General features: G+C 50.2%; 1 protein-coding gene across 1 annotated transcript; it reads right to left on the reverse strand.

Annotated features, from left to right (window-relative positions):
* Positions 1-13,838: 13,838 nt before the first annotated feature.
* LOC140480915 (uncharacterized) lies at positions 13,839-34,228 on the reverse strand. Its single transcript, XM_072576500.1, has 3 exons — positions 34,068-34,228; positions 32,333-32,431; positions 13,839-16,166 (listed from the first exon to the last, which is right to left on the reverse strand). The coding sequence occupies exon 3, from the start codon at positions 16,115-16,117 to the stop codon at positions 14,933-14,935; it is 1,185 nt and encodes a 394-aa protein (XP_072432601.1). The 5' UTR covers positions 16,118-16,166; positions 32,333-32,431; positions 34,068-34,228; the 3' UTR covers positions 13,839-14,932.
* Between the last annotated feature and the right edge of the window lie 37,861 nt (positions 34,229-72,089).

The raw sequence follows: 72,089 nt of genomic DNA on the forward strand, positions 1-72,089 counted from the left end.
CTCACTCACACTCACTCACACACACACAAACATACACATGCACACACATACACACGCACACATGCACACACACATGCACAAACATGCTCACACACACGCACACACACGCACACACACGCGCACACACGCACACACATACACAAACATGCACACACACGCACACACTCACACATGCACACACGCACGCATACACACACATACACTCACACTCTCACATGTACACGCACACATACACACACACATGTGCGCGCACACAAACACATTCACACGTGAACACACACACCCTCACACATACACACACACAAACACACATACACACTCACACATACGCACTTACACACACACACATACACAAACCCTCGCACTCACACATGCACACACACAAATACACACATACACACACACATGCACACTCACATATACACACACACTCCTACACACACTCACATACACGCACACACACTCTCTCACGCACACACTCTCACACACACACTCACACACACACACTCACACACACACACTCACACACACACTCTCACACACACACAAACACACACATGCACACACACACGCGCACACATGCACACACATACACAAACATGCACACGCATGCACACACTCACACATGCACACACATGCACGCATACACACACATACACTCACACTCTCACACGTACACGCACACATACACACACATGCGTGCACGCACACACACACATTCACACGTGAACACACACACCCTCACACACACACACACACAAACATACATACACACTCACACATATGCACTTACACAGACACGTACACACACACATACACAAACTCTCGCACACACAAATGCACACACACAAATACACACATGCACACACACATACACACAGTTTCACACACACACATGCACACTCACATATACACTCACACACACTCCTACACACACTCACATACATGCACACACATACACACACACACTCTCACACACACACTCACACACATGCACACACACTCTCACATACACACATTCTCACACACACACACATACTCTCTCACACACACACGCATATGCACACACACACTCACACACACACTCTCACATACAAACATACACAGACCCACATTCTCACACACACACACTCACACACACATGCACACACACACTTTCACACACAAACACACAAACACACACATACACACGCACACACACTGAACAGGTGACCCTATGTCACTACACACACTCTCGCACGCACACATGCATACACACACTCTCTCACACACAAACACAAACACACACATGCACACACTCTCTCTCACACACACACACTCACACAGACACACGCACACACACACAAACAAGCACACACACACAGACACACACACACACACACACACACACACACACAAGCACACCAAATAGGTGTCCCTACGGCACTATACACACACACACTCACGCACACTCTCTCTCACACAGATGCACACACTCACACACACACACTCACGCACACACACAAACACACACATGCACACACACTCACACATGCACACATGAACACGCGCGCACACACACAAACACACACATTCACACACACACACAAACACACACATGCACACACACTCACACATGCACACATGAACACGCGCGCACACACACAAACACACACATTCACACACACACACTCATACATACACACACGCACACACACCCAACAGGTGAACCTATGGCACTACACACACTCTCGCACACTCACATGCATACACACACTCTCACATACACACACACAAACACACACATGCACACACACTCTCACACACACGCAAACATGCATGCAAATGCGCACACACACACACTTTCACACACACACACACACTCACACACTCTCACACACTCACATACACACACACGCACACTCACACAAACACACCCAACAGGTTTTCCTACGGCACTACACACGCACACTCTCACGCACACTTCTCTCACACAGATGCACACACTCACAAACACACACACACACACACACACACTCACGCCCACACATGCACACACACTTGCACACACATGCACAAACTTGCACACACACACATGCGCACACACACATGCACACACACACACATTCACACACACACAAACACACACATGCACACACGCATGCACACATGCACACACATACACAAACATGCACACACACGCACACTCACACATGCACACACACACACACACACACACACACTCACATACACACACTCCTACATGCAAACATGCACACACACACATACACAAACATGCACACACACGCACACTCACACATGCACACACACACAAACACAAACATGCACACACACACATGCAAACACACACAAACACACACATGCACACACATGCACTCTCACACACACAGTCGCACATACACACTTACATACTCACACACACACACACATGCACACACATACACACACACACTCACGCAAACACACTCACACACACTCTCAAACACATGCACACACTCACACACACACGCTCACGCACACACACTCACACACACTCGCACACCCACAAACACACACACACTCATACACACACACATGCACACACACACATGCACACACGCACATGCACGCATATCCACACACATACACTCACACTCTCACACATACACGTACACATACACACACACACACGCGCACACACACTCATACACACACATTCACACATGCACACACACACACACACACACTCACACACATGCACACACATACACACACTCTCTCACACACATGCACACACACACTCTCACTTACACACACTCTCACACACACACACTCTCACACACACACTCACACTCACACACAGTCGCACATACACACTTACATACTCACACACACACATGCACACACATACACACACACTCTCACACACATGCACACACTCACATACACACACTCACGCACACACACTCACACACACACTCACACACACACGCTCACGCACACACACTCACACACACACAAACACATACATGCCCGCACACACACACTCACACACATGCACACACACACTCACACACTCACACACGCACACATGCACACACACACACATGCTTTCACACATGCACAAACATACACACACACATACACAAACATGCACATGCACACAAACTCACACATGCAGAAACACACGCACGCATACACACACATACACTCACACTCTCACACATACACGCACACATACACACACGCGTGCGCACGCACACACACACACACACACACATACACACACAAACACACATGCGCACACACACGCACTCTCACACATACACACTCACACATACACACTTACACACACACAGACACGCACTCACACACACACACATGCACACACACATACACATACACATACTCTCACACACACACAAGCACACACACAAACACACACATACACACACTCTCACACACACTCTCTCACACACACAAACACACACATGCACACACTCTCACACACACACATGCACATACACACACTCACATGCACACACACACTCCTACACACACTCACATACACGCACACACACACACTCTCACACACACTCACACACATGCACACACACACTCTCACATACACACACTCACACACTCACACTCACACACACTCTCACACACACACTCACATACGCACTCACACTCACACACACACACATGCACACGCACACTCACGCACACGCACACACTCTCACACAGATGCACACACTCACACACACATGCACACACGCACACACACACACTCACACACACATGCACACACGCACACGCTGAACAGACTGGGGCTGTTTTCCCTGGACTGTCGGAGGCTGAGGGGTGACCTGAAAGAGGGTTATAGAATCATGAGGGGCATGGATAGGATAAATAGACAAAGTCTCTTCCCTGAGATGGCTAAGTCCAGAACTAGAGGGCATAGGTTTAGGGTGAGAGGGGAAAGATATAAAAGAGACCTAAGGGGCAACGTTTTCACACAGAGGGTGGTACGTGTATGGAATGAGCTGCCAGAGGAAGTGGTGGAGGCTGGTACAATTGTAACATTTAAGAGGCATCTGGATGGGTATATGAATAGGAAGGGTTTGGAGGGATATGGGCCGGGTCGGGGCAGGTGGGACTAGATTGGGTTGGGATATCTGGTCGGCGTGGACGGGTTGAACCGAAGGGTCTGTTTCCGTGCTGTCCATCTCTATGACTCTGTGAACATAGAAAGTGGAGCTCCCAGTCCTGGTCAGCTGCATCCAGGTCTCTAATTGTTGTCAAGTTATATTCATTTATTTCTGCACATTAATTCGGAACATGCAATGGACCAATCAGAAACTTACATTTGAAAGTTTCAGTTTTTGAGATTTATGAAGCAGAAATTGCTTGTGGTAGATGTTAAAAACTATGATGGTCAACAAAGCAATTCCCAACATTTCAACATTGATTACGTAGTTTACAACAAAATACATTCATTAACTGCACAAAAAGGAAAATGTTAACAAGTGGTCGGCAAAAACAAAATCAAGGATTTCTTGCATTAAAGGAAAAGGCTATAAAATGGACAAATAATGTTACACCTGAGGACTGATGAAGGGCTTGTGCCCGAAATGTCGATTCTCCTACTCCTCGGATGCTCCCTGACCTGCTGTGTTTTTCCAGCCCCACACTCTCGACTCTGATCTCCAGTATCTGCCGTCCTCACTTTTGCCCAGAACTGATTTTGAACAAACTTTCCATTGTATTCCGTTTGGCCCAAGCCTGGGTGTTTGGGAGACAGATTCCCCACTCTCTGAACTCAGCGTCCAGTCTTTGATGACGCTGCGGTCAAACACTGGAGCTTCAGTCATGAGAGAGTGGCCACCCTCATGGAGAGCACCATCCAACAACAACTGGAGGCCATGTAAATGCAGCTCACTGTCCTGTGCATGGTACATAAGCTGTGGATAGTGAGGAGGATTGTCAGAGGATACTGCAGGATATTGATAGGCTGGAGACTTGGGTGGAGAAATGGCAGATGGAGTTTAAGAACAAAGAACATTCCAGCACAGGAACAGGCCCTTCGGCCCTCCAAGCCTGTACCGATCTAGGTCCATGTTCGAAACCTGCCGCCTAGTTTCTAAGGATCTGTATCCCTCTGCTCCCTGCCCATTCATGTATCTGTCAAGATACATCTTAAATGACACTATCGTTCCCATCCCTACCACCTCCACTGGTAATGCATTCCAGGCACTTACCACTCTCTATGGAAAGAACTTTCCATGTATATTTCCTTGAAACTTTCCCCTCTCACCCCTAGTATTTGAGTCCCCTACTCTGGGAAAAAGCTTCTTGCTATCCACCCTCTGCAACACCCTCTGCACCCTCTCCAACATCCTCTGCACCCTCTCCAACATCCTCTGCACCCTCTCCAACATCCTCTGCACCCTCTCCAACATCTTCCGCACCCTCTCCAACATCCTCTGCACCCTCTCCAACATCCTCTGCACCCTCTCCAACATCCTCTGCACCCTCTCCAAAGCATCCACAACCTTTTGGCAAGAACTGTACACAGTATTCCAAATGTAGCTGAACCAAAGTCCTATCCAACTGTAACATGACCTGCCAACTCTTGTACTCAATACCCCGTCCAATGAAGGAACTTACACTGTATGCCTTCTTGACCACTCTACTGACCTGTGTCGCCACCTTCAGGGAATAATGGACCTGAACACCCAGATCTCTCTGTATATTGATTTTCCCCAGGGATTTTCCACCCACTGTGTAGTTTGTTCTGGAATTGCAGGTTTCGAAATGTTTCATAAGTTTCATAATCACTTCGCATTTGCCTGGATTGAACTCCATCTGCCATTTCTCTGCCCAACTCTCCAAGCTATCAATATTCTGCTGTATCCTCTGACAGTCTCCTTCACTATCTGCTGCTCCACCAATATTAGTGTCATTTCCAAACTTGCTAATGAGGTAACCTACACCTTCCTCCAAATCATTGATGTAGATCCCAAACAACAGTATTCCCATCACGGATCCCAGTGGAACATCACTGGTCACATGTCTCCATTTGGAGAGGGCCCCTCCCACTCCGACTCTCTGTCTCCTGCTGCCCAGCCAGTTCTCTATCCATCTCGCTAGAACACCCTGGGCCCCACGTGCGACTTCACCTTCATCATCAGCCTACCATGGGGAACCTTATCAAATGCCTCACTAAAGTCCATGTATATGACACCTACATCCCTTCCCTCATTAATCAACTTTGTCACCTCTTCAAAGAATTCTATTAGGTTTGTAAGACATGTCCTTCCCCACACAAAACCATGTTGCCTATCACTGATAAACCCTTCCAAATGGGTATATACCCTATCCTTCAGTATCTTCTCCAGCAACCTCCCTACCACTGACATGAGTCTTACCAGTCTTTAATTATCTGGATTATCCCCACTACCCTTCTTAAACAAGGGAATCAACATTAGCAATTCTCCAGTCCTCTGGGACTGCCCCTGTATTCAAGGATGCTGCAAAGATATCTGTTAATTCCCCAGCTATTTCCTCTCTCACTTCCCTCAGTAACCTAGGATCAATATCCAACACTTCCTCCCTCCTTTTGCAGACTTGACCAAAGAGTACTCAAATATCTATCCATCACCTCAACATCCGTCATGTCCCTCTCCTTGGTGAATACCGACGCAAAGTACTCATTAAGAATCTCGCCCATTTTCCCTGACTCCATGCATATCTTCCCTCCTTTATCCTTGAGTGGGCCAACCCTTTCCCTAGCTACCCACTCGCTCCTTATAGATGAATAAAAGGCTTTGGAATTTTCCTTAACTGTGCTCGGGGATATCTCATGATCTCTTTTAGCCCTCTCTTAATTCCTCATTTCAGATTGGTCCGACATTCCCGATATTCTTCCAAAGCTCCGTCTGTCTTCAGTCACCTAGACCATATGTACACATCCTTTTTCCTCTCAGCTAGTCTCACAATTTCACCTCTCATCCTTGGTTCCCTAATTTGTCATTTCTATATCTTATTTTCACAGAAACATATCTCTCCTGAGCTCCAATCAACCTCCCTTTTAAAGCCTCTCACATATCGAATGTAGATTTACCATCAAACAGCTGCTCCCAATCCACATTCCCCAGCTCCTGCCGAATTTTGGTATAGTTGGCCTTCCCCCAATTTAGCAATCTTCCTTTAGGACCAGTCCTGTCTTTGTCTATGAATATCCTAAAACTTATGGATTTGTGGTCACTATTCCAAAGTAATCCACTGATGAAACTTCAACCACGTGGCTGGGCTCATTCCCCAACACCAGGTCCAGTCTGACCCCTTCCTGAGTTGGACTATTTACAAACTGCTCTAGAAACCCCTCCTGGATGCTCCTTACAAATTCTGCTCCATCTAGACCTCTAACACTAAGTGAATCCCAGTCAATGTTGGGAAAATTAAAATCTCCACCAGCCTGTTGCTTCTACATCTTTCCATCATCTGTTTATATATTTGTACCTCTACCTCACGCTCACTGTTGGGAGACCTGTAGTACAGCCCCAATATTGTTACTGCACCCTTCCTATTTCTGAGCTCTGCCCATATTGCCTCACTGCTCGAGTCCTCCATCGTGCCCTCCTTCAGCACAGCTGTGATATCCTCTCTGACCAGTAATGTAACTCCTCCACCCCTTTACCTCCCTCTCTATCCCGCCTGAAGCATCCATATCCTGGGATATTTAGTTGCCAGTCATGTCCTTGCCTCAACCAAGTCTCCTTATAGATATCAGGAATCCTGAGGGACAGGATGTACATGTATTTGGAAAGGCAAGTACTAATTAGGGATAGTCAACATGGCTTTATGTGTGGGAAATCATATCTCACAAATTGAATGAGTTTTTTGAAGAAGTAACAAAGAGGTTTGATGAGGGCTGAGGGATACATGTGATCAATACGGAGTTCAGTAAGGCATTTCACAAGGTTCCCCATGGGAGACTGGTTATCAAGGTTAGATCTCATGGAATACAGGGAGAACTAGCCATTTGGATACAGAACTGGCTCAAAGGTAGAAGACAGAGGGTGGTGGTGGAGGGTTGTTTTTCAGACTGGAGGCCTGTGACCAGTGGAGTGCCACAAGGATCGGTGCTGGATCCACTACTTTTCATCATTTATATAAATGATTGGGATGTGAGCATAGGAGGTACAGTTAGTAAGTTTGGTGATGACACCAAAATTGGAGGTGTAGTGGACAGTGAAGAGGGTTACCTCAGATTACAACAGGATCTTGATCAGATGGGCCAATGGGCTGAGAAGTGGCAGATGGAGTTTAATTTAGAAAAATGTGAGGTGCTGCATTTTGGGAAAGCAAATCTTAGCAGGACTTATACACTTAATGGTAAGGTCCTGGGACGTGTTGCTGAACAAAGAGACCTCGGAGTGTAGGTTCATAGCTCCTTGAAAGTGGAGTCGCAGGTAGATAGGATAGTGAAGAAGGTGTTTGGTATGCTTTCCTTTATTGGTCAGAGTACTGAGTACAGGAGTTGGGAGGTCATGTTGCGGCTCTACAGGACATTGGTTTGGCCACTGGGGTAGGGGAGTCCAGAACTAGAGGGCATAGGTTTAGGGTGAGAGGGTAAAGATATAAGAGAGACCTAAACTCTGGACTCCCCCACCCCAGGGAAAAGACCTTGTCTCTTTACCCTATCTATGCCCCTCATGATTTTATAAACCTCTATCAGGTCACCCCTCAGCCTCCAACGCTCCAGAGAAAACAGCCCCAGCCTATTCAGCCTCTCTATATAGCCCAAACCCTCCAATCTGGCAACATCCTTGTAAATCTTTTCTGAACCCTTTCAACTTTCACAACATCTTTCCAATAGGAAGGAGATGGGATTTGCACGCAATATCCCAACTGTGACCTAGTCAATGTCCTGTACAGCTGCAAAAAGGCGTCCAACTCCTGTACTCAACACTCTGACCAATAAATGAAGAGATGACAAGTAGGTTAGACCCGGGAAACCCAGTGGATGTGGTCTATCTAGACTTCCAAAAGGCCTTTGATAAGATGCCTCACGGGAGGCTGCTCAGTAAGGTGGGGGCCCATGGTGTTCGAGGTGAGCTACTGGCATGGACCGAGGATTGGCTGTCTGACAGAAGGCAGAGACATAGGATAAAAGGTTCTTTTTCGGAATGGCAGCCGGTGACGAGTGGTGTCCCGCAGGGTTCAGTGTTGGGGCCGCAGCTGTTCGCGTTGTATATTAATGATCTGGATGAAGGGACTGGGGGCATTCTAGCGAAGTTTGCCGATGATACTAAGTTAGGTGGACAGGCAGGTAGTACTGAGGAAGTGGGGAGGCTGCAGAAGGATCTAGACAGTTTGGGAGAGTGATCCAGGAAATGGCTGATGAAGTTCAATGTGAGCAAATGCGAGGTCTTGCACTTTGGGAAAAAGAATACAAGCATGGACTACTTTCGAAATGGTGAGAAAATTCATAAAGCCAAAGTACAAAGGGATCTGGGAGTGCTAGTCGAGGATTCTCTAAAGGTAAACATGCAGGTTGAGTCCGTGCTTAAGAAAGTGAATGCCATGTTGTCATTTATCTCAAGAGGGTTGGAATATAAAAGCACTGTTGTGCTACTGAGACTTTATAAAGCTCTGGTTAGGCCCCATTTGGAGTACTGTGTCCAGTTTTGAGCCCCACACCTCAGGAAGGACATACTGGCACCGGAGCATGTCCAGCGGAGATTCACACGGATGATCCCTGGAATGGTAGGTCTAACATACGAGGAACGGCTGAGGATCTTGGGATTGTATTCATTGGAGTTTAGAAGGTTAAGGGGGGATCTAATAGAAACTTACAAGATAATACATGGCTTGGAAAGGATGGACGCTAAGAAATTATTTCCGTTAGGTGAGGAGACTAGGACCCGTGGACACAGCCTTAGAATTAGCACCACATCTGATAGGCTGCGGCTGTCCTACATGGACAGGAGTCCCATTGGAACTTGTGGAGCTGGGCAACATCCTGGCTTGGCTCACGGGGCACAGCTCTGCTCCACGGTCTGATACCCATTATTTCTGTTCTTGTGGGTATTGTAGCCCTGGTCAGGACCTTCTGTATGTGCTGCTCCCGATTGTGTACAGCATCGTTACCCTCCTGCCCCCCCTTCACCAAACGTCGATTCTCCTGCTCCTCGGATGCTGCCTGGCCTGCTGTGTTTTTCCAGCACCACATTTTTCAAACACCCCCGCCCCACCCCCCCCACCCCCCCCCTCCACCACCCCCCCAACGCCCCCACCACCACCACCCCCCCCACCCCCCCCCTCCACCACCCCCCCCCACCCCCCCCACCCCCCCCCTCCACCACCCCCCCCCTCCCCCCCCACCACCCCCCCACCCCCCCCTCCACCACCCCCCCACCCCCCCCCCCCCACCACCCCCCCCCACCCCCCCCCTCACCACCCAGCTAGTACAAGTCTGCTGGAGTGACATCTCCACTCTAATACAGCGCCCACTCTGTCAGATTCAGACACCAACGACTACCTCTCCAACACGAGATTAGAGAGGTGGAGAGGTATATGACACAGCATTTTAGGCAGCTTCCAAGGTGCAGGAAAATTGACATTTTGCAAAAGCCCTTCATATACCTGATGAAGGGCTTTTGCCTGAAACGTCAATTTTCCTGCTCCTCAGATGGTGAGGGGCCTCTTGGTTCGAGTTCGGTCAAAAGAATCGACAAATGTGGTCTATTCAAAAAGCAAGGGTCATTAGTTTATTGAATGAAGGAACCTTGATGCAATTCTATCCAGCAACACAGAGATTGAAGCTTCTGTGTTCTGTGGTGAAGTTGCACAATTACATTCGAAAATTACACATTATATGCTTTTTAAGAAATAGTACAGCCTTAATTACAAGAAAGACCAATCACATATAATAAGGTGACATGATTTACAGCAAGTTAATCCAATGATATTTCTTGGGAAAGGGTTCTTCATTACAAGAAAGGTCCAATCAACCATAATAAGGTGACATGATTGAAGACAGGCTAATCCAATGGGATTCGATGGTAAAAGATATCTTATTTATGTAAATTGTCATGCCGTATACTGGTTCAAGCTTAGCTCAAATGATCAATTAATGTGTCAGTATTCAGCTTTTGAAAACTCTATTGTCTTCTTATCTTTGAATTTCAGCTTAGTTCTGTAAATCAGCAGTACAGGTTCACGGGCCATTTTATAGTATTCTTTTAAATCAAGAAACCATTTTGAGTAAATAAAAATCTACATAAATTCAAATTGCCTAAATTCAAATTTTAGATCCTCACTGGCAGGTGGGACTAGATTGGATTGGGATATCTGGTCGGCATGGACGGGTGGGACCGAAGGGTCTGTTTCCATGCTGTACATCTCTATGACTCTATCAAGGATAAACAGTGTATTAGACACAGGACACTGTCCGTCCAATGTACCATACAGTATGGTACCACTGCAATCTAGCAATGTGGAGATTTCCAATGGAGCCTTGTCATTTGGCAGTGATAAGTGAATGGGCTTTCCGAACTCTCTCTACTCTCTCAATACTCTCCACAGCATTAACAACTCCGGTCTGCTTTAGGATGAATGGGCCCACTCAGACATAATCCCAAATGGAAAGCAGTAAGTCAGTGTCTGAAAATAACAGCTCAGTCAGGCAGTGAGATTCACTGAGGAGAGGGTGGGGACCCTGTGACAGTGTCACTGAGGGGAGAGGGCGGGGACCCTGTGACAGTGTCACTGAGGGGAGAGGGCGGGGACCCTGTGACAGTGTCACTGAGGGGAGAGGGCGGGGACCCTGTGACAGTGTCACTGAGGGGGTGGGGACCCTGTGACAGTGTCACTGAGGGGAGGGGGTGGGGACCCTGTGACAGTGTCACTGAGGGGAGGGGGTGGGGACCCTGTGACAGTGTCACTGAGGGGAGGGGGTGGGGACCCTGTGACAGTGTCACTGAGGGGAGGGTGGGGACCCTGTGACAGTGTCACTGAGAGGAGGGTGGGGACCCTGTGACAGTGTCACTGAGGGGAGGGTGGGGACCCTGTGACAGTGTCACTGAGGGGGTGGGGACCCTGTGACAGTGTCACTGAGGGGAGGGGGTGGGGACCCTGTGACAGTGTCACTGAGGGGGGTGGGGACCCTGTGACAGTGTCACTGAGGGGGTGGGGACCCTGTGACAGTGTCACTGAGGGGAGGGGGTGGGGACCCTGTGACAGTGTCACTGAGGGGAGGGGGTGGGGACCCTGTGACAGTGTCACTGAGGGGAGGGTGGGGACCCTGTGACAGTGTCACTGAGGGGAGGGTGGGGACCCTGTGACAGTGTCACTGAGGGGGTGGGGACCCTGTGACAGTGTCACTGAGGGGAGGGGGTGGGGACCCTGTGACAGTGTCACTGAGGGGAGGGGGTGGGGACCCTGTGACGGTGTCACTGAGGGGAGGGGGTGGGGACCCTGTGACAGTGTCACTGAGGGGGTGGGGACCCTGTGACAGTGTCACTGAGGGGAGGGTGGGGACCCTGTGACAGTGTCACTGAGGGGGTGGGGACCCTGTGACAGTGTCACTGAGGGGAGAGGGTGGGGACCCTGTGACGGTGTCACTGAGGGGAGGGGGTGGGGACCCTGTGACAGTGTCACTGAGGGGGTGGGGACCCTGTGACAGTGTCACTGAGGGGGTGGGGACCCTGTGACAGTGTCACTGAGGGGAGGGGGTGGGGACCCTGTGACAGTGTCACTGAGGGGGTGGGGACCCTGTGACAGTGTCACTGAGGGGAGGGTGGGGACCCTGTGACAGTGTCACTGAGGGGGTGGGGACCCTGTGACAGTGTCACTGAGGGGAGAGGGTGGGGACCCTGTGACGGTGTCACTGAGGGGAGGGTGGGGACCCTGTGACAGTGTCACTGAGGGGGTGGGGACCCTGTGACAGTGTCACTGAGGGGAGGGGGTGGGGACCCTGTGACAGTGTCACTGAGGGGGTGGGGACCCTGTGACAGTGTCACTGAGGGGAGGGTGGGGACCCTGTGACAGTGTCACTGAGGGGGTGGGGACCCTGTGACAGTGTCACTGAGGGGAGAGGGTGGGGACCCTGTGACGGTGTCACTGAGGGGAGGGTGGGGACCCTGTGACAGTGTCACTGAGGGGGTGGGGACCCTGTGACAGTGTCACTGAGGGGAGGGGGTGGGGACCCTGTGACAGTGTCACTGAGGGGAGGGGGTGGGGACCCTGTGACAGTGTCACTGAGGGGGTGGGGACCCTGTGACAGTGTCACTGAGGGGTGGGGTGGGACCCTGTGACAGTGTCACTGAGGGGAGGGGGTGGGGACCCTGTGACAGTGTCACTGAGGGGAGGGGGTGGGGACCCTGTGACAGTGTCACTGAGGGGAGGGGGTGGGGACCCGGTGACAGTGTCACTGAGGGGAGGGGGTGGGGAGCCGAGAGTCTGATCGTGGACCTGAGTGGGACTGGAGCAGAAACAGGAATAGCATTTGTCTGGTCAATCCTTCAGTAAGTGTAAGTGTAAATTAAAAGGAAGATTTTCTATTCTGTGAAGGTCCGACTGGGGAGTCGAGGTTCATGGTTATCCCATTCCTGAAATCCGAGATGGTTCCTGTACCTTGGGTGAGTATGTCCAGGAAGTGCCTCTGACTGGAGCAGTGTGAGCCTGACCTTTGGATACAGGAGCAGCTGGGTGGAGCATGGGGCATTCACCAGGTGGAAGAATTGTGGGTAATGCATTTCAGGATGTGGTCACCCCTCCTCCTCAACCCTTCCCCCTACACCCCACCCCCCCCTCCCCCACCCCCCACCTCCCCCCAACCTCCCCCAACCCCCACCTCCCCCCCCAACCTCCCGCAGCTTAAGGAAATGTCAGGACAGGGTGAATGGGTGACCAGACAGAAGAAGGGGACCAGGCAGGTCAAGAGGGAGTTCCCCAAATGTAGGTCAATTGCAAACCAAAATGATGGTTCATTTGTGGAGCCCGGCCAGAGCCAATGCCATGGCATTGTGGGTGTTCCAGATACTCAGGGTGAGGGTGAGGGAGGAAGAAGTGTGGAAGGGCGGTAGTGATCGGGGAGTCACTTGTGAGGGCATTTCAAAGCCGTGATGTATCGATGTGTTGCCTCCTGGGTGTCAGACCCTGATTTGTCATGGAATAACTGAAAGGCACTGGGAGGGGGAACAGTGATCAGCTGGAATTTATGGTCCATATTGGGACCAGTGATCAGAGGGAGAAAGAGAAATGAGGTCCTGCAAGTAGACAGAGGGAGTTAGGTTGGAAATTGAAAGGCAGACCTTTAAAGATAGCAACCTCTGGGTGTTTCTTCGTGTCATGGAGTAGAGACTATGAGAATGGAAGGGTAGAGTAGATCAATGTGTCACTGGAGAGATGGTGCAGGAAACCAAGCTTTCAATTCTAGAGACGGTAGGCCCTGTCTAAGTTGGATGGGTTCGATCTGAACAGACACAGGAGCATGCTCCTTGTAGGAGTATGATGTCAGAGCTGTAACTGAGACTTGTCTGAAAGATAGACATGACTAGCAGCATCACATTATTGGGCATTCAGGTGAGATAGAGAGAGGGATGGAAGAGAAAAGAGGTTTCACAATATTGATCAAAGAATCAATTATCACAGTGAGGAGGGAACGCCATCTTGGAGAGATCATCAAATGAATATAGCTTTTTACCAATTACACAAAAGGACAAAAGAGACAAACTTGCTGTTGAGTGTATCATAGTCAGGGAGAGATAAGTGGTCAAATACGTAATCAAACTTCAGAGAATTGATTGAAGATTTCATTACTTTCTTGTGGAATAGATGCTGATCAATGATAGAGTAATGTATCCAAAAATCAAAACCTCATCCCCTGAAGCACAGCAGCATCAACTCAGGGGAGGAGGAACTGGAAAACTCAGGAGGATCTTTATGTGGAATGGACACACAGGGTGACACCTGAGTAATTTTCCCAGAAATGACAACTTGCAGGAAAGTTACTGTGGTACCACAGACCCTTGAAGCGTCTCACTACATGGACAACATACCCAGAGGGAAGGTTATTGTCCACATGTTCTGCAACTTTTCTTGCATCAGACCAGCCATCTTTCCCCTCCATTAACTGCTTTATGGAACTTTCATTAATTGGTTTTGGATCAATTGCATAGGAGACAACAGCATTAACCCCATTGCGTCTGAAAAAGTGAAAATAATTGGGGCCAATGACACAGTGATTGTCGAAGCCACTGACAGAGTTATAGACCCGTACAGACCATTTAACCCAGTCATATTTCTTTGATAAACCATTGAGAATGTAACTTACACATTCACAGTTATTTCTTCCACCCTTTTCAGTTATCATTTTCTCAACATCTATTTCTGCCTGCTCAGCAAACTCATTGATGCACTTATCTATCATGGATTTCATTTTATTCTCTACTTTGCCCATTTTCTCATTCCACTCTCTCTTTAATGCCTCTACATCGGTCCCAGTGATAGCAGAGTGACCCACCAGGGCAATCAGACCAATACAGAAGAGCTCTTTGAGGCGGCAGCAGAGCCCCTCCATCAGACGCCGGTTCCTCTGGTCATATTCCATGGCAGTTTCCAGAATGGGTTTGCCAAAGATGGCAGAATACCCCATCACTGCATCATAGAGAGTGTGAAGGTTCTGGTCACCTTTAGTCTCATTGAAGTGTGTGAGGAATTCTTCTTTCTCCTTCTCCCGGTATTCCGGATTTGCGTTCAGGATGTCCATGTACTTCCTGAATTGGTTTTTCAGATTCTCCTCAACGGGGAAGTACTGATTATTAACTGTACTTTGTTCGATAGCCTGAAGCACTTGCTGAATCTGACCTGAAATGACATCCAGCTGGTTCCTGACTATCTGGAACTGCTCCTTCATATATCTCAGCTCCTCACTCTCCACATTACCCATAGCAAGTTTAACAATTGCTGCTGCTACCCCAAAGATGGCTCCTACCGCTCCAGCAGCAGAGGCGAATTTTCCTAAACTCTCAACAACTGACATCGCATTTCTCACTGCAACCACTGCAGTTGCAACCTCAGTGCTGGCTTTTGCCAGTTCCAGGGAATCTACTGCTGTTCCTGCCATACTGATGGGCTGAGCACTGTGTTCGGATGGTCGTTTCCTTCAGTTGTCCCTGAAAAAAAAGATAAAAGTTATTTATGACTCCACAATGTATCGGGGAGAGTGAAGACCTTAAGAACTGGGAGCACATGTAGGCCATTCAGCCCCTTGAATCTGCTCCACCTTTGAAATGATCACAGCTGATTTCATTCTCAGCCTCGACTTCACTTCCCTGCCTGCTCTCCATAACCATACAACCCAATAATAAATAAACATTTATCTGTCTCCTCCTTAAATTTACTAATGTCCCAGCATCCACCGTACTCAGTGGGGCGGGGGGGAGCGGGGGGGGTGGGGATGGGGGGGGAGGGAATTCCACAGAATCATGACCCTTTGAGCAAAGTAATTCCTCCCTCCCTCTGTTTAAATCTGCTACCCCTTATCCTAAAGCTATCACCTCACATTCTTGATAGCCATGTGAGGAAATATCCTCTCTGTATCGACTTTGTCAATCCCCTTTAGCAGCTTATAGACCTCAGTGAGATCGCCTCTCATTCTTCTAAACTCCAGAGAGAACGGGCCTAAACTGCTCAATCTCTGCATGTCTGGAAACCCCTGATGTCTGGAATCAATCTAGCGACCCTTCTCTGAACTGCCTCCAATGTTCCTCAAATAAAGGAGGAACTCTCCACAATGGTTCAGGTGCAGTCTCACTAATACCTTGTACAATTGCAGCAACACTCCCCTACTTACACACTCCATCCCTTTAACAATACATGGCAACATTCCATTGGCCTTCCTTATTACCTGCTGAAGCTGAATCCTAGTTTTCTATGATTGATGCAAAAGGACACCCAAATCCCTCTGCACTGAAGCTCTCTTCAGGAATTCCTGAAGAAGGGCTTATGCTCGAAACATCGATTCTCCTGCTCTTTGGATGCTGCGCTTTTCCAGCAACACATTTTTCAGCTCTGAGCTCCAGCATCTGCAGTCCTCACTTTCTCCTAGCTCTCTGAGGAGACCACTCAGCCCCTTGACCCTGCTGTGCCGTTCAATAGGATCATAGCTGATACAACGTTCCTGCACTTTCCCTGTAACCCTTCGTTCCCCCCCAAAAATTCCATCTACCTCAGTCTTAAATAGACACTGCTGCTGCAGCTTTCTGTGGCAAGGAGTTCCAAAGACCCCGAACTCTCCGAGAGGAAATTCCTTCTCCTGTCTTAAATTAGTGCCCATTTTTTTCTAAAACAGTGTCCTCTGGTTCTGGACTCTCGCATGAGGGAAACATCCTCTCAGCTTTGACAGAGGAAAAAGTGCTGGATGTCTTGAATCGCATAAAGGTGGATAAATCCTCAAGGCCTGATCAGGTGTACGCGAGAACTCTGTGGGAAGCTAGAGAAGTGATTGCTGGGCCTCTTGCTGAGATATTTGTATCATCGATAGTCACAGGTGAGGTGCCAGAAGACTGGAGGTTGGCTAATGTGGTGCCACTGTTTAAGAAGGGTGGTAAGGACAAGCCAGGAACTATAGACCAGTGAGCCTGACCTCGGTGGTGGACAAGTTGTTGGAGGGAATCCTGAGGGACAGGATGTACATGTATTTGGAAAGGCAAGGCCTGATTCGGGATAGTCAACATGGCTTTGTGTGTGGAAATCATGTCTCACAAACTTGATTGAGTTTCTTGAAGAAATAACAAAGAGGATTGATGAGGGCAGAGGGATAGATGTGATCTATATGGACTTCAGTCAGGGATTTGACAAGGTCCCCATGGGAGACTGGTTCGCAAAGTTAGACCTCATGGAATACAGGGAGAACTAGCCATTTGGACACAGAATTGGCTCAAAGGTAGATGACAGAAGATTGTGGTGGAGGGTTGTTTTTCAGACTGGAGGCCTGTGACCAGTGGAGTGTCACAAAAATCGGTGCTGGGCCCTCTACTTTTCATCATTTATGTAAATGATTTGGATGTGAGCATAAGAGGTACAGTTAGTAAGTTTACAAATGACACCAAAATTCGAGGTGTAGTGGACAACAAAGAGGGTTACCTCAGATTACAACAGATCTGGACCAAATGGGCCAATGGGCTGAGAAGTGGCAGATGGAGTTTAATTCAGATAAATGTGAGGTGCTGCATTGTAGGAAAGTAAATCTTATCAGGACTCATACACTTAATGGTAAGGTCCAAGGGAGTGTTGCTGAACAAAGAGACCTTGGAGTGCAGGTTCATATCTCCTTGAAAGTGGCGTCGCAGGTAGATAGGATAGTGAAGAAGGCGTTTGGTATGCTTTCCTTTATTGGTCAGAGTATTGAGTACAGGAGTTAGGAGGTCATGTTGCAGCTTTACAGGGCATTGGTTAGGCCACTGTTGGAATATTGTGTGCAATTCTGGTCTCCTTCCTCTTGGAAAAATGTTGTGAAACCTGAAAAGGTTCAGAAAAGATTTACACGGATGTTGCCAGGGTTGGAGGATTTGAGCTACAGGGAGAGGCTGAACAGGCTGGGGCTGTTTTCCCTGGAGCATCGGAGGCTGAGGGGTGACCTTATAGAGGTTTATAAAGTCATGAGGGACATGGATCGGAAAAATAGACAAAGTCTTTTCCCTGGGGTCAGGGAGTCCAAAGCTCGGGGGCAGAGGTTTAGGGTAAGATGGGAAAGATATAAAAGAGACCGAAGGAGTAACTTTTTCACTCCGAGGGGGGTACGTGTATGGAATGAGCTGCCAGAGGATGTGGTGGAGGCTGGTACAATTGCAACGTTTAAAAGGAAACTGGATGGGTATATGAATAGGAAGGGTTTGGAGGGACATGGGCCGGGTGGGGGCAGGTGGGACTGGATTGGGTTGGGATATCTGGGTCAGCATGGACGGGTTGGACCAAAAGATGCGTTTCCGTGCTGTACATCTGAGTCTGCTTCCCGTTTTGAATATTGAAGTAACATTAGCCATCTATGTTTTTCTAAATACTCTCTTAGAATAGATTCTAATGTTTTTCCAATAACATATACCAAACCAATTGGCCTCGAGTTAGTTATATTTTGTCTCCTTTCCTTTTGAAGTAAATGTGTTACTGTTGTTTATTTGTCAAAGTAAGGTGGACTGGCAGGAGAAAGTGAGGATTGCAGATGCTGAAGATCAGAGTCGAGAGTGGGGTGCTGGAAAAGCACAGCCGGTCAGGCAGCATCCGAGGGGCAAAAGCCCTTCATCAGGAATGAGGCTGGGAGCCTCGGGGCTGGAGGGATAAATGGGAGAAGGGTGGGGCTGGGGAGAAAGTAGCTGAAAGTGCAACAGGTGATGGAGGTGGGGCTAAAGGTGATAAATTGGAGAGGAGGGTGGAGCAGATAGGTGGGAGGAAGATTGACAGGTGGGACAGGTCATGAGGACAGTGCTGAGCTGGAAAGTTGGAACGAGGGTAAGGTGGGGGAAGGGGAAATGAGGAAACTGGTAAAGTCCACAATGATGCACTGGGATTGAAAGGTTCAGAGACAAAAGATGAGGCGTTCTTCCTCCAGGCATCGGTTGATGAGGCAGTGGCGATGGAGGAGGCCCAGGACCTGTATATCCTTGGCAGAGTGGGAGGGGGAGCTGAAGTGTTCGGCCTCTGGGCAGTGGTGTTGATTGGTGCGGGTGTCCCGGAGATGTTCTCTGAAGCGCTCTGCAAGAAGACGCTCAGTCTCCCCGATGTAGAGGAGACCGCATTGGGAGCAACGGATACAATAAATGATATTGGTGGGTGCACAGGGGAAACTTTGATGGATGTGGAAGACTTCTTTGGGGCCTTGGATGGGGGTGAGGGTTGAGGTGTGGGTACAAATTTTGCAATTCCTGAGGTGACGGGGAAAGTGCCAGGATGGGAGGGTGGGTTTTTAGGGGGCAATGACCTGACCAGGTAGTCACAGAGGGAACTGTCTTTGCGGAAAGTGGTTAGGGGTGGGGAGGGAAATATATCCCAGCTGGTGGGGTCCGCTTGTAGGTGGCGGAAATGTTGGCGGATGATGTGGTTTATGCAGAGGTTGGTGGGGTGGAAGGTGAGGACCAAGGGGTTCTGTACTTGTTGTAGTTGGAGGGGTGGGGTTCGAGAGCAGAGGTGCGGGACATGGATGAGATCCTTTGGAGGGGCATCTTCAACTACGTGGGAAGAGAAATTGTGGTCTTTAAAGATGGAGGCTATCTGGTGTGTTCTGTGGTGGAACTTGTCCTCCTGGGAGCAGATGTGGCAGAGTCAGAGGAATTGGGAATACCGGATAGCATTTTTGCACGAGGAAGGGTGTGGGGAGGTGTAATCCAGGTTGCTATGGGTGTCAGTGGATTTGTAAAAAAAATGTCAGTGTTGAGTTGGTCATCGTTGATGGAGATGCAGAGGTCCGGGAAGGGGAGGGAGGTGTCAGAGATAGTCCAGGTGAATTTAAGGGCAGGGTGGAATGTACTGGTGAAGTTGATGAACTGTTCAACCTCTTCATGGGAGCACGAGATGGCGCCAATGCAGCCATCAATGTAGCGGAGGATGAGGTGGGGAGTGGTGCTGGTGTAACGACAGAAGATGGACTGTTTGTCCATCTTGGATAAATGTCTGGTTATCCACTTTGGTGGCAAGAACAGGAAGGCAGATTACTACCTCAATGGTATCAAATTAGGTAAAGGGGCTGTTCAGAGAGATCTGGGTGTTCTTGTCCACCAGTCAATGAAGGCAAGCATGCAGGTACAGCAGGTCGTGAAGAAGGCTAATAGCATGCTGGCCTTCATAACAAGAGGGATTGAGTATAGAAGCAAAGAGGTGCTTCTGCAGCTGTACAGGGCCCTGGTGAGACCACACCTGGAGTACTGTGTACAGTTCTGGTCTCCAAATTTGAGGAAAGACATTCTGGCTATTGAGGGAGTGCAGCGTAGGTTCACGAGGTCAATTCCTGGAATGGCAGGATTGCCTTACACGGAAAGACTGAAGCGACTGGGCTTGTATACCCTTGAGTTTAGAAGACTGAGAGGGGATCTGATTGAAACGTATAGGCTTATGAAAGGACTGGACACTCTGGCAGGAGGGAACATATTTCCGTTGATGGGGGAGTGCCGAACCAGAGGACACGACTTAAAAATACGGGGTAGACCATTTAGGACAGAGATGAGGAGAAACTACTTCACACAGAGAGTGGTGGCTGTGTGGAATGCTCTGCCCCAGAGGGCAGTGGAGGCCCAGTCTCTGGATTCTTTTAAGAAAGAATTGGATAGAGCTCTTAAAGATAGTGGAGTCAAGGGGTATGGAGATAAGGCTGGAACAGGATACTAATTAGGAATGATCAGCCATGATCATATTGAATGGCGGTGCAGGCTCGAAGGGCAGAATGGCCTACTCCTGCATCTATTGTCTATTGTCTATTGTCTATTGTCTATTGTCTATTGTTTGACATAACCAACAAAGAGGCAGGCATAGCTGGGGCCCATCTGGGTTCCCATGGTCACCCCCTGGATTTGGAGGAAATGGAAGGAGTTAAAGAAAAAGTTATTAAAGGTGAGGACCAGTTTGGAGAAATGGAGGAGAGTATTGGTGGAGGGGGACTGGATGGGTCTGTTGGAGATGAAGAAGCTGAGGGCCTGGAGGCCATCCTTGTGGAGTATGGATGTGTATAAGGACTGCACATCCATAGTGAAGATAAAGTGCTGGGGACCAGGGAACCGAGAGTTACTGAAGAAATGGAGGATGTGGTTGATGTCACTGATGTAGGTGAGAAGTGCCTGAACTAAAGGACAGAGGATGGAGTCGAAGTGGGATGAGATGAGTTCTGAGGGGTAGAAACATGCAAAGACAATGGGTCAGCCGGGGTAGTTGGACTTGTAGATCTTGGGGTACCGGTAGAACTGGGCAGTGCGGGGGGGGTGAACTATGTGTTTGGAGGCAATGGAGGGAAAATCACCGGAGGTGATGAGTGCTCAGATAGTGTGAGTGATTTTGGTCTGATGGGTCACGGTGGGGTCGCAGTCAAGGGGGAATTAGGACGTGGTGTCGAAGAGTTGCCGTTCAGCCTCTGCAACATAGAGGTCCAGTCTCCAGACTGCCACTGCCTTGCCTTCTTTCAGAGAGAGAGAGAGAGAGAGAGAGAGAGAGTTCAGAAGCAATTTACCAGTATGTTGCTGGGAAGTGAGGGCTTGCGTTACCAGGAGAGGCTGGATAGGCAGGAGCTGCTTTCACTGGGGCAAAGGTGACTTGAGAGGTGACTTTATACAGGTTTATAAAATAATGAGGGGTCATAGATAAAGTGAATGGCAGATATCTTTTCTGTCGAGTGGGAAATTTCAAGACCAGGCGGCATATTTTTAAGGTGAGAGAAGAAAGGTATAAAAAGGATATTGGGGCAATTTATTTTAGACTCCGTGTAGTTCACATGTGGAATGAACTTCCAGAGGAAGTGGTGGATGCGGGTACAGTTACAACATTTAAAAGATATTTGGATAAATGCATGAGTAAGAAATGTTTGCAGTCAAAGGCCTCTTGCTATTCTTGCTGAGTTAAAGAAGAAAGAACAAAGAAAATTTACAGCCCAGGAGCTGGCCCTTCGGCCCTCCAGGCCTGAGCTGATCCAAGTCCACTGTCTAAACCTGTCGCCCAATCCCTAAGCATCTGTATCCCTCTGCTCCCCACCTACTCAGGCATCTGTCCAGACTCACCTTAAATGAATCTACCGTGCCTGCCTCTCCCACCTCGACTGGCAACACATTCCTGATGCCCACCACTTTCTGTGTGAGGTACTTACCACGTGTATCTCCCTTAAACTGTTCACCTCTACACCCCCCCACACACCCCCACACCCACACACACACACCCCCCCACACCCCCCCACACACCCCCACACCCACCCACACACCCACACACCCACCCACACACCCACACACCCACACACACACCCCCACACCCCCACACCCACACACACACCCCCACACCCATCCACACACCCCCACACCCCCACACCCACCCCCACACCCCCACACCCACACACCCACACACACACCCCCACACCCCCACACCCACCCACACACCCACACACCCACCCCCACACCCCCACACCCACACACACACCCCCACACCCATCCACACACCCCCACACCCCCACACCCACCCCCACACCCACATACACACACCCACACCCCCCACACCCACACACACACACCCACACCCACCCACACACCCCCACACCCCCACACCCACCCCCACACCCCCACACCCCCCACACCCACCCACACACCCCCACACCCCCACACCCACCCCCACACCCCCACACCCCCACACCCACCCCCACACCCCCACACCCACACACCCACACACACACACCCCCCACACCCACACACACACACCCACACCCACCCCCACACCCCCACACCCCCACACCCCCACACCCACCCCCACACCCCCACACCCACACACACACACCCACACACCCACACCCACACACACACACCCACACCCACCCACACACCCCCACACCCCAACACCCACCCCCACACCCCCACACCCACCCACACACCCCCACACCCACACACCCACACCCACCCCCACACCCCCACACCCACCCACACACTCACCCCCACACCCACACACCTCCACACTCACCCCCACACCCACACATCCCCACACCCACCCCCACACCCACACACACACACCCACCCCCACACCCCCATACCCACCCATACACACTCCCAAACACAAACACCCACACAGGCCCACAACCCCACACCCCCACACCCAGACCCACACCCCCCTCACCACACCCCCCACACCCCCCACACCCCCACACACCCCCTATCCCCCACACCCACACACACACCCCACACCCACACCCACACACACCCCCCACACACACACCCGCACCCCCCCACACACCTCCACACATCCACACACCCACCCACAAACCCCCACACACACCCACACCCCCACAAACTGACACCCACACCCACACACCCACCCACACACCCCACCCCCACACCCCACACACCCCCACACACCCACCTACAAACCCACACACACCCACATCCACACACACCCACATACACACCCCCACAACCACGCACACCCCCAACCCTACACCCCCAACCCTACACCCCCAACCCCACAACCACACCAACACCCACACACACACCCAACCCCACACCCCCACTCGCACCCGCACCCACACCCCCACTCGCACCCCCATACCCACACCCCCACACCACCACACACACGCCCCCACACCCACAGACCCACAGACCCACACAACCACACCCATGCACCCACACACCCACCCCCACACCCCACCCACACCCACACCCACACCCACACCCCCACACCCACACCTCCCCCACACCCACCCCCACACCCCCACACCACTACACCCACCCACACCCCCCCACACCCACACCCACACCCACCCACACACACCCCCACACCCACCCCCACACCCCCCCACACCCACACCCACACCCACCCACACCCACACCCACACCCCCGTTTCCCCACCCACACCCCCACACCCCCACACCCCCCCACATCTACCCGCACACCCAAACCTCCCCACAACCCCCCATACCCACCCCCACACCCACACCCCCGTACCCACACACCCACACCCCCCCACACACACACACCCACACACCCCCACACCCACAACTCCACATGCACACCCACACACCCACACACCCCCACCCTCACACCCCCACTCCCCCCACCCACACACCACCACCCCCCACCCACCCCCACACACACCCACCCCCACACCCCCCCACAGACCCCACCCCACACCCCCTCTACACAGCACCCCCCACACACATCCCCGCCACACCCCCACACCCACAAATCCACACCCCCACTCCCCGACACCCACCTGCCCACACACCCCCACCCACCCCCAAACGCCCACACCCACCCACACCCCATACCCCCACACCCACACTCCCAGATCCACACCCCCAGACCCACACACACCCACACCTCCCACACCCACACCCCCACCCACACCCCCACACCCCTACACCCACACCCACACCCACACCCCCACGCACCCAGAGCCCCACCCCCACACCCCCACATCCACCCCCACACACCCCCACACCCCCACCTCCACACACCCACACCCCACACCCCCCCACACACCCGCCTACAAACCCACACACACTCACATACCCACCCCCACACCCACGCACACCCCCAACCCTACACCCCCAAATCTACACCCCCAACCCCACACCCCCAACACCACACCCCCACTCGCACCCCCATACCGGCACACCCATACCCACACCCCCACACCACCGCACACACGCCCCCACACCCACAGACCCACAGACCCACACATCCACCCCCAAACCCCCACACCTCCACACCCAACCCACACCCCACCCACACCCACACCCACACCCACACCCACACCCAACCCACACCCAACCCACACCCCCCCACACCCCACCCACACCCACACCCACACCAACACCCACACCCCCACACTCACCCCCCCACACCCCCCACACCCCCCCCACATCTACCCGCACACCCACACCCGCCACACACCCCATACCCACCCCCACACCCACACCCCCGTTTCCCCACCCACACCCCCACACCCCCACACCCCCACACCCCCCCACATCTACCCGCACACCCACACCCCCCCACACCCCCCCATACCCACCCCCACACCCACACCCCCACCCTCACACCCCCACTCCCCCCAACCCGCACACCACCTCCCCCACACACCCTCCCCACACCCCTACACCCCCACACCCTCACACCCCCCCACACACACTACCACCCCACACCCCCTACACACAGCCCCCCACACACACCCCCCGCCACACCCCCACACCCACAACTCCACACCCCCACACCCCGACACCCACCCAAACCTACGCCCCCACCCCCCCACACACACCTGCCCACACACCCCCACTCACCCCCACACCCCCACACACCCTCACACACCCAGACCCACACCCTCACACCCCCAGACCCAGACCCACACCCCCAGACCCACACCCCCAGACCCACACCCCCCCACACACCCCCACACACCCACACCCACGCCCCCACACCCACCCCCACACACCCACGCACCCAGAGCCCCACTCCCACACCCCCCACACACCCCCCACACCCCCCCCCACACAACCCCCCCCACCCCCCCCACACACCCCCCAACACCTCCACCCCCACACACCCCCACCCCCACACAGCCCCACCCCCACACCCTCACACCCCCACACCCTCACACCCACACCCACCCACACCCCCACCCCCATACACCGCCACACCCCCACCCACACCCCAAACCCCCATGCATCTCCACAGTCCCACACATCTCCACACCCCCACACCCACCCCCACACCCACCCCCCACACCCCCCACACCCCTCACACACCCTCACACCCCCCTACCCCCACCCCCACACCCACACCTAAACACACACACCCACACACCACCAACCACACCCACAGACCCCCACCCACCCCCACACATCCCCACACACCCACCCCCACACACCCCCACACCCCCACCTCCACACACCCACACCCACAGACCCCCACACCCCCACCTCCACACACCCACACCCCACACCCCCCCACACACCCACCTACAAACCCACACACACCCACACCCACACCCACAAACACTCACATACACACCCCCAACCCTACACCCCCAACCCTACACCCCCAACCCCACAACCACACCCACACCCACACACAGACCCAACCCCACACCCCCAACACCACACCCCCACTCGCACCCCCAAACCGGCACACCCATACCCACACCCCCACACCACCACACACACGCCCCCACACCCACAGACCCACAGACCCACACACCCACCCCCACACCTCCACACATCCACACCCACACCCACACCCACAGCCACACCCCCACACCCACACCTCCACACTCACCCACCCACACCCCCCCACATCTACCCGCACACCCCCCACATCTACCCGCAAACCCACACCCCCCCACACACCCCCATACCCACCCCCACACCCCCGTTTCCCCACCCACACCCCCATACCCCCCCCAAATCTACCCGCACACCCACACCCCCCCACACACCCCACCCCACACCCCCTCCACACAGCCCCCCACACACACCCCCCGCCACACCCCCACACCCACAACTCCACACCCCCACACCCCAACACCCACCCAAACCTACGCCCCCACCCCCCCACACACACCTGCCCACACACCCCCACTCACCCCCACACACCCTCACACCCCCAGACCCAGACCCACACCCCCAGACCCACACCCCCAGACCCACACCCCCAGACCCACACCCCCAGACCCAGACCCACACCCCCAGACCCACACCCCCAGACCCACACCCTCACACCCCCAGACCCAGACCCACACCCCCAGACCCACACCCCCAGACCCACACCCCCCCACACACCCCCACATCCCCCACACACCCACCCTCACGCCCCCACACCTACCCCCACACCCCCACGCACCCAGAGCCCCACTCCCACACCCCCCACACACCCCCCACACACACCCCCACACAACCCCCCCCACACTCCCCCACACCCCCACACGCAACACCAACCCACATCCCCACATCTCCACATCTCCACACACCCTCACATACCCCCACACCCCCACACACCCCCCCACCCCCACCCCCACACACCCCCACACCCCCACACCCACCCCCACACCCACCCCCACACACCCCCCCACACCCCTCACACACCCTCACACACCCTCACACCCCCACACACCCCCCCACCCCAACCCCCACACCCCCACACACCCCCCCATCCCCCCACCCCCACACCCACACCTAAACACACACACCCACACACCCCCAACCACACCCACACAACCCCACCCACCCCCACACCCCGACACCCACACGCACGCCCATACCCCCACACATCCACACACACCCCCACACACACCTGCCCCCACGGCCACACCCGCCCACACCCCCATACCCCCACACCCACACTCCCAGATCCACACCCCCAGACCCACACACACCCACACCCCCCACACCCCCCTCACATACCCCCACACCCCCACACACCCCCCCACCCCCACACCCTCACACACCCCCACACCCCCACACACACCCCCACACACACCTGCCCCCACGCCCACACCCGCCCACACCCCCATACCCCCACACCCACACTCCCAGATCCACACCCCCAGACCCACACACACCCACACCCCCCACACCCCCCACACAACCCCCCCCACACACCCCCCACACACCCCCCACACCCCCACACGCAACACCAACCCACATCCCCACATCTCCACATCTCCACACTCCCACACATCCCCACACACTCACCCCCACCCCCACCCCCACCCCCACACCCACACCCCTACACCCACACCCACATTCCCACAACCCCACCCCCACACACTCATCCACACGCACCTACACCCTCACCCCCACACACCCCCACCCCCACACCCTCACCCCCACACACCCCCAACCCCACACCCATGCCCACACCCACACACGCCCTTACACTCACCCCACACCCACAGCCACACCCCCACACCCCCACACCCCCACCCTCACACCCTCACATCCTCACACCCTCACACACCCACACCCACACCCACACACACCCACACCCACAGTCCCCCACACGCCCACCTGCACACCCACACGCCTAAACACACACTCCCACACACTCCCACACACACAGTATGTGTCCCTCAGTAACAGAGTGAAGCTCCCTGTACTCTGTCCCCTAGTAACTGAGTGAAGATTCCTCTACACTGTCCCCTCAGTAACAGAGTGAAGCTCCCTCTACACTGTCCCCACAGTAACAGAGTGAAGCTTCCTCTACACTGTCCCCACAGTAACAGCATAAAGCTCCCTCTACACTGTCCCCACAGTAACAGCATAAAGCTCCCTCTACACTGTCCCCTCAGTAACAGAGTGAAGCTCCCTCTACACTGTCCCCACAGTAACAGTGTAAAGCTCCCTCTACACTGTCCCCCACAGTAACAGCGTAAAGCTCCTCTACACTGTCCCTCCAGTAACAGAGTGAAGCTCCCTCTACACTGGCCCCAGTAACCGAGTCACATACCCACACCCCCACCTCCATACCCGCCCCCACACACCCCCACACACCCCACACCCCCACACCCACACCCCCACAGCTAAACACACACACCCACACACCCCCACCCACAAACCCCCACCCACAAACCCACCCACACCCACATCCCCACACACCCACACACCCCCACCCCCACACACTCATCCACACACACCTACACCCTCACCCCCACACCCACGCCCCCCCCCACGCCCCCCACGGCCCCCCACACCCCCACACCCACACCCACGCCGCCACACCCCCACCCTCACACCCACCCACACCCACACACCCACGCCCCCACACCCACACGCCCTCACACTCACCCCACACCCACACTCACAGCCACCCCCACACACCCCCACACACCCCCACACACACCCACACCCACAGTCCCCCATCCCCACACCCGCACAGACACACACACCCACACCCACACACTCCCACACCCCCCACCCACACATACCCCCACACCCCCACACATACCCACACCCACATTCCCCCACCCACACACCCACACTCCCACATACATACCCACACGCCCGCTCACACCCACACACCCACACCCCCACACACACAGTATGTGTCCATCAGTAACAGAGTGAAGCTCCCTGTACTCTGTCCCCTAGTAACTGAGTGAAGATTCCTCTACACTGTCCCCCTCAGTAACAGCATAAAGCTCCCTCTACACTGTCCCCACAGTAACAGCATAAAGCTCCCTCTACACTGTCCCTACAGTAACAGCATAAAGCTCCCTCTACACTGTCCCCACAGTAACAGAGTGAAGCTTCCTCTACACTGTCCCCCCCAGTAACAGAGTGAAGCTCCCTCTACACTGTCCCCACAGTAACAGAGTGAAGCTCCCTCTACACTGTCCCCCCCCCAGTAACAGCGTGAAGCTCCCTCTACACTGTCCCCAGTAACCGAATGAAGCTCCCTCTACACTGTCCCCCCAGTAACAGAGTGAAGCTCCCTCTACACTGTCCCCCCAGTAACAGTGTGAAGCTCTTCTACACTGTCCCCCAGTATCAGACTGAAGCATGCTCTATACTGTCCCTGAGTATTACAGAGTAAAGCTGCCTCTACACTCTTCCCCCCTCAAATGCTCCTGACTCAGTGAAACAGGGGGTCAGATACAGAGTAAAGATCTAGCTACACTGTCCCCCATCAAACACTCCCAAGACAGGGACAGCACGGGGTCAGATACAGAGTAAAGATCTAGCTACACTGTCCCCCATCAAACACTCCCAAGACAGGGACAGCACGGGGTTAGATACAGAGTAAAGCTCAGATTACTCTCGACTGCACATTACACTGGGGGCTGTTGGTTGAACATGGTTCTCTACAATGTGGGTCAAGAGGTTCCAGGCATTCCGAGAACACACCCAGTGTCCAATTCCAAAACCCAATCCCCAATCCCAATCTTCTACCCGCAATCTCAATCTGCAATCCCAATCCCAGTCCTAATCCTCAAACCTAAACCTAATCTCGAAAACTTAATCACTGCTCAATCCCCAGTGCCCAGACCCCAGTTCCAAGTTCCCAGTGCTCCCACCCCAGTGCCCACTGCTCTCTCCCCAGTGCTCAGTGCTCCCCGCCCAGTGCTCTCCCCCAGTGCTCAATGCTCTCTCCCCAGTACTCAGTGCCCAGTTCCCAGTGCCCAGTGCTCCCCACCCTGTGCCCAGTGCTCCCCGCCAGTACTCAGTGCCCAGTGCTCAATGCTCTCTCCCCAGTACTCAGTGCCCAGTGCTCCCCACCCAGTGCCCATTGCCCAGTGCTCCCCACCCAGTGCCCAGTGCTCCCCACCCAGTGCCCATTGCCCAGTGCTCCCCACCCAGTGCCCATTGCCCAGTGCTCCCCACCCAGTGCCCAGTTCCAGGCTGCAGGAAGAGTGATCAGGAACAGTGTCTCACCTTCTGATGGTTTTCACCGTGGCTGTGAGTGGTGACTTTGCTCAGAGATTTATATCAGAGCAACCGGGGGGTGGGGGGGAGCCAGCCTGAGCTGATCCAAATCCACTGTCTAAACCTGTCGCCCAATCCCTAAGCATCTGTATCCCTCTGCTCCCCACCTACTCAGGCATCTGTCCAGACACATCTTAAATGAATCTACCGTGCCTGCCTCTCCCACCTCTGCTGGCAACGCGTTCCAGGCATTCACCACCCTCTGTGTGAAGTATTTGCCACGTATATCTCCCTTTAAACTGTTCACCTCTCACCTTGAACGCGTGACCTCTTGTTGTTGAATCCCTCACCCTGGGAAACAGCTTATCTCTATCCACCCTGTCTATACCCTTGATGATTTTGTAAACCTCAATCAGGTTCTCCTTCAATCTCCTTTTTTCTAATGAAAACAATCCTAACCTATTCAATCTCTCTTCATCGCTAGCACCTTCCATACCAGGCAACATCCTTGTAAACCTTCTCTGCTCCTTTTCCAAAGTGTCCACATCCTTTTGGTAATGTGGTGACCAGAACTGTACACAGTATTCTAAATGTGGCCAAACCAAAGTCTTGTACAACTTTAACATGACCTGCCAGCTCTTATACTCAATACCCCGTCCGATGAAGACAAGCATACCATATACCTTCTTGACCACTCTATCCACCTGTGCAGCAACCTTCAGGGTACAATGGACCAGAACTCCCAGATCTCTCTGTTCATCAACTTTTCCCAAGAGTCTTCTGTTTACTGTATAATTCACTCTAGAATTAGACTTCCCAAAATGCATCACCTCACATTTGCCTGGATTGAATTCCATTTGCCACTTCTCCACCCAAATCTCCAGTCTATCTATATCCTCCTGTATTCTCTGACAGTCCCCTATGCTTTCTGCTACTCCACCAAACTTCTTGTCATCTACAAACTTGCTGATCAGACCAACAGTGCCCTCTTCCAGATCATTGATGTATATTACAAACAACAGAGGCCCCAGCACTTGAGCCGTGTGGAACACCACTGGTCACCTTTCTCCATTTCGAGAAACATTAATCCAGATAAGGTTCTGGGAACCTGGATTGAGTCCTGCCATGGAAGATGGAGGAATTTGAATTCAATAAAAAACAAATCAGGGATTAAGTGTCTAATGATCATGAATTATTTGTCAAAAAAGCCCTCCTGGTTCAGTCATGTCCTTTAGGGAAGGAAACTGGCCTACCTGTGACTCCAGACCCACACCAATGTGGTTGACTGCTCACTGTCCTCTGGGCAGTAAGGGATGGCAGGAAATGCTGGTCTAGCCAGAGACACCCACACCCTGAGAATGAAGAAAGAGAAAAACACTTTATTTGTGAACAGGCCCTCACCGGGAGTAGAAACTGAACATGGAGCCACTGTGTTTCAGACAGGCCCAAGGAGGTTGGGACTGCGTGCAACAAGATTCATTCCTGAACATGTGCAGAGGGAAGAGGGGCGTGCCTGACAGAGAGGAGGGGGGTTGTGCAGATGGGAGAGGCATAGAGTGGGGAGGGCTGGGGTACAGAGGGAAGGGGAGGGGGTGAAGAGATCAGAACAGGGCTGGTGAGAGAGACACAGACCACAGAGCAAGGCAGTCTCCCGATAAAATCAATCCTTTCAAAGTGAGGAGTCAAATTTCACATCACTGGGTGATTAAGAGAAACACACACATTCTTACAGTTGTTCTGGAAACGGTGGCTATGTAATTGCAGTAATGATGTGGTCACATGGAGGTGGCTTTCCCCAGTCTGATGGTGACAGGACAGAGGACTGAGAATCAAACCATAATCAAACATCCCAAGGTGCTGACCATTTCAAAACAAAGTACAACACTGAGCCTCATGGGGACAGAACAGGTCGGTCAGCATGGATGGGTTGGACTGAAGGGTCTGTTTCTGTGCTGTACATCTCTAATACTCTATGAGGGACATGGGTAGATCAAGAGGGAACATCAGAGAGAAGGGTTTGGGAGCTTGATATTTTCCAGACCCATTGTCTGCCTCCAGAATCATAGACTCATAGAATCCCTACAGTGTGGAAAGAGACCATTCAGCCCATTGAGGCTGCCCTGAGCTTCTGAAGGGCATCCCAACCAGAGACCTAATCAGTTCCATAGCAATTCTTCAAGACTTGCAAAGAATTTCCAGTATGCTTGAAGTCAATGAAGTTTCAAAATCAAGGAACATGTTTGAGTAAAGAAACAATCAACAATCCTATTTCAGATACAGCAGCTAATGGCAAAGCTATAAGTACATTGATTAAACTGGAAAAGAGAAAGAATACACAGATGAATAAAGCACCAGTGCTGAGGGACAGGTTACAGCATGTGGCCCAAATAAGGGTTCGCTATATAAATGCACAGAGTGTAAGGAATAAAATAAATGAGCTGCAGGCACAAATTCAAATTGGAGATTATGAGATAGTAGCGATTACTGAGACGTGGCTGCAGGATGGTTGGGATTGGGAACTAGGTAAACGAAGTTACAAGGTTTTCAGATTTACTTGCATACTGACTGATAATGAGATGTATTTGAGCACGGGCTGTGATTTAACTTGAACTGAATCGAATTAGGTTTCTTGTCACATGTATTCACATGTGTACAGTGAAACATTTACAAGTCAACACTTACAATGGCATTTTTGGTACAAAGATACCTAGGTACAGATTCTTCAGTACAAATTCTTCAGGAAAAAAGATTCAAAAATAAAGAAATAAAATGTCTAGCATTATAGACCTTCAAAAGTACTAAATCATACCAATAAATCAGAAAAATAAAGAGATGAAAAGTTCAGATTATTATCATTGAAACAGATGCTGTATATTGTTTTTTTTCCCTCTATTTCCTAAGTAACCTCACGGTTCTTAAATTATTACATTCTTACACTGGATTAAAATCTGCTTTGGCAGCACTAGATGGTAAAGACGATTGTATTACCCTGGTTGTAGCTGGCTGAGCTAAGGTCAATGTTGATGTTCTCTCTCCCAACATTCCTTCTTCATGGACTGATGTTGTCTCTGGAGTGTCAGCTCCTCTGGGCCAAGTCTCCCTTTTATATACAGTTCAAAAACTCCCAAATGCTCAGGCTCACTGTCATTTACTTTGTCAGCAAGGTAACTGACATGTCAATTCCTCCAATGTAATTCGGGCAGTTTGATACAGCAACGTCATTTACATATTTTAGTTCCTCCTTGTAGATTAGTTTCTGTTTCAGGAAAAGGTGTAATGTAAAGCAGTATCAGATATTGTAATTTTCTGATTGATTGAGCCAATCTGAGGAGCTGGGCTGATTCATAAACAGTTCATCTGAAACTCTGAGCTATTGTTTCATCTGAAATCTTGCATCCATCAGCATTCATTCATTCTAGTCAATCATGGAAATAGCTTGCATACCTGTCTTGCCTGATACAATCTCAGAGGTCACAAGGCACCAGGTTGTAGTCCAACACATTTATTTGAAATTACAGGCTTCATCAGGTGAAGTGCAGGGAGGCACATCGGCACAGAATGTCCAGGCATAGAGATCACAAGGTCATACAAATGGTGTGAGGAGTGTCGATAGGCTGGGTAATAAGTCTCTGCAGGTGATCAAGAGTGTCAGACGGTGTGAGTAAAGTGCCAACATGCCAAGGATCTCACCAAAGTAAGAAGTAATCCAAAACTGTACAAACTAATGAAGGTGGAGAGATCATAGCAAGTTATCACATGATGGTGTCAAAACAGGGCAATAAGGAAGACTTTACAAATACAGAACAGTCCGGTGGGGTTACAAATAGCACAACATGAACCCATGATCACAGTTGAGGCTGTCTCCATGGGTATGGAGTTTGGCTATCAGTTTCTGCTCGGCGATTCTGTGTAGTTGTGTATCTCGAAGGCTGCCTTGGAGGACGCTTACCCGAAGATTAAAGGCTGAATTTCCTGAACCACTGAAATGTTCCCTGACTGGGAGGGAATATTCCTGTATGGTGCATGGTGTCCATTCATCCGTTGTCATAGTATCTGCTGGTCTCACCAATATACCATGCCTCGGGGCATCCCTGAATGCAGTGTATGAGAAAGACAATATTGGCCGAGTCACATGAGTACCTGCCAGGTACATGGTCAGGGGTGTTCCCAGGTGTGATGGCAGTATCGTATCAATGATCTGAGATGTCTTGCAGAGGTTGCCGTGGTAGGATTGGATGATATTGCAGTCAATGTTCTCTGGAACACTGGCTAGTTTGCTGTGAACGATGGTCCCTCCCAGTTGTGGGTCTCCTCTGGGTGCTCCAGTTTCCTCCCACAGTTCAAAGGTGTGCAGGTTAGGAGGAATGGTCGTGGGAAACACAGGGTTACAGGGATTGGGTGGAATGGTATGGACTTGGATGGGCCTAACAACCTGCTTCCACACTGTGGGGATTCTATGGAAATTGTGCATTCTTGTGGAATGGATCATAGAGTCATAACAGTGTGGAAACAGGGTATTCAGCCCATCAACTAGGTAAAAATAATGATTGTAGAGGCTGGAAACCAGATTCTGGATTAGTGGTGCTGGAAGAGCACAGCAGTTCAGGCAGCATCCAACATTTCGGGCAAACGCCCTTCATCAGGAATACAGGCAGAGAGCCTGAAGGGTGGAGAGTTAAGTGAGTGGAGGGTGGGGGTGGGGAGAAAGTAACATAGAGTAGCTTCAGGGCAGAGGAAATGACCTGGGAGTTGCAGTGGGAGAGGCTCTCCCTGAGATTCTTGTAGAGAGAGAAGGAAAACTTCTTCAAGGCAGGCATCCTTGCAAGAGGATTCGCAGTATTCAGCACATCAAGTCCACATCATCCCTCCAAAGAGTAACCCACCCAGACACATTCCCCTACCGTATTGTCCTAAACTTTTCCACGAACACTATTGGCAATTTAGCACAACCAATTCACCCAACCTGCACATCTCTAGATTGTGGGAGGAAACCCACACAGACACGGGGAGAATGTGTAAACTCCACACAGACAGTCGCCCGAGGCTGGGATCGAACCCAACTCCCTGGTGCTGTGAGGTAGCAGTGCTAACCACTGAGCCACCATACCATTGATGAGTGAATGTCAGGTGTCAACATCCAGATCCAAGGCAAAAGTGGCCACACCATCTAAACAGAGTTAAAGATGTTGGAATATAATTTGAAGATGAAGTCATTATCTAAAGCAATATTTGTCTCTCAACTGGCCATACCAAAAACAGAATCTTATAATATTAAAGTCCATTTAACCCAATCACTTTCCCCCCATGATTCCATGCCCTTTCCTTTCCCCATAAAATTTCAAGTTGTTTTTTTTCCAAATATTCATCACACTTCTTAAAAATAAAACTGGTGTGCATTCTTCTGCAACAGATTCTGAATCTTTAACAACGCTCCACCTAAACCTAATTCCGCTAACCTCACATTTACCGTGTATATTGAAGTAATAATCTTGTCTAAGAATTGACCCTCCCCCAGTTCTTTCTTCCAAAATCCTTCGTTTTTCATACAAATTGTGATAGTTTGGAAGAAGGGTTGGTGATAACAGTCTTTCCTTTGTGGAAATACCTTGTCAAATCATTTCAATGTCAGGAATACCAATAGGTGGGCAGTGAAGAAGATTATCTAAGATTACAAAGAGAACGTGATCGATTTGGTCAATGGGGTGAGGAGTGGAAGAAGGAGTTTAATTTGGACAAATGTGAGATACTGCATTTGGTAAAGGAAACCAAGGCAGGACCGATACAATTAAAAAAAGGATAAATAGGCAAAGTCTTTTCCCTGGGGTCGGGGAGTCCAGAACTAGGGGGCATAGGTTTAGGGTGAGATGGGAAAGATATAAAAGAGACCAAGGGGCAACCTTTTCACACGTGTATGGAATGAGGTGCCAGAGGAAGTGTGGAGGCTGGTACAATTGAACTTAGAGTAAAGTTATCAGGACCTTAGGGTATTGTGTTTAAAGAATAGAAAAAAAAGCCATCTTTTCATTATGATGGCTCATCTTTTTGAAAAGGGGGGAGTGTTATGAAGATGTGGGCGCACTGTACCTTTACGAGAGTTAAAAGCTAGCAGAACTACCTGACACAGTACCAAGTGTTCTGAACAATATATAATGTAACCTTTTGGTCCAGCAGCTAGTGTAGCTGGATGCCTAGAGACAAAAACAAATTTGAATTAGGGCAAGGAGTTTAAATTATACCCCCTCCCCAAAAACAAACTCCAATCAAGTTTGAATTGAGTATTTATATATATATATTTATATACAAATCTCATCTGAACTTTATCAGTTAAACCCGCGATAATGCATCTGCCATTGCATTCTTACCACCCGCAACATGTACAATTTTTAAATTAAATGTCTCCATAGGACTCCAACGAAATAGTCAGATATATATTTATCTTTAAAGCCTTCTAAGAATGTAAGCGGATTGTGGTCAGTGTACACAACCGTCTCTGACACGTTGTTCTGACATACACATTAAAATCTTGTAAGGCCAGTACCAAACTCAATAATTCCTTTTCGATTGTGGAGTATTTCTTTTGGTAGATATTGATCTTCTTCAAAAAGTAACTAACTGGCAGTTCAATCCCATCCTCATCTTCCAGTAGCAGTACAGCTCCAACTCCGATCTCACTAGACTCGATGGTAACTTTAAAAGGTTGTGAAAGGTTTGGTGTAGCTAAAACTGGTTTAATGGTTAATATGGCTCTCAAAACAGTCGAATGCCTCTTAGCATTGCTCTGTCCACCAAAACTTTGTGTTCTTCTTTAGCAAATCGGTTAACAGTGCCACTACACTGTTGAAGTTCGGAACAAACTTCTAATAGAATCCACTAAGTCCCGACTAACGAAGCACCTCTTTCTTCGAGGTTGGTCGTGGAAATTCCTCAATGGGCTTTGTCTTTGTGTTCCATGGGGGTCAACCTTCCATGTCCGATGTACCTCTGCTTTCGTAAATTCCATTTTATTTAAGTTTATCACCAGTTTTGCTTCGCGAAGTCATTTAAAGAGCTTTGCCAACTGTACCAGTATGATCTTTCCAGAACTTACTAAAGATCCCTACCTCATCCAAACAGACTGCACAGTTTGCTAACCCACCCACAACTCTTCATGAGACTTTGGAATGTGCTGGGTGTATTCTTCAAAAGGCATCACTTTAAACTGATATAGACCATTTGAGGTTACAAATGAAGACATTTCTTTCGCCGACTCTGATGAAGCTACCTGCCAGTAACCAGGCATTAAGTCCAACCTGATCATGTGACTGGCTTGTCTTACTTTCTTGACACAGTCCTCCAATCGAGGAAATGGGTACGAGTCTGATTTTGTAATGGCATTGACCTTCCAATAATCCTCGCAGAATCGTTGGGTCCCGTCAGGTTTGGGAACTAAGACGATCAGCGAACTCCACTCGCTCTGGCTTGGTTCGATGATGTCCTTGTCGAGCACGGCCTCCACCTCTATCTGGACCTGTCTGGCTTTGAAAGGGTTAAGCCGATAGGAATGTTGTTTTATCAGAACAGTATTCCCTACACCGACTTCATGTACAATAGCATTAGTCCTCCCCATCTGATTCTTACAAATGCCCTTATTCTGCAGTAACAAACCTTTCAATTGCGTTCTATGCTCCTGAGACAGACAGCTTACTAACCTATCCCACTCCTCAAGGACTTCTTCATTTTTAACTCTATTTTGAGGCACATCAAAATCCACATCATCTGGATTTGATTCCACACTCTGCGGGGCAGTAACTAAAACTTGTTTCTCCAGTTCTTTCTCTCTAGTGTATTACATGTTCAACACGTTCACATGACATACTCGATACCTTTTTTTTCTATCTGGCATCTTTAGTAAATAGTTCACCTGACTCAACTTTTTCTCAATTTGATAGGAATCACTGAAGCTGACTTTGAAGGGATGTCCTGTCACTGATAACAGTACGAACATGGTATTCTCCTGGGAAAACATCTGAATCTCAGAGCTTTTATCTGCCACCTGCTTCATTCTATGCTGTGCCCTTTTTAGGTGCTGTTTAGCTAACTCACCTACTCGATTTAGTCTCTCCCCCACCTCTAGTACATAATCTGAGTGTGAGATCTCTGACTTTGGTCCTGTCAATTTTACTTTAATGAATTTCAAAGGCCCTCTCACTACATGACCGAATATTAACTCAAAGGGAGCGAACTGAGTAGATTTGTTTGGAGCATCTCTAATGGCAAACAACATGAATGGGATACCTTTATCCCAATCATTCAGATAACAGTACGCTCTCAACATGATCTTCAGGGTCTGATGCGACTGTTTTAAAGCTCCCTGCGATTCAGGATGACACAGACTGGATTTAAAGTGCTGTATACCTGAGCTATCCATTACCTCCTGAAACAGCTGAGCAGTAACATTTGACCCTCGGTCTGACTGAATCTCTCTGTGTTGCCCATAACATGTGAAGAAAAGCTACTAACTCCTTTTTGCCTTGATCCTCTGTAATGGAATTGCCTCCGGAAATCTGGTAGACACATCCATTATGGTTAACAAATATTGGTTTCCAAGTTTAGTTCTCAAGAGGGGACCTACACAATTAATTCTAACCTGTGTGAAAGGTTCTTCAAATTCAGCCATTGGCAGCAAAGGGGCTGGTTTTATTACCGCCTGTGGCTTGCCTACCATTTGGTATGTATGACACATACGGCAAAAGTTAACCACATCCTTGTGAATTCCAGGCCAATAAAAATGTTTTTGTACCTTAGCTGGAGAGTTGGTTACCCCAAGGTGACCTCCTACAGGTAGTTCATGTGCTACCCATAACACCTGTCTGTATGCTACTGGCAACACAATCTGGTGCACTTCTGAACTAACCACCTTAGAATTCTATCTTTCGGATAATAAGCCTCTGGAATATTCTCTGCCTCCTTTTCAGAGTATGCATCAACATATATATCTTTTATCGTCTTGTCTTGTTGTTGCAAGTCTCTTAGCCTTCCAGGACTAAACACTTTTATCTGATACATATGTGTCATGAACGCAAAGGAACTGGCCGTCTGAAGTGCATCTACTTTAATGCAAGGAGTAAAGTGGGTAAGGCAGATGAACTTAGGGCTTGGATTGGGGCCTGGGAGTATGACATTATTGCAGTCACAGAGACTTGGTTGAAGGAGGGCATGACTGGCAACTAAATGTTCCAGGATATAGAAGCTTCTGACAGGACAGGAAGGTAAGTAAAAGGGGGGGGGAGGAGTTTCATTGCTGGTCAGGGATGATGTCATAGCTGTGCTGAAGGAGGACACTATGGAGGGTTTGAGTAGTGAGGCATTATGGGTAGAGCTGAGAAATAAGAAGGGTGCAGTTACATTGTTGGGGTTGTATTACAGGCCTCCCAACAGTGAGCGGGAGGTAAAAGAACAAACAGGAAAACAGATTATGGAAAGATGTACAGGCAACAGGGTGGTGTTGATGGGAGATTTTAATTTTCCCAACATTGACTGGGATACACTTAGTGTCAGAGACCTAGCTGGGGTGAATTTGCAAGAAGCGTCCAGGAGAGTTTTCTAGAGCAGTGTGTCAATAATCTGAGGAGGGAAAGGGCCATATTGGACCTGGTACTGGGGAACGAGCCAGGACAGGTGGTAGACGTTGTGGTGGGGGATCTCTTTGGGAAGAGTGACCACAATTCTGTAAGTTTTAGAAACACGTAGACAGAGATGAGAGTGATCCTAAGGAAAGAGTACTAAAGTGGGCCAAGGCCAGTTATATCAAAATTAGGTCGGAGCTGGAAAATGTGGATTGGACACAGCTATTTGAAGGGGAGTCCACATTTGAGATGTGGGAAGCTTTCAAAGATAGGTTAAAGATAGTGCAGGATAGGCATGTCCCATTGAAGACAAAGGATAGGAAAGGCAAGATTCATGAACCGTGGATGACAGGAGAAATCGTACGACTAGCCAAGAGGAAAAGGGAAATGTACATAATGTCCAGGCAGCTAAGAACAGAATGGGCTCTGGAGGAATATTGGGTGAGTAGGACCAGCCTTAAACGAGGAATCAAGCGTGCTGAAAGGGGTCATGAAATAGCTTTAGTGAGCAGAATGAAGGAGAATCCCAAAGCCTTGTATTCTTATATAAGAAGCAAGAGGGTAACTAGAGAAAGGATTGGTCCACTAAAGGAAAATGAAGGAAGGCTGTGTGTCGAACCTGAGAAAAAGGGTGAGATTCTGAATGGTTCCTTTGGATCAGTGTTCACTAAGAGAGGGACATGATGAATGTTGAGATTAGAGATATTGATTAGTCTGGATCACGTTGACATAAGTAGGGACGATATGCTGGGTATGCTAAAGGTTATTAAGGTGGACAATTCTTCAGGATCAGATGGCATCTATCCCAAGTTGCTGAGGGAGGTGAGAGAGGAATTAGCTGGGGCCCTGACAGATATCTTTGTAGCATCCTTAAACACAGGTGAGGTGCCGGAGGACTAGAAGGTTGCTCATGTTGTCCCCATGTACGAGAAGGGTAGGGGGATATTCCGGGTAACTACAGATCAGTGAGCCTGACGTCAGTGGTGAGAAAGTTGCTGGAGAAGGTACTGAGGGATAAAATCTATTTATATTTGGAAAAGAATGGGATTATCAGTGGTAGGCAACATGGTTTTGTGCAGGGAGATCGTGGCTTACCAACTTAATAGAGTTCTTTGAGGAAGTGACCAAGTTTGGAATAGATGAAGGAAGGACTGTTGATGTCATATACATGGACTTTAGTAAGGTGTTTGATAAGGTTCCTCATGGTAAACTAATAGAGAAAGTGAAGTCACATGGTGTGCAGGATGTTCTCGCGAGGTGGGTAAAGAACTGGTTGAGCAACAGGAGACAGAGAGTAGTAGTTGAAGGGAGTTTCTCAAAATGGAGAAAGGTGACCAGTGGTGTCCCACAGGGGTCAGTGTTGGAGCCACTGTTGTTTGTGATAGACATCAATGATCTGGAAGAGGGCATTGTTGGTCTGGTCAACAAGTTTGTAGATGGCACGTAGATTGGTGGAGTAGCAGAAAGCATCGGGGACTGTCAGAGAATACAGGAGGATATAGATAGACTGAAGAGTTGGGCGGAAAAGTGGCAGATGGAGTTCAATCCAGGCAAATGTGAGGTTTATGAAGTTTGGGAAGTCTAATTCTAGAGAAAGCTATACAGTAAATAGAAGATCCTTGGGAAGAGTTGATGAACAGAGAGATCCGCGGGTTCAGGTCCATTGTCCCCTGAAGGTTGCTGCACAGGTGGATAGAGTGGTCAAGATGGCAGACAGTATGCTTGTCTTCATCGGACGGGGTATTGAGTATAAGAGCTGGCAGGTCATGTTAAAATTGTACAAGACCTTGAGAATACTGTGTACAGTTCTGGTCGCCACATTACCAAAAGGATATGGACGCTTTAGAGAGGGTGCGGAGAAAGTTTACGAGGATGTTGCCTGGTATGGAAGGTGCCAGCTATTAACAGAGGTTGAGTAGGTTAGGTTCTTTTTCAGTAGAAAAAAGGAGATTGTAGGGGGGACCTGATTGAGGTTTACAAAATCATGAAGGGTATAGACAGGGTGGATAGAGACAAGCTTTTTCCCAGGGTGAAGGATTCAATAACGAGAGGTCACCCTTTCAAGGTGTGAGGTGAAAAGCCCAAGGGAGGTATACGTGGTAAGTCCTATACACAGAGGGTGGTGGGCACCTGGAACGCGTTGCCAGCAGAGGTAGCAGAAATGGGCATGGTAGATTCATTTAAGATGCATCTGAATAGACGCATGATTAGGTGGGGAGCAGAGAGATACAGATACTTAAAAATTGGGTGACAGGTTTAGACAGTGGATTTGGATCAGCTCAGGCTTGGAGGGCCGAAGGGCCAGTTCCTGGGCTGTAAATGTTCTTTGTTCTCTTTGTTCTTCTTTGACCCTCTGCCTGTTCAGAGTTTTCCTGCACCATTACATCAAGCAGGGTATTCACTAACTGAACCTCAACTCCTTCACCTTTCTCTCTACTCTTTGCTTCTCCACAATGTGGGGTCTCACTCCCACCTTGTCAAACCATTCCCAAGAACAAACTGAATTCTTGGAACTGACGCTCTGTCAATCACTCTCACTGTTACTTCCCCAGTCTTGAGTTGGCACCCCAATCTGATCCTACATAGGGGAAACAAAATTTCTGTCCATCTATCCCTCAAATTACCACACTCTCGGGCACATCAAAGAAAGTGTGCATGTTCGCTCATCTCTCACAATCAACGACTTGTTAGATCCTGTATCTCTCAAAATTATAACTTCTTGTCTTTCTTCCTGTGTTCTTTCTGAGTTAACTTTACCCAGAGGCGAATTCTTTGCAGAGATCAGATACTAACTCCATGCCCAGCCCTTGCCTGGGCTGCAGCTCTTCGACTCTTCTTGGTGTTTCCTTCACTTGCTTCACAAATACTTAGGTTCCTTGACCACATCTTTTCCCACAGTATCTTTCTTTAATGCCCAGTGCTGTGACTTCACATGTCCGACTTGGCCACAGTGGAAAAACCTGGGGCCGTTCACCTCCTTTCCACCCTCTTAGGCTTCTTTTTTAACCTGTGGTCAATTCTTACCAGTGCTCTCTACTGTTGGTTTAGTAGTAGAGGATCACCCCTTCTCCCAACTGCTTATGCTCACAGGATGAAAGTCTGGCCGGAAGCTTGTCTTATGCACCAGGGCATATTCATCTGCTCATTCTGCTGCCCTTCTCACTTCCTGAACTTTCTGTTCCTCCGTGTGAATTCTTATCATCTCTGGAAGTGAATTTTTAAACTCCTCCAGCAGAATAATCTCTCATCGAGCCTCAAATGTCTTATCTATTTTTCAAACACACACCCATCTATCACAATGAATATATTTAATTCTTTCCAACTCATCATAAGTCTGACCTGGTTCCTTATTTGTGTTTCCGAACCGCTGTCTATATGCTTCTGGTAACAACTTGTAAGCACTTAGAATAGTGTATTTAACCTCTTCTTAATCTCTTGATCCTTCATCCAACAGCACTGCAAATACTGCACTAGCTCTGCCTAACAATTTAGTCTGAACTAGCATCACCTATAAGTCCTCGGACCACTCCATCTGCTAAGCCAATTTTTCAAATGAAATAAAGAAGGCTTCAACATCTTCTTCATCAAAATATGGCAGAGTTTTGTCATATTTGTATACATCACTACCTTCTCTTTTAATCTCCATCCTGTTAACTTGACTTTGCTAAGTCACAATTTCTCAAGTTCAAATTCTCTCTCTCTTTCTCTTCTCTCTTTCTTTGCTTAACTAAGAACCTTCTCTCTATCTTTTTTCCTTTCTCTCTTTCTCTTTCTCTCTCCCTTTGTTTGTCTTCTAACTCCATTTTCCTCAATTGTAATTTAAGTTTTCTTCCTCTACTGCATTTGTCTGTTTCTCTGACACACCTAAGTGCTTGAGTAATTCTCTTTCCATTTCTGCTTTATTTTTGTCCTAAGTTAAACTCAAATTTAGCATATTTGCTCATTCTAAAAGTATGGCCTTTTTCTTTCCTTCTTAACTTACTTGGCCAATTTGAGAATCATCTTCAAATCCCAGAACCTATTCAGCAATTTTAAGAGACCTTTCTCGCACTTTTAATTTAATCAACCACAAGTCACCGAAATTAAACAAATTGTCTCACCTATGTTTTATCTTGGACACTAACCTGCAGGTGCTTAAATCTGCTGATATCCGCCAAATATATTCAAATCTAAACCAGTTCAAATTGCACATCCAAGACCCAAACAGTTTAAATTGTGGACAAAAGCTCCCTAAGTTGTTCAAGTCCCAGCAACCAGCCTCCAAAATGTTATGACACAGGGTAAACTTCCTGCTTAAGTTAAACTAGCAACACAGAATAGATTCAATCTGTGCAGTTATCTGTAAAAATTTGAGAGGTCAAGAACTATTTAAAGTAAATATTAACAACTTTATTACTTAAAGTACAACAGACAATAATTAACTAACAACTGTTTACACCTCCTTCCCCATACCTATCTTTTACTTTCCGTTCTATAATACTAGTCCGATAAAACCCCTCAATTAAGGTTTACTGAAAAATTCAAACTTCAAAACCAGCCAGCGGTTGAATCTTCTCTTTACCTTCCTCTGTAGAGTGCTCTCCAGATCGGTGTTCAGGTTTTTCTCTGTACAAATGCCTTCTTTAGACAGTTACATCTCTGACTTCTGACTAGCAGCCAACATCTGTTGGTCTTCTGGCAGTTCTCCTCCCAACTGTTCAATTTATACTCCCAAAGCATCAGATTGTGTCATTGCCTTTTAATATTGCCAATTTACTAAACTCAAACTCCATTGGAGGTTTTTTTTGGAGGGGTATAATTTAAGCTGATTAGTTTACTTCAAATTTGTTTTTGTCTCCAGGCATCCAGCTACACTAGCTGCTGGACCAAAATGTGACATTGTATCTTGTTCAGACCACTTGGTGCTGTCAGGTAGTTCTGCTAGCTTTTAATTCTCTTGAAGGTACAATACACTCACATTTCCCTAATACCGTATCTCCATTCTAAAAGGTCTTCCCTTTACTGTAAGGCTCTGCCCTCAGGTCTGAGTCTCTCCTGCTAATGGAAACATCTTCCCAACATTCACTCTGTCATGGCCATTAAATATTCTGTATGTTTCAATTAGATCCCCCTCATCTTTCTAAACTCCATCAAGTATAAACCCAGAGTCATCAAACATTCCTCATATGTAAAGCTTTTCATTCCTGGAACCATTCTCGTGAACCTCCTCTGAACATGCTCCAACACCAGTACATCGTTCCTGAGACATGGGGTCCAAAATTCACACAATACTCCAAGTGTGGTCTGTCCAGAGCATTATAGAGCCTCAGGTGTACATCCCTGCTTTTATATTAAAGTCCTCTCAAAATAAATGCCATCGTTGCATTTGCCTTCCTAAGTACTGACTAAAGGGCTAATGCCCGAAACGTCGATTCTCCTGTTCCTTGGATGCTGCCTGACCTGCTGCGCTTTTCCAGCAACACATTTTCAGCTCTGATCTCCAGCATCTGCAGTCCTCACTTTCTCCTCTAAGTACTGACTAAACCTGCAAGTTTACCTTGAGAGAATTCTCAACGAGAGCTCCCAAGTCTCTTTGCAATTCAGACTTCTGAAATTTCTCCCCATTTAGAAAATAGTCCTTGCTTCTATTCTTGTCCCACGCACACATACCAGGCCCTCACAAAGAACTAAAATTAAACGCATAGGTACAGAGTGTCTTTCACAAGAACACAGAGGATCCCCTGACAACAAATATAACCAATTTTTACAATGAGGTTTGAAACTTCATATGTATAAGATTCTTTTGGTTCAAAAGGGGGGATATGCAGCAGCCTCCTGAATGCTAAAACACAGATAGATTGCTAACTTCGCCAAACAGCAAAGCATGCTGGGTATATTGGCCAAGTAAAACTCTGAAATCACAAAACCCATATCCAGACACAGGTAAAATTGTGTTTGATAATATTTACCACGAGCTAATGCCAATTATAATAGATGTATCAGGGATACAGTTATTGGAGTGGTGTCCTTCCCATTAAAATGATTATTTTCCTACCTGACCCACAGAATAATGAGTTGAGGGACATGGAAATATGTGGGAAAACCCAGACCAGCAGCTAATGGACGGAAGAGAAGGGAACTCCTTACCAATCCAGCCACAGGAAACACAGCAGGGGTACCACTAGATCATACTCTTGATTTGGCTAATTTGGATAGTAAACATTGAACATAGAACATTCCAGCACAGTACAGGCCTTTTGGCCCTCAATGGTACACCGACCCGGTGAAACCAATCTGAAGCCCATTTAACCCCCACTATTCCATTTTCATCCATATGTCTATCCGATGCCCATTTAAATGCCCTTAAAGTTGGCGAGTTTACTACTGTTGCAGGCAGAGCATTCCATGCTACTCTCTGAGTAAAGAAACTACCTCTGACATCTGCCCCCAGAGAGACAAAGCTGGGTTGAGGAGCTTTGAAGTTGAAAATATTGGAATTATAAGTAAATGGTATTTGGATGGGTTACCATGATGCCCTCCCATATGCTGTGGAGAGTCAGGGGACAATTGATTGGTACCACTCGAGAAAACAGGCCTCTATATTGTGCCCATACAGTGTCAACTGTGAATTCAGGTCCTCTCATATCTTTTCCAGCGCCACATTCTTGGGTCTGTTTAGACTGTCTGTGCTGAGTCCTGATTCGGAGATGCCGGTGTTGGACTGGGGTGGACAAAGTTAAAAATCCCACAACACCAGGTTATAGTCCAACAGGTTTATTTGGGAGCACTAGCTTCCGAAGCGCCACTCCACACACAACCAACTGATGAAGGAGCAGCACTCGAAAAGCTAGTGCTTCCAAATAAATGTGTTGGACTATAACCTGATGTTGTGGGATTTTTAACTTAATATTAAATGTTGTTGTAACTTGTTCCCTCATAAAATTGGGACTGTTTTTCATTGGCACCAACTTGTTTTGTAGTGATTTGTCTCCAGGCAAATACATTCAAAACAATCCAGTTGGAGTTGTCTAACTTGTTTTATGGAGAAACTAGACAACAATGTGGTAATATGTAAGACAGCTGAATGTTTAAAGAAACATTGAACACCATACAAAGCCAATTTACATCTGTGAGGGGGAAAAGATCCACTTCACAGGAAAAAAATCAGCCATGGACAATGAAAGGGGTAAAGGGGCTGTGTAAAAATAAAAGTGTAAAAATACAAACTACAACCATCGATCCTGCTGAGTGGGAAAGACAGAGACCAGCACAGAGCTACAAAGCAGCTCAGAGCTGCTATTAAAAGGGCTTACAGAAGGAAACTTACCAGGGACTTCAAAAATCAGTGGTTAGCACAGCTGCCTCACAGCACCAGAGACCCAGGTTCAATTCCCGCCTCAGGCGACTCTCTGTGTGGAGTTTGCCCATTCTCCCCGTGTCTGTGTGGGTTTCCTCCGGGTGCTCCGGTTTCCTCCCACTGTCCAAAATTGTGTAGATGAGGTGAATTGGCCATGCTAAATTGCCCCTTCAGTGTTAGGTGAAGGGGCAAATGTAGGGGAATGGGTCTGGGTGGGTTGCTCTTCGGAGGGTCAGTGTGGACTTGTTGGGCTGAAGGGCCTGTTTCCACACTGTAGGTAATCTAATCAAGTAATCTAATCATATTTACAGTTACAAAAAGGGTGGTCAGGACCAGCATCGACCCATTACTGACTGCAAACTGGGATTTGTCATGTGCAGCACCCCCTAGCCACACCCCCAAAGGGTTATACCCAAAACATCGACTTCTCTGCCTCTTGATGCGGCCTGGCTTGCTGTATTCTTCCTGTCTCCTGTTTGCCTACTTTGGATTCCAGCATCTGCAGTCTTTTGGTCTGTAAACTTAAGGGAAATGGCAGATAGTACTTTGCCTCAGTATTGACGCTGAAGGGCTTGTTCTGCGCAATATTATTCTATTTACAGTAAAACCAGAGGATAACTTGCCGGAAGCCGCAAGGAAATTAATCGTGGATCGGGGACAGGAACTGCAAAGAATTAAGTAAAATAATGGAATTAAAAAGTGAGGAAATCCTTGGGACCCGATGTTAAAGGAAGCAGAGGATTATTGTAGATTACCTAATTATAATCTTTCAGAATTCCCTAGATATAGGAGCTGTCCCTCTGCATTGGAAAGTTGCAGGTCCCTCCACCTTCTAAGAAGCAAATGGGTCGAAGTCAGATTGAGCTGTCTGGTCAGTGCGGATGAGTTGTACATAAGGTTTTTGTCTGATGATGAGTCTATAATTGGATCAATTAAACAACATCTGTGTGGAGTCTCTCCCAATGGCTTGGTTCTCACAAACGGAGCTGCAGGATTCTCATGAAGCATCGGTGAGATCCCAACGGATGTTCATGTTTAATTGGGAAACACTCACAGCCCAACACACCTCTGTAATATTTACATTCCTATTGTCCCACAGTGATGTATGAGATGCCAAAGGGGATTGATGAAATAAACATACTGGGGATGTTTCTTCATGTGGGCACTCTGGAACAAGAAGTCATCATTTAGGATAAAGGGTAGCAGATTTAAAACAGATGAAGCGAAATTACTTCTTTCAGAGTCATAGAGACGTACAGCATGGAAACAAGACCCTTTGCTCTAATTCATCCATGCTGACCAGGTATCCTAAATTAACCTCATCCCATCTGCCATCATTTGGTCCATATCCTACTAAAGCCTTCCTTTTCATATACCCACCTAGATGCCTTTTAAATGCTGTAATTGTACTAGCCTCCACCACTTCCTCTGGCAGATTATTCCATGCACACATCACCCTCTGTGTGAAAAAGTTGCCCCTTTGGTTCCCTTCAAATCGTTCCCCTCTCACCCTAATCCTATGCCCTCTAGCTTTGGACTACCCCACTCTGGGGAAAAAGACTGTGGGTATTTGCCCAATCCATGTCCTTCATGATTATATAAATCTCTATAAGGTCACCCCTCAGCCTCTGACACTCCAGGGAAAATAGCCCCAGCCTATTCAGCCTCTCCCTGTAGCTCAAATCCTCCAACCCTGGCAACATCCTTGTAAATCTTTTCTGAACCCTTTCAAGTTTCACACCATCCTTCTGATAGGAAGGAGACCAGAATTGCACACAATGTTCCAAAAGTGGACAAACCGTTCATGAATGTGTGGAATTCCCTCCCTCAGGATGTGGTGGATACTGGGATATTGAGTAAATTGAATGGAGAGAGACAGATTTTTAATTAGGAAGGGTCTGAAGGGCTCTGGAGATTGGGGTTGAGGCTGAGAATGAGGTCAGCCATGATCGTATCAAATGGCGAGGCAGACCCGAAGGGGTGAATGGCCTCCTCCTGCTCTTGGGCCTTGTTCTTACCAAATTCAAACAAACCCGATGTTAGGAAAACTTGACCCGGAAAGCAGAGTGGGTATTTAGGGAATTCACTGCACATTAGGCACCAATCTCTCAGGGTATGCTCCATGGAAACTGACTGTGTACATCCCAAACACATGGACATTGGCATCTAATATATCCCAGCCTTTAAAATCCCTCATGGCACATCTCCGATCCACGGACATGACTCTTCGGCACTTCAATCCTGCACCGTGGGCTCTACCACCAACTCTCATTGTTATGCTGCAGCTCTCTATGCTACTCTCTCCCCACCCCCACCCTCCTCTAGCTTATCTCTCCCACGCTTCAGGCTCACTGCCTTTATTCCTGATGAAGGGCTTTTGCCCGAAACGTCGATTTCGCTGCTCGTTGGATGCTGCCTGAACTGCTGTGCTCTTCCAGCCCCACTAATCCAGTATTTGGTTTTCAGCATCTGCAGTCATTGTTTTTAACATATCAGATCTGAAGCAGCTTTCTGCTGGATCCTGCCTGGAACATGTTCCTGAGGCACTGGGGGAGATCAGAGAGGCAACAGTTTCAGTAGCAGCGATGGTATTGGTAGCAGCCACGCTGAGAACAGACGCTGAGGTCTCTCGGAGAGCGAGGTAAGCAAATGACCTTCAAATAACATAGAACGTTTAAAGTGTTCCACTAATTTCCTAGTTTAAACTATGGAAGATTATAAACCGTTACTGATTTCTTTATTTTTCTACTATTCTATGAAGTAATGCTCAACTTTTTAATTCTCGTCTCTCTTACTACTTTGTCCTTAAATCCTCACTCAGGTAACATGGTGCCTGGGGTGGCACCATGTGTGCTGACATTAAACACTATTCACTGTACTCCTTAGAATCCCTACAATGTGGAAACAGGCCTTTGGCCCAACAACTCCCCACTGACCCTCCGATTAGTATCCCACCCAAACCCATTTCCCCACACAATTACTGTACATTTACCCCTGACTAATGCACCTAACCTATACAGCCCTGAACACTATGGACAATTTAGCATGGCTAACCCACCCAAAGCTGCACATCTTTGGATTGTGGGAGGAAACCCAGGCACACACACAGGGAGAATGTGTAAACTCCACACAGACCATCACCCGAGGCTGGAACCGAACTCGGTCCCTAGTATTGTGAGGCAGCATTGCTAACCACTGAGCCACTGTGCGGCCCGTGCAATACACTTCTGTATTCTTGTACTCCTGCACTGCTGTTGTGCTGTACACCTGCACTGCTGCATCTCTGCACACCTGTACTCTGCACTGCTATACTCCTGCACTGCTGTACTCCTGTATTGCTGTACACCTCTACTCCAGCACTCCTGTACTCCTGCACTCTTGTATCCCGTACTCATCTACTCCTTTACTCGTGCACTTCTTCACTTCTGCACTGATGTGGTGCTGTACTCCAGCACTCCTGCACTTATACTCCTGTACTCCTGCACTCTTGTACTCCAGCACTCCTGTACTTCTGTAATCTTATACTCCTGTACTCCTGCACTCTTGTACTCCTGCACTCCTGTACTTCTGTAATCTTGTACTCCTGTACTCATGCACTCCTGCACTCCTGTACTCGTGCACTCCTGCACTCCTGTATTCTTACATGCCTGTACTCCTGGACTCCTGTATTCCTGCACGCCAGTACTCCTTCATTCCTGGACTCATGCACACCTGTATTCCTGCACCCCTGTATTCCTGTACACATGTGCTCCTGTACTCGTGCTCTGGTACTCATGCGCTCCTGCACTAATGCACTCCTGCATTCCTGCACTCCTGTATTCCTGCACTCCTGTACTCCTTCACTCCTGTACTCCTGCAATCCTGCACTCCTGTACTCTAGCATTCCTGTACTCCTGCACTCCTGTAATCCTGTACTCTTGCACTCCTGTATTATTGCAGTCCTGTATTCCTGCACTCCTGTACTCTTACAGTCCTTTACTCTTGTGTTCCTGCACTCCAGCACTCCTGTACTCGTGCACTCCTGGACTCCTGTATTCCTGCACTCCAGCACTCCTGTACTCTTGTGTTCCTGCACTCCTGTACTCGTGCACTCCTGCACTCCTGTATTCCTATACGCCAGTACTCCTTCATTCCTGGACTCATGCACACCTGTATTCCTGCACCCCTGTATTCCTGTACACATGTTCTCCTGTACTCGTGCTCTGGTACACATGCGCTCCTGCACTAATGCACTCCTGTATTCCTGCACTCCTGCATTCCTGCACTCCTGTACTCCTTCACTCCTGTACTCCTGCAATCCTGCACTCCTGTACTCTAGCATTCCTGTACTCCTGCACTCCTGTAATCCTGTACTCCAGCACTCCTGTACTCTTGTGTTCCTGCACTCCTGTACTCGTGCACTCCTGGACTCCTGTAATCCTGTACTCCAGCACTCCTGTACTCTTGTGTTCCTGCACTCCTGTATTCCTGCACTCCTGTACTCCTTCACTCCTGTACTCCTGCAATCCTGCACTCCTGTACTCTAGCATTCCTGTACTCCTGCACTCCTGTAATCCTGTACTCCAGCACTCCTGTACTCTTGTGTTCCTGCACTCCTGTACTCGTGCACTCCTGGACTCCTGTAATCCTGTACTCCAGCACTCCTGTACTCTTGTGTTCCTGCACTCCTGTATTCCTGCACTCCTGTACTCCTTCACTCCTGTACTCCTGCAATCCTGCACTCCTGTACTCTAGCATTCCTGTACTCCTGGACTCCTGTATTCCTGCACTCCAGCACTCCTGTACTCTTGTGTTCCTGCACTCCTGTACTCGTGCACTCCTGCACTCCTGTATTCCTATACGCCAGTACTCCTTCATTCCTGGACTCATGCACACCTGTATTCCTGCACCCCTGTATTCCTGTACACATGTTCTCCTGTACTCGTGCTCTGGTACACATGCGCTCCTGCACTAATGCACTCCTGTATTCCTGCACTCCTGTATTCCTGCACTCCTGTATTCCTGCACTCCTGTACTCCTTCACGCCTGTACTCTAGTGTACTCTAGCATTTCTGTACTCTTGCACTCCTGTACTCCTGTAATCCTGTACTCTTACACTCCTGCACTCCTGTAATCCTGTACTCCTTCACTCCTGTACTCCTGCACTTCTGTATTCCTGCACTGCTGTACTCATGTACTCCTGCACTCCTGTAATCCTGTACTCTTACACTCCTGCACTCCAGCACTCCTGTACTCTTGCATTCCTGCACTCCTGTTCCTCTTGCAGCCTGCACTCCTGTAATCCTGTACTCTTGCAGTCCTGCATTCCTGCTCTCCTGTACTCCTGCACTCTTGCACTGCTGTACTCCTGTATTCCTGCACTCCTGTATTCCTGCACTCCTGTACTCCTTCACTCCTGTCCTCCTGCACTCCTGCACTCCTGTCCTCCTGCACTCCTGCACTCCTGTCCTCCTGCACTCCTGCACTCCTGTCCTCCTGCACTCCTGCACTCCTGTCCTCCTGTACTCCTGCACTCTTGCACTGCTGTACTCCTGTATTCCTGCACTCCTGCACTCCTTCACTCCTGTCCTCCTGCACTCCTGCACTCCTGTCCTCCTGTCCTCCTGCACTCCTCTCCCCCTGCACTCCCCTACTCTCGTACACCCGTACCCCTGCTCTCCAGTACCCCTGCACTCCCGTATTCGCAATGTGCTGCTCTCCTGTACACCTGCATTCCCGTATTCCTGTACTCCTGCAATCCTGTACCACTGCACTCATTTACTCCTGTAGCCCTGCACTCCCGTACTCCTGAACGCCCGTACTCCTGCACTCCCGTACTTTTGCACTCCTGTACTCCAGCACACCTGTAATCCTGCACTATATACTCTTGCACTCCTGTACTCCTGCATTGCTGCACTCATGCACTCTTGTACTCTTGCACTGCTGTACACCTGTATTCTTGCACTCCTATACTCTTGCACTCCTGTACAACTGCACTCTTATACTCCTGTACTCTTGCAGTCCTGCATTCCTGCACTCCTGTACTCCTGCACTCCTGTACTCTTGCAGCCTGCACTCCTGTAATCCTGTACTCCTGTACTCCTGCACTCCTGTACTCCTGCACTCCGGCACTCCTGTACTCCTGCACTCCTGCACTCTTGCACTGCTGTACTCTTGTATTCTTGCACTCCTATACTTCTGCACATCTGTACTCCACCACTCCTGTACTCTTGCACAATATACTCTTGCACTCCTGTACTCCTGCACTCTTGTACTCCAGCACTCCTGTACTCTTGCACACCTAAACTCTTGCACTCCTGTACTCCAGCAACCCTGTACTCCTGCAGGCCTGTAATCATGTACTCTTGCACTCCTTTATTCCTGCACTCCTGTACTCCTGCACTCTTGCACTGCTGTACCCCTGTATTCTTGCAATCCTGTGCTCCTGCACGTCTGTACTCCAGTACTCCTATACTCTTGCACTATATACTCTTGCACTCTTGTACTCCTGCACTCCTGCACTCTTGCACTCCTGCACTCTTGCACTCCTGCACTCCAGCAATCCTGTACTCCTGCAGTCCTGTAATCCTGTACTCTTGCACTCCTTTATTTCAGCACTCCTGTACTCCTGCACCCCTGTACTCCTGTACTCTTGCAGTCCTGGATTCCTGTAGTCCTGTAACCCTGCACTCCCATACTCCCGTACTCCCGTACCCCTACACTCCTGTACCCCTGCACTCCCGTACCCCTGCACTCCTGTACCCCTGCACTCCCGTACCCCTACACTCCCGTACCCCTGCACTCCCGTACTCCTGCACTCCCGTACTCCTGCACTCCCATACCCCTGCACTCCCGTACTCCTGCACTCCCGTACCCCTGTACTCTTGCAATCCTATATTCCGATACTCCTGTATTCCTGCTGTCCTATACTCCTGCACTCCTATACTCCTGTACTCTTGCACTCCTGCACTCCTCTATTTCTGCTCTCCTGTACCCCTGCACTCCTGTAATCTTGTACTCCTTTATGCCTGCACTCCTGTACTCCTGCACTCCTGTACTCCTGCACTCCTGTATACCTGCACTCTTGTACTCCTATACTCCTGCACTCCTGTGCTCCTGTATTCCGGCACTCTTGTATTCCTGTACTCCTGCATTCCTGTATTCCTGCAATCCTGCACTCCTGTACTCCCAATGTGCTGCTCTTCTGTACTCCTGCTCTGCTGTACTCCTACACTCCCGTGCCCCTGCATCCCGTACTCCTAGATTCTCGTATCCCTGTATCCCGTACTCCTGCACTCCTGTAGTCCTGCACTCCCGTACTCCTGCACTCCCGTACCCCTGCACCACCATACTACTGCACTTCTGTACTTCTGCACTCCTGTAATCCTGTACTCTTGCACTCCTTTATTCCTGCACTCCTGTACTCCTGAACTCCTGCACCCCTGCACCCCTGTACTCCTGTACTCCTGCACTCCTGCACTCCTTTATTCCTGCACTCCTGCACTCCTGCACTCCTGCACTCCTGTACTCCTGTACTCCTGCACTCCTGCACTCCTTTATTCCTGCACTCCTGCACTCCTGTACTCCTGCACTCCTGCATCCCTGTACCCCTGCACTCCTGCACCCCTGTACCCCTGCACCGCCGTACTACTGCACTTCCGTACTTCTGCACTACCGTACCCCTGCACCACCGTAGTACTGCACTTCCGTACTCCTGCACTCCTGCATCCCTGTACCCCTGCACTCCTGCACCCCTGTACCCCTGCACCGCCGTACTACTGCACTTCCGTACTTCTGCACTACCGTACCCCTGCACCACCGTAGTACTGCACTTCCGTACTTCTGCACTCCTGTAATCCTGTACTCTTGCACTCCTTTATTCCTGCACTCCTGTACTCTTGCACTCCTTTATTCCTGCACCCCTGCACCCCTGCACTCCTGTACTCTTGCACTCCTGTACTCCTGAACTCCTGCAGTCCTGTACTCCTGCACTCCTGTACTCCTGCACTCCTGTACTCTTGCACTCCTGTACTCCTGTACTCCTGCTCTCCTGTACTCCTGCTCTCCTGTACTCCTGCACTCCTGTACTCCTGTATTCTTGCACTCCTGTACTCCTAGAACATAGAACATAGAACAATACAGCACAGAACAGGCCCTTCGGCCCACGATGTTGTGCCGAACGTCTATCCTAGATTAAGCACCTATCCATGTACCTATCCAAATGCCGCTTAAAGGTCACCAATGATTCTGACTCTGCCACTCCCACAGGCAGCGCATTCCATGCCCCCACCACTCTCTGGGTAAAGAACCCACCCCTGACATCCCCCCTATACCTTCCACCCTTCACCTTAAATTTATGTCTCCTTGCAACACTCTGTTGTACCCGGGGAAAAAGTCTCTGACTGTCTACTCTATCTATTCCCCTGATCATCTGATAAACCTCTATCAAGTCACCCCTCATCCTTCGCCGTTCCAATGAGAAAAGGCCGAGAACTCTCAACCTATCCTCGTACGACCTATTCTCCATTCCAGGCAACATCCTGGTAAATCTCCTCTGCACCCTCTCCAAAGCTTCCACATCTTTCCTAAAATGAGGGGACCAGAACTGCACACTGTACTCCAACTGTGGCCTAACCAAGGTCCTGTACAGCTGCAACATCACTTCACAACTCTTGAATTCAATCCCTCTGCTAATGAACGCTAATACACCATAGGCCTTCTTACAAACTCTATCCACCTGAGTGGCAACTTTCAAAGATCTATGTACATAGACCCCAAGATCCCTCTGTTCCTCCACCTGACTAAGAACCCTACCGTTAACCCTGTATTCCGCATTCTTATTTGTCCTTCCAAAATGGACAACCTCACACTTGACAGGGTTGAACTCCATCTACCACTCCTCAGCCCAGCTCTGCATCATATCTAAGTCCCTCTGCAGCCAACAACAGCCCTCCTCACTATCCACAACTCCACCAATTTTCGTATCGTCTGCAAATTTACTGACCTACCCTTCGACTCTCTCTTCTAAGTCATGAATAAAAATTACCAACAGCAGAGGACCCAGAACTGAACCCTGCGGAACTCCACTTGTAACTGGGCTCCAGGCTGAATATTTACCATCTATCACCACTCTCTGACTTTGACCGGTTAGCCAGTTCTCTATCCAACTGACCAAATTTCCCTCTATCCCATGCCTCCTGACTTTCCACATAAGCCTACCATGGGGAACCTTATCAAATGCCTTACTAAAATCCATGTACACTACATCCACTGCTCTACCCTCATCCACATGCTTGGTCACCTCCTCAAGGAATTCAATAAGACTTGTAAGGCAAGACGTACCCCTCACAAATCCGTGCTGGCTGTCCCTAATCAAGCAGTGTCTTTCCAGATACTCATAAATCCTATCCCTCAGTACTCTTTCCATTACTTTGCCTACCACCGAAGTAAGACTAACTGGCTTGTAATTCCCGGGGTTATCCCTATTCCCACAACATTCGCCACTCTCCAGTCCCCTGGCACCACCCCCATTGACAGTGAAGACGAAAAGACCATTGCCAACGGCTCTGCAATTTCCTCTCTTGCTTCCCATATCATCCTAGGATATATCCCATCAGGCCCGGGGACTTGTCTATCCTCAAGTTTTTCAAAATGCCCAACACATTGTCGTATCTGTTCCTTGAAAAAGTTCCACATTTCCAAGACATCCTTCCCTGACAGCCTATGCTCCCAATTTATGCTCCTCAGATCCTGTCTTGCAGCATCGTATTTACCCTTCCCCCAATTGTAAAACCTACCCTGTTGCCGCACCTATCTCTCTCCATAACCAAGGTGAAAGTCACAGAATTGTGGTCACCATCACCAAAATACTCACTCACTAACAAGCCCATCACTTGTCCCGGTTCGTTTCCAAGTACCAAATCCAATATGGCCTCCCCTCTGGTCGGACAATCTACATACTGAGTTAGAAAAGCTTCCTGGACACACTGCACAAACACTGCCCCATCCAATCTACTTGATCTAAAGAGCTTCCAATCAATATTTGGGAAGTTGAAATCGCCCATGACTACTACCCTGTGGCTTCTGCACCTTTCCAAAATCGGTTTCCCAATCTGTTTCTCCACATCTCTGCTGCTATTGGGGGGCCTATAATAAACACCCAACAAGGTGACTGCTCCTTCCCTATTTCTGTCTTCAGCCCATACTACCTCCAAAGGCAGATCCCCCTCGAACAGCCTTTCTGCAGCCGTTATACCATTTCTAATTAGCAATGCCACCCCCCTCCTTTTTACCACCCTCCCTAATCTTACTGAAACATCTGTAACCAGGAACCTCCAACAACCATTCCTGTCCCTCATCTATCCACGTTTCCGTGATGGCCACAACATCGTAGTCCCAGGTACCGATCCACGCCTTAAGTTCACCCACCTTATTTCTGATACTCCTTGCATTGAAGTATACACACTTGAGCCCATCTCTGTGTCCGCAAGTAGACCCTGTCAGTGCTACCTTCTCCACAGCCTCCCTACATTCTTGGACATCCTGACAAACAGCTAACCTACTTGCTGGACTACAAGTCCGGATCCCATCCCCCTGCCAAATTAGTTTAAACCCCCCCGAAGAGTGCTCGCAAACTACCCCCCAGGATATTGGTGCCCTTCTGGTTCAGGTGCAACCCGTCCTGTTTGTACAGGTCCCACCTTCCCCAGAATGCAGTCCAATTGTCCAAATATCTGAAGCCCTCCCTCCTACACCATCCTTGCAGCCACGTGTTCAACTGCACTCTCTCCCTATTCCTTGCCTCACTGTCACGTGCCACCGGCAACAACCCAGAGATGATGCCTCTGTCCGTCCTAGCTTTTAGCTTCCAGCCTAACTCCCTGAGCTCCTGAATGACCTCCCCACCCCTCTTCCTACCTATGTCCTTGGTGCCAACGTGCACCACGACTTCTTGCTGCACACTCTCCCCCTTAAGGATTCTGAAGACACGGTCTGAGACGTCTCGGACCCTGGCACCCGGGAGGCAACAAACCATCCGAGAGTCTCGCCCATGTCCACAGAACCGCCTGTCTGTCCCTCTAACTATAGAGTCTCCTATACCTAGCGCTCTCCTCCTCTCCCCCTTTCCCTTCTGAGCCTCAGAGCCAGACCTCGTGCCAGAGACCTGGTCACTGCAGCTTACCCCTGCTAGGCCGTCCCCCCCAACAGTATCCAAAGAGGTATACTTATTGTTGAGGGGAACGACCACAGGGGATCCCTGCACTGCCTGCTTCCTCCCCTTCCCACCTCTAACTGTTACCCAGCTGTTCTCTGGTGTATCTATGTCCCTGTAGCTTCTATCTATCACCCTCTCAGCCTCTGGAATAATCCTCAGTCCATCCAACTCCAGCTCCAGTTCCCGAACACGGTCTGTGAGGAGCTGGAACTGGAGCTGGTGAAGTTGATGAATTGTTCAACCTCCTCATGGGAGGATAAGATTGTGCCTTTACTGTCATCAATGTAGCAGAGGAAAAGGTAGGAAATGCTGCCGGTGTAGCTGTGGAAGCTACACTGTTCCACGTCCCCAACAAAGAGACAGGCACAGCTGGTGCCCATGAAGGTGCCCATGGCTACCTTTTTGTCAGGAGCAAGTGGAAGGATTAGAAGGAGAAATTGTTGAGGGTGAGGTAAGGTTCAGTCAATCGGATGGGTGTATCAGTGGAAGGTATTGGTTGGGTTGGTGGGAGAGGAAGAAACAGTGGGCTGGAGGCCCTGGTCATGGTGGATGGAGGTGTACAGGGCCTTGATGGCCATGGTGAAGATGAGGCATTTGGGGTCAGGGAAACAAAAATCATGGAGGAGGTGAATGGCATTGGTAGTGTCCCAAATAAATGTGGGGAGATCCTAGACCAAGGGGGATAGGACAATGTCAAGGTATGAAGAGATACATTCAGTAGGGCAGGAGCAGGCTGGGACAATGGGTCGACCGAGGCAGGCTGGTTTGTGAATTTTGGGTAGGAGATGGAACTGGCTGGTGCGGTGTAGCCCCTGAGGTGATGAGGTTCATGGATGGTCTGGGAGGGAATGGTTTGGTGATGGGAGGGTGAGGTCATGGTTGGGGGGGGGCAGTAGGAGGAGCTGGATTGGTGCGAGGTTTCCGATGGAACAATAAATCAGAGTTTCCGAGCCAGCCTGGCTCCTAGGATTGGCTGTTGTGTAATTTCTGACTTTGTCCACCCTGTCCAACACTGGCACCTCCACATCATATATACCAACCCAGTTGGTCGGTGCGTACACTTGTGGGTAATGTATATGTTACAAAAGATTGCTATCCTGTGTGTATATCTCAACCCTGTTGTGTATCCAACTATCTGGTTTTCTATAAACTGTTACAGATTTCCAGCATCCACAGTATGTCACTTTATTGATATATACTGTCCCTGACTGAATATCCTGTGATTCTGTTCAATCATATTCACCCCTTATCTCTATCCAGAACATGGGAGTGCTCGGAGAATCTCTGTGCATTGTCTTTTTACTATTGACCTCTAAAGTCACAGCGGCTGTAAAGTAGAAAGGGGCCTGAATGTGTCTGTCTTATTGTTGTGGTACTTCTCAATTCCCAGGCATGTGCTTGAAGAGGAAAGCTGGAAATCTGAGGGAGGGGAAGTGCAGCTCTGTTTGGAACATTGGAATCCAAATTAGCTGCAAGTTGATAACTGGGTGTGCCGATGTTGACAAGTATTGACAAGGTGTAGTCAGGAAAGGAAAGTAGAAGGCTGGATGACAGCCAAAGACAGCCTCCAGGTGACAAGACAAGGATTTCTTTGTGGCAGTGAATTTGAAATCACAAGCTTTCGGCACGCTGCCCCTTGACCAGGAGAAGTGCAGGTCAGACCACAGGCACAGAATTGATCCACAGAGAGATCAAAGGACCATCCGAATGGTGGGAGTGGAGTGCCAGTCGGATGAATAAGAAGTCCCTGCAGGTGGTCAATCATGTCCGATGGTATGAGTAAAGTGTCAACAGCTGAGTAACAAGTGAAGGGGAGATCATCACCTTGGGAACTTGTTATCTCTTTCCACCTTAATTAGTGTGGACAGTTTGGGATTACTTGTTACTTTAGTTCGACCCTCAGCACACGATTCTTAGACCCAGCATGTTCACTCAGCTGTTTGGTTTGTCTCCTGATATTTAATTCTTTGTAATGATCTCTCTGGCTGTCTCTGAACTGTAGGCCATCCCCTTCACATCCTCACACTGTATGAGACCAGCTCCTTGCACTTCACCTGATGAAGGTACATTGCTTCGAAGCCTCGTGGTTTCATATAAACCTGTTGGACTGTATCCTGGGGCCATGTGAAATTGGACACTGTTATTTTAAGCACAGATGTAACTTAGAAAAACATTGAAAAGTGAGATTTTCTGTAGCACCTTTCACAATCTCTGGATGTTTCCAAGTGTGTTCGAACCAGCAGAGTGGACTTTAAAGATTAGTTCCTGAAATAATTTGTACAGCACGCTGGTCAATTCCAACACAATAAGGTTTCATCAAAATGCGCTCGGTTTTTGCAATAGTGATTGAGTGATCAATATTGGTCATGACACCAGACAGCTCCTCCCTGCTCATTTTAAAGAAGGGACTTGGCATCTTTGACATTAACCTGAGAGAACAGGCCAGAGACAGGAGACTGAGCCTTCCATTTACTTTCACTAAGTCTGTGTCATGTTTTCTGAGGGATTTCCACTGTGAAACATAGTGGGTTTTCTCACGGTATTTTCTCATGGAATGAGGTAACAGTCCTGATCAAACACGCCCAGGACAGGGACAGCACACGGTAAAATACAGAGAAAAGCTCCCTCCACATTGTTCACCCATCAAATCCTCCCAGGACAGGTACAACATGGGGTTAGTTACAGAGTAAAGCTCCTCTACACTGTCCCCCACCCCCTTCAAACACTCCCAGGACAGGGACAGCATGGGATTAGATACAGAGTAAAGCTCTCTCTACACTGTCCTCCCATCAAACACTCCAAGGAAAGGAACAGCATGGTGTTAGATCCAGAGTAAAGCTCCATCTACACTGTCCCCCATAAACACACCCAGGAGAGGGACAGCATGGTGTTAGAAACAGAGTAATGCTCTTTCTACTCTGTCCCCCATCAAACACTCCCAGGACAGGGACAGCACGGGGTTAGATACACAGCCTCCTCTTTGTGACCCCTGATTGTTCCTTGTGTGCTCCTGTGTTTTAACATACGTGTCCATCAGTTTCTATTTTGCTCAGTACTACGGGCATTCAGTCATCCTGTCGTTTGTACCCATGCTATTCAACTGTCTGACTTAATGATTCTGTTTTGTCTTGTACTCATCAGGATCATTTGCAAGAATATCAATTCCAAAGGAACACCCTCTTTTATTCTATATGAGAGGGAAGTGCTGATGAGCAATTTGTTTGATAGTTAATGATGTTGCCATGGAGGCTGCAGCAATTAATGGTGATTGATAATTGAAGTTGTTGGGGTTGGAGAGATGGAACTTTCGGCAGAGGCTGAATAGGCTGGGGTATTTTCCCTGGAGTGTCAGAAGCTGACCTTATAGAGGTTCATAAAGTCACAAGAGGTATGGATAGTGTGAATAGCCAAGGGCTTTTTCCCAGGATAGGGGAGACTAGAACGAGAGAGCATAGGTTTCAGATGGGAAGGGGATGTTTGTCTAAGACGAGAGGGCACAGCCTCTGAATAAAGGTGGGCTAATTTAAGACTGAGATGAGGAGGAATTTCTTCTCTCGGAGGGTTGAGGATCTTTGGTACTCCTTGTCACAGGGAGCTGTGGGGGCTGAGTCCTTGGGTATATTTGAGATTGAGATCGATAGATTTGTGATCATTCAGGGAATCGAGGGGAAAGGGCAGGAAAAGGGATGTCAGGAGTGTTGGATCAGTCATGATCCTGGAGAACAGTGCAGCAGAAGGTAAAGAAGGAAGAATGGACAGACAAACATGCTACAACGAAAACATTTCAAATGGCAGCCAAAGTGTTAATGATATGACCTTGTAAGGTGAAGCTCTGCAAGTGAGATTGAGCAGGCCACAGAACATCGTTCAGAATGTTGGGAAAGTGACTTGTCTGGGAGATATCACCTGGAGAATGATTGGTTCTCGAACTTGGTCAATAGAACATTATCTCAAGAGGTACTCCTGCATTCTTGTACCCCTGCACTCCTGTACCCCTGTACCCCTGCACTCCTGCACTCCCGCACTTCAGTAATCCTGCACTGCGGTACTCCTGTATTCTTGCACTCCTGTACTCCTGTACTCTTGCACTATATAGTCTTGCACTCCTGTACACCTACACTCTTGTATTCCTGCTCTCCTGTACTTCTGAACACCTGTATTCAATCACTCCTGCACTCTTGCACTCCTGTACACCTGTACTCCCGTATTCTTGCCAGTATGTTCTCCTGCACTTCTGTACTCTTGCACTCCTGTACACCTGTACTCCTGCACTCCTGCACTCTTGCACACCTGTACTCTTGCACTCCTGTATTCCTGCACTCCTGTATTCCTGCGCTCCCGTATCCCTGAGACCCGTAACCCTGCACTCCTGTATCCCTGCACCTCCATACTCCCGCACTCCTGTACTCCTGCACTCTTGCACTGCTATACTCCTGTATTCTTGCACTCCTGTACTCCAGCACTCCTGTACCTCTGCACTCCTGTACTCCTGCACTACCGTACTCCTACAGTCTTGCACTCCTCTCCTGTACTTCTGCACTCTCATACCCCTGCACTCCTGTACCCGTGCACTCCTGTACCCCTGCATTCCCGTAACCCTGCACTCTCGTACCCCTGCACTCCTGTACCCCTGCACTCCTGTACCCCTGCACTCCCGTACCCCTGCAGTCCCGTACCCCTGCAGTCCCGTACTCCTGCAGTCAAACAATCCTGCTCTCCTGTACTCTTGCATTCTTGCAATCCTGTAATCCTGTACTCTTGCACTCCTTTATTCCTGCACTCATGTACTCCTACACTCCTGTACTCGTGCACTGCTGTGTTCCTGCATCCTGTACTCCTGCACTCCAGTACTCTTGCAGCCTGCACTCCTGTAATCCTGTACTCTTGCACTCCTTTCTTCCTGCACTCCTGTACTCCTACACTCCTGTACTCGTGCACTGCTGTATTCCTGCATCCTGTACTCCTGCACTCCAGTACTCTTGCAGCCTGCACTCCTGTAATCCAATACTCTTGTACTTCTGCAGTCTTGCAGTCCTGCATTCCTGCTCTCCTGTACTCCTGCACTATATACTCTTGCACTCCTGTACACCTGCACTCTTGTATTCCTGCACTCTTGTTCCTCTGTACTCCTGCATTCCTGTACTCATGCACTCATGCACTCCTGTATTCTTGCACTCCTGTATTCCTGCATCCTATCCTCCTGAACTCCTGTATTCCGGCTCTCCTGTACTCATGCACACCTGCTCTCCTGTATTCCTGCACTCCCGGGCTCATGCACTCCTGTACTCTTGCACTCCTCCATTCTTGTACTTCTGCACTCATGACCCCTGCACTCCTGTACTCCTGCACTCCCGTACTCCTGCCCTCATGTGTCCCTGCTCTCCTGTACTCCTACACTCCTGTACTCCTACACTCCAGTACTCCTGCACTGCTGTATTCCTGCATCCTGTACTCCTGCATCCTGGACTTCTGCACTCCTGTACCTCTGCACTGCTGTACTCTTGCACTCCAGTGTTCCTGCACTCCTGCACCCCTGCACTCCTGTACTCCAGCACTCCTGTACTCTTGCACTCCTGTACTCCTGCACTCCTGCACCCCTGCAGTCCTGCACTCCTGTACCCCTGCACTCCTGTACTCTTGCACTCCTGTACTCTTGCACTCCAGTGTTCCTGCACTCCTGTATCCTTGCACTCCCGTACCCCTGAAATCCTGTACCCTTGCACTCCTGTATCCCTGCACTCCTGTACCCCAGCAGTCCCGTACTCCTGAAGTCCTGCACTCCTGCAGTCCTGCAACCTTGCTCTCCTGTACTCCAGCACTCCTGTACTCTTGCACACCTGCACTCTTGCACTCCTGCGAATGTAGGAGTATGGGTCTGGGTGGTATAAGCTTCGGCGGGTCGGTGTGGACTTGTTGGGCCGAAGGGCCTGTTTCCACACTGTAAGTAATCTGTAAAATCTGTAAATCTGTCCTCTTGCACTCCTGTACTCCCGTACTCCTGCACTCCTGTACTCCTGCACTCCTGCACTCTTGCACTCCTGCACTCCTGTACTCTTGCACTCCTGTACTCTTGCACTCCTGTACTCTTGCACTCGTGTTCTCCTGTACTCCTGTACTCCTGCACTCCTGTACTCTTGCACTCCTGTACTCTTGCACTCCTGTTCTCCTGTACTCCTGCATTCCTGCACTCCTGTACTCTTGCACTCCTGTACTCTTGCACTCCTGTACTCTTGCACTCGTGTTCTCCTGTACTCCTGTACTCCTGCACTCCTGTACTCTTGCACTCCTGTACTCTTGCACTCCTGTTCTCCTGTACTCCTGCATTCCTGCAATCCTGTACTCTTGCACTCCTTTATTCCTGCACTCCTGTACTCCTGCACTCCTGTATTCCTGCATCCTGTACTCCTTCACTCCAGTACACCTGCACTGCTGTATTCCTGCATCCTGTACTTCTGCACTCCTGTACTTCTGCACTGCTGTATTCCTGCATCCTGTACCCCTGCACTCCTGTATCCCTGCACTCCCATACTCCAGCACGCCTGCTCTCCTGTAATCCTGAACATTTGCGCTGCTGTACTCCTGTATTCTTGCACTCCTGTACTCCTGCACTTCTGTACTCCTGAACTCCTGTCCTCCAGCACTATATACTCTTGCACTCCTGTACACCTGCACTCTTGTATTCCTGCATTCTTGTACTTCTGCTCTCCTGTACTCATGCACTCCTGTATTCTTGCACTCCCGCACTCCTGTATTCCTGTACTTCCGTACTTCTGCACTCCTGTCCTCCTGTCCTCCTGAACTCCTGTATTCCTGCTCTCCTGTACTCATGCGCTCCTGTATTCCTGCAGTCTTGCACTCCTGTACTGCTGCACTCCTGCATCCCTGCAATCCTGTACTCTTGCACTCCTTTATTCCTGCACTCCTGTACTCCTGCACTCCTGCACTGCTGTATTCCTGCATCCTGTACTCCTGCACTCCAGTACTCTTGCAGCCTGCACTCCTGTAATCCAATACTCTTGTACTTCTGCAGTCTCTGTACTCCTGCACTCCCGTACCCCTGCACTCCCGTACCCCTACACTCCCGTACCCCTGCACTCCCGTATCCCTGCACCCCTACACCCCTACACTCCCGTACCCCTGCACTCCCGTACCCCTGCACTCCCGTACCCCTACACTCCCGTACCCCTGCACTCCCGTACCCCTGCACTCCCGTACCCCTGTACTCCCGTACCCCTACACTCCCGTACCCCTGCACTCCCGTACTCCTGCACTCCCGTACCCCTGCACTCCCGTACCCCTACACTCCCGTACCCCTGCACTCCCGTACCCCTACACTCCCGTACCCCTGCACTCCCGTACTCCTGCACTCCCGTACCCCTGCACCCCTACACCCCTACACTCCCGTACCCCTGCACTCCCGTACCCCTGCACTCCCGTACCCCTACACTCCCGTACCCCCGCACTCCCGTACTCCTGCACTCCCGTACTCCTGCACTCCCGTACCCCTGCACCCCTACACCCCTACACTCCCGTACCCCTGCACTCCCGTACCCCTACACTCCCGTACCCCTACACTCCCGTACCCACGCACTCCCGTACCCCTGCACTCCCGTACCCCTGCACCCCTACACCCCTACACTCCTACACTCCCGTACCCCTGCACTCCCGTACTCCTACACTCCCGTACCCCTACACTCCCGTACTCCTGCACTCCCGTACCCCTGCACCCCTACACCCCTACACTCCCGTACCCCCGCACTCCCGTACCCCTACACTCCCGTACCCCTACACTCCCGTACCCCCGCACTCCCGTACTCCTGCACTCCCGTACCCCTGCACCCCTACACCCCTACACTCCCGTACCCCTGCACTCCCGTACCCCTACACTCCCGTACACCTGCACTCCCGTACACCTGCACTCCCGTACCCCTGCACTCCCGTACCCCTGCACTCCCGTACCCCTGCACTCCCGTACCCCTGCACTCCCGTACCCCCGCACTCCCGTACTCCCGCACTCCCGTACCCCTGCACTCCCGTACCCCTGCACTCCTGTACCCCCGCACTCCCGTACTCCCGCACTCCCGTACCCCTGCACTCCCGTACTCCTGCACTCCCGTACCCCTGCACCCCTACACCCCTACACTCCTACACTCCCGTACCCCTGCACTCCCGTACCCCTACACTCCCGTACCCCTACACTCCCGTACCCCCGCACTCCCGTACTCCTGCACTCCCGTACCCCTGCACCCCTACACCCCTACACTCCCGTACCCCTGCACTCCCGTACCCCTACACTCCCGTACACCTGCACTCCCGTACCCCTGCACTCCCGTACCCCTGCACTCCCGTACCCCTGCACTCCCGTACCCCTGCACTCCCGTACCCCCGCACTCCCGTACTCCCGCACTCCCGTACCCCTGCACTCCCGTACCCCTGCACTCCTGTACCCCCGCACTCCCGTACTCCCGCACTCCCGTACCCCTGCACTCCCGTAACCCTGCACTCCTGTACCCCCGCACTCCCGTACTCCCGCACTCCCGTACCCCTGCACTCCCGTACCCCCGCACTCCCGTACCCCTGCACTCCCGTACCCCCGCACTCCCGTACTCCCGCACTCCCGTACCCCTACACTCCCGTACCCCTGCACTCCCGTACCCCAGCACTCCCACACGCCTACACTCCCGTACCCCTGCACTCCCGTACTCCTGCACTCCCGTACCCCTGCACTCCCGTATTCCTGCACTCCCGTACTCCTGCACTCCCGTACCCCAGCACTCCCGTACCCCTACACTCCCGTACCCCTACACTCCCGTACTCCTGCACTCCCGTACTCCTGCACTCCCGTACCCCTACACTCCCGTACTCCTGCACTCCCGTACTCCTGCACTCCCGTACCCCTGCACTCCCGTACCCCTACACTCCCGTACTCCTGCACTCCCGTACTCCTGCACTCCCGTACCCCAGCACTCCCGTACCCCTACACTCCCGTACCCCTACACTCCCGTACCCCTGCACTCCCGTACCCCTGCACTCCCGTACCCCTACACTCCCGTACTCCTGCACTCCCGTACCCCTACACTCCCGTACCCCAGCACTCCCGTACCCCTACACTCCCGTACTCCTGCACTCCCGTACCCCTACACTCCCGTACCCCTACACTCCCGTACCCCTACACTCCCGTACCCCTACACTCCCGTACTCCTGCACTCCCGTACTCCTGCACTCCCGTACCCCTGCACTCCCGTACCCCTACACTCCCGTACCCCTACACTCCCGTACTCCTGCACTCCCGTACCCCTGCACTCCCGTACCCCTGCACTCCCGTACCCCTACACTCCCGTACTCCTGCACTCCCGTACCCCAGCACTCCCGTACCCCTACACTCCCGTACCCCTACACTCCCGTACTCCTGCACTCCCGTACTCCTGCACTCCCGTACCCCTGCACTCCCGTACCCCTACACTCCCGTACCCCTACACTCCCGTACTCCTGCACTCCCGTACCCCTGCACTCCCGTACCCCAGCACTCCCGTACCCCTACACTCCCGTACCCCTACACTCCCGTACTCCTGCACTCCCGTACTCCTGCACTCCCGTACCCCTGCACTCCCGTACCCCTGCACTCCCGTACTCCTGCACTCCCGTACCCCTGCACTCCCGTACCCCTGCACTCCCGTACCCCTACACTCCCGTACTCCTGCACTCCCGTACCCCTGCACTCCCGTACCCCTACACTCCCGTACCCCTACACTCCCGTACTCCTGCACTCCCGTACTCCTGCACTCCCGTACCCCTGCACTCCCGTACCCCTACACTCCCGTACTCCTGCACTCCCGTACTCCTGCTCTCCCGTACCCCTGCACTCCCGTACCCCTACACTCCCGTACTCCTGCACTCCCGTACTCCTGCACTCCCGTACCCCTGCACTCCCGTACCCCTACACTCCCGTACCCCTGCACTCCCGTACCCCTGCACTCCCGTACCCCAGCACTCCCACACTCCTACACTCCCGTACCCCTGCACTCCCGTACTCCTACACTCCCGTACCCCTGCACTCCCGTACCCCTGCACTCCCGTACCCCTGCACTCCCGTACCCCAGCACTCCCACACTCCTACACTCCCGTACCCCTGCACTCCCGTACCCCTGCACTCCCGTACCCCAGCACTCCCACACTCCTACACTCCCGTACCCCTGCGCTCCTGTACTCCTACACTCCCGTACCCCTGCACTCCCGTACCCCTGCACTCCCGTACTCCTACACTCCCGTACCCCTGCACTCCCGTACCCCTGCACTCCCGTACTCCTGTACTCCAGTACCCCTACACTCCTGTACCCCTACACTCCCGTACTCCTACACTCCCGTACCCCTACACTCCCGTACCCCCGCACTCCCGTATCCCTGCACTCCCGTACCCCTGCACTCCCGTACTCCTGCACTCCCGTACCCCTACACTCCCGTACCCCTGCACTCCCGTACCCCTACACTCCCGTACTCCTGTACTCCAGTACCCCCGCACTCCCGTACTCCTGCACTCCCGTACTCCTGTACTCCAGTACCCCTACACTCCTGTACTCCTACACTCACGTACCCCTGCACTCCTGTACTCCTGCACTCCCGTACTCCTGCACTCCCGTATCCCTGCACTCCCGTACCCCTGCACTCCCGTACTCCTGCACTCCCGTATCCCTGCACTCCTGTACCCCTGCACTTCCATATTTCTGTCCTCCTGCACTCTTGTTCTCCTGCACTACTGTACTCCCACACTTCTGTTCTCCTGCACTCCAGGACTACTACACTCCTGTACTCCTTCACTCCTGTACTGCTGCACCCTCAACTCCTCGACTCCGGCACTCCTGTACTCTGTACTCCTGTATACCTACACTCCTGTACACCTACACTCCTGTACACCTACACTCCTGTACACCTACACTCCTGTATACCTATACTCCTGTACACCTGCACTCCTGTACACCTGCACCCCTGTGCTTCTGTAGTTGTGTATGACTTGGAGATGCCAGTGTTGGACTGGGGTGTACAAAGTTAAAAATTACACAACACCAGTTTATAGTCCAACAGGTTTATTTGGAACTACTAGCTTTCGGAGCGCTGCTCCTTCATCTGGTGTTTCTTGAGTATATAATCGTAAGACACAGAATTTATAGCATAAGTTTACAGAGTGATCTTGCTGGAATTACATTTTGAAAAAGGCCTGGATTGTTTGTTCAGTCTCTCTTCTATTAGAATGGCCATGTTGGTTTGAGTTCGTTCATATGTAACTCCCAGAACTTTCTTAAAGGTACAGTCTCAAGTGGACTTTAACAATTGGTGTCATGTCGGTCCAGAGGGTATTGAAGCGTTAGTGAGCTGTGAGACTGTCTGTGCTGCAATGGGCTGACTGATTCTAATCTAAAAAAGGGATTTACAGAATCTTGCATGGATTCACGCATTTTTTGAGCAAAATAAGATGTAATTCTGCAAGTACAAACTCACCCTACAAACTTATTTGTGTGTATGTGTGTGTATGTGTGTGTGTGTGTGTATGTGTGTGTGTGTGTGGTGGGGTGGGGGAATTGTGAGTGTCTATGAGAGTGTGTGTATGTGTATGCGTGTGAGCGTAAAGGGGTACAAGTCTGTGAGAGGGTGCGTGTGTGCATGTGGGAGTGTCTGTGTGAACGTATGAGAGAAGGTCTATGTGAGTGTGCTTGTGTGTGTGTGTGTGTAGGAGGATCTGTGTGTGTGTGTGTGTAGGAGTGTCTGTGTGTGTGTGTGTGTGTGTGTGTAGGAGGATCTGTGTGTGTGTGTGTGTGTGTGTGTGTGTGTGGAGGAGTGTCTGTGTGTGTGTGTGTGTGGAGGAGAGTCTGTGTGTGTGTGTGTAGGAGTGTCTGTGTGTGTGTGTCTGTGTGTGTGTGTGTGTGTGTGTGTAGGAGTGTCTGTGTGTGTGTGTCTGTGTGTGTGTGTATGAGTGTAGGAGGAGTGTCTGTGTGTGTGTGTGTGTAGGAGTGTCTGTGTGTGTGTGTGTGGAGGAGTGTCTGTGTGTGTGTGTGTGTATGAGTGTAGGAGGAGTGTCTGTGTGTGTGTGTGTGTGTGTGTGTGTGGAGGAGTGTCTGTGTCTGTGTGTGTCTGTGTGTGTGTGTGTGTCTGTGTGTGTGTGTGTGTGTGTGTAGGAGTGTCTGTGTGTGTGTGTGTGCGTGTGTGTGTGGAGGAGTGTCTGTGTGTGTGTGTGTGTGTGTGTGTGTGTGTGTGTGTGGTCCCCTGTAATGTGACATGAACCCAAGGTCCCGGTTGAGGCCCTCCCTATGGGAATCGAACTTCACTATCAGCCTCTGCTCGGCCACTTTCCTCTGCTGCCTGTCCCAAAGTCTGCCTTGGAGGATGGTTGTCCGAAGGTCCGAGGTTGAATGTCCTGGACCGCTGAAGTGTTCGCCAACTGGGAGGGAACCCTCCTGTCTGTTGATGATTGTGCGGTGCCCATTGATCCGTTACCACAGCCTTTCCTCGGTCTCCCCAATGTACCAAGCCTCAGGGCAACCTCTCCTGCAGCGTATGAGATAGACAATGTTGGCTGAGTCACATGGGTACCTGCCACGTACATGGGGGGAGGTGTGCCCACGTGTAATGGTGGTATCTATGCCCACACTCTGACACGTCTTGCAGTGCCTACCGTGACAGGGTTGTATGGAGTTGTCCGGGCAGTTTGCAACGAACAACGATCTGTTTGAGGTTTGGTGGTTGTTTAAAGGTGAGCAGTGGAGATGTGGGGAAGGTCTTGGGGAGGTGCTCATCCTCATTGATAATGTGTTGCAGGTCACGAAGAACATGGTGTAATTTTTCAGCCCCTGGGAAATACTGAACAACGAAGGGGACCCTGTCGG

The sequence above is a fragment of the Chiloscyllium punctatum genome, chromosome 8, assembly GCF_047496795.1.
Source record: "Chiloscyllium punctatum isolate Juve2018m chromosome 8, sChiPun1.3, whole genome shotgun sequence".
In the NCBI taxonomy this organism is placed as follows: Eukaryota; Metazoa; Chordata; class Chondrichthyes; order Orectolobiformes; family Hemiscylliidae; genus Chiloscyllium; species Chiloscyllium punctatum.

Bases quoted from the DNA above. Each gene is read 5' to 3' on its own strand.
- LOC140480915 (XM_072576500.1), bottom strand. From the start codon at position 16,117: ATGGCAGGAACAGCAGTAGATTCCCTGGAACTGGCAAAAGCCAGCACT.